Source organism: Salvelinus alpinus, chromosome 2, assembly GCF_045679555.1.
Source record: "Salvelinus alpinus chromosome 2, SLU_Salpinus.1, whole genome shotgun sequence".
NCBI lineage: Eukaryota > Metazoa > Chordata > Actinopteri > Salmoniformes > Salmonidae > Salvelinus > Salvelinus alpinus.
This window is the reverse complement of record NC_092087.1, coordinates 35227211-35294724: the sequence shown is the minus strand read 5'-3', so window position 1 is coordinate 35294724 and position 67514 is coordinate 35227211. Positions and strand designations below refer to the sequence as shown.

General features: G+C 43.5%; 3 protein-coding genes across 4 annotated transcripts; 2 read left to right on the top strand and 1 right to left on the bottom strand.

The window, feature by feature from the left end:
• Positions 1-24924: 24924 nt before the first annotated feature.
• Positions 24925-26740, bottom strand: LOC139540765 (involucrin-like). The gene is made up of 2 exons (XM_071344711.1): positions 26720-26740; positions 24925-25560 (listed from the first exon to the last, which is right to left on the bottom strand). The coding sequence occupies exons 1-2, from the start codon at positions 26738-26740 to the stop codon at positions 24925-24927; spliced, it is 657 nt and encodes a 218-aa protein (XP_071200812.1).
• Positions 26741-27618: 878 nt separating this feature from the next.
• On the top strand, positions 27619-43786 carry pfkmb (phosphofructokinase, muscle b). Of its 2 annotated transcripts, XM_071375896.1 has the most exons (23): positions 27619-27746; positions 27885-27977; positions 31295-31368; positions 32765-32842; positions 33308-33497; positions 33985-34150; positions 34258-34302; positions 34397-34505; positions 34671-34766; positions 34986-35078; positions 35296-35421; positions 35555-35619; positions 35707-35770; positions 35904-36050; positions 36243-36313; positions 36464-36551; positions 36735-36887; positions 37638-37802; positions 37917-37978; positions 38079-38190; positions 38327-38426; positions 42540-42645; positions 42980-43786. In XM_071375896.1, the coding sequence occupies exons 2-23, from the start codon at positions 27899-27901 to the stop codon at positions 43131-43133; spliced, it is 2343 nt and encodes a 780-aa protein (XP_071231997.1). In that variant the 5' UTR covers positions 27619-27746; positions 27885-27898; the 3' UTR covers positions 43134-43786. The 2 variants fall into 2 exon arrangements, with proteins under 2 accessions (XP_071231997.1, XP_071231989.1); XM_071375888.1 differs by having other exon boundaries at positions 27733-27977.
• Positions 43787-49741: 5955 nt separating this feature from the next.
• On the top strand, positions 49742-67270 carry itgb7 (integrin, beta 7). The gene is made up of 15 exons (XM_071375876.1): positions 49742-49901; positions 50850-50929; positions 60181-60376; positions 61060-61230; positions 61367-61608; positions 61788-61943; positions 62091-62186; positions 62934-63023; positions 63524-63670; positions 63809-63999; positions 64427-64653; positions 64767-64974; positions 65521-65714; positions 66004-66164; positions 66494-67270. The coding sequence occupies exons 1-15, from the start codon at positions 49838-49840 to the stop codon at positions 66560-66562; spliced, it is 2292 nt and encodes a 763-aa protein (XP_071231977.1). The 5' UTR covers positions 49742-49837; the 3' UTR covers positions 66563-67270.
• The last annotated feature ends 244 nt before the right edge of the window (positions 67271-67514 follow it).

The window sequence follows — 67514 nt, the reverse complement described above, 5'->3', positions numbered from 1 at the left end:
CCAAATATATGCATATCCTAGCCTCTGGGCCTGAGTAACAGGCAGTTTACTTTGGGCACCTCATTCATACAAACTTCCAAATACTGCCCCCTATCCCGAAGAAGTTTTAACTTCACTAGGGTAGGGGGCACTATTTTCACATCCGGATGAAAAGCGTGCCCAAAGTAAACTGCCTGCTACTCAGGCCCAGGAGCTAGGATATACAAATAATTTGGATTTGGATAGAAAACACTCTAAAGTTACCAAAACTGTTAAAATAATATATGTGCGTATAACAGAACTGATTTGGCAGGCAAAAACCTGAGAGTAATCCATCCAGGAAGTGGGATTTCTTTATGTTTGTAGATTTCTTTTGAATGCCATTACAGTATCCATTGACTTAGGACTCAAATTGCACTTCCTATGGCTTCCACTAGATGTCAACAGTCTTTAGAAATTGTTTCAGGCTTGAATTCTGAAAAATGAGAGAGTAAGACCACTCTGAATGAGTGGCCCAAACAGTGTCCCAGAGGTTTTTCATGCGTGCGACCGAGAGCGCGCCTTTCTTGTTTATTGTCCGGTTTAAATATTATCGATTATTTAGGCTAAAAACAACCTGAGGATTGATTATAAACATCGTTTGACATGTTTCTACGAACTTTACGGACACTATTTGGATTTTTCGTCTGCCTGTTGAGACTGTGTTTGAGCCTGTGGATTACCGAACAAAACGCACGAACAAAACTGAGGTTTTTGGATATAAACAGGGACTTTATCGAACAAAACAAACATTTATTGAGTAAATGGGAATCCCACATACCCTAGTGAGGTTAAACAGCTTGGAAAATTCTAGGAAATTGTGTGATGGCTTTAGAAGCTTCTGATAGGCTAATTGACATAATTTGAGTCAATTGGAAGTGTACCTGTAAAACGCATCCTATATCGACATAACCTGAAAGGCCGTTCAGCAAGGAAGAAGCCACTGCTCCAAAACCGCCATAAAAAAGCCAGAATACGGTTTGCAACTGCACATGGGGACGAAGATCGTACTTTTTGGAGAAATGTCCTTTGGTCTGAAGAAGCAAAAATAGAACTGTTTGGCCTTAATGACCATCGTTATGTTTGGAGGAAAAAGGGGGATGCTTGCAAGCCAAAGAACACCATCCCAACCGTGAAGCACGGGGGTGGCAGCATCATGTTGTGGGGGTGCTTTGCTGCAGGAGGGACTGGTGCACTTCACAAAATAGATGGCATCATGAGGAAGTAAAATTATGTGTATATATTGAAGTAACATCTCAAGACATCAGTCAGGAAGTTAAAGCTTGGTCTCAAATGGGTCTTCCAAATGGACAATGACCCCAAGCATGCTTCCAAAGTTGTGGCAAAATGGCGTAAGGACAACAAAGTCAAGGTATTGGAGTGGCCATCACAAAGCCCTGACCTCAATCCTAGAGAAGATTTGTGGGCAGAACTGAAAAAGATTGTGCGAGCTAGGAGGCCTACAAACCTGACTCAGTTACACCAGCTCTGTCAGGAGGAATGGGACAGAATTCACCCAACTTATTGTGAGAAGCTAGTGGAAGGCTACCCGAAATGTTTGACCCAAGTTATACAATTTAAAGGCAATGCTACCAAATACTAATTGAGTGTTTGTAAACTTTTGACCCACTGGGAATGTGATGAACGAAATAAAAGCTGAAATAAATAATTTTCTCTACTATTATTCTGACATTTCACATTCTTAAAATAAAATGGTGATCCTAACTGACCTAAAACAGGGAATTTTTACTCGGATTAAATGTCAGATATTGTGAAAAACTGAGTTTAAATGTATTTGGCTAAGGTGTATGTAAACTTCCGACTTCAACTGTAGGTTTTGGTTCTATTAGCTGTGTCCATCATAACATTCAATAATCAACTAATTTCATTTATTCCTGCACCATGCAATCATTTATTTGTTCTTAACATGTATTTTTCTTCTCTATGCTGCCTTCAGCATGATCTATTTTCCTACAGGCGTAATATATGACAGGTAGTTGTTAGTCTGAACACGTCTCTGGAGCGTATATCAATCCTGCTGCAGGACTCATTGCAGCCGGCAGACCAAATGAACAACTAAAATGAACTATTTCTCTCTCCTGCTTCCTCTCCCTCTCTCCTCTTCTCTGTCATGATTTGAGGTGTGTCTTTCTAACTGTTTGTCAATGAAGCCGATGATATTACGTATGGAACAATCTACAGAGCTCCCTACAACAAGCAACGCATGACTCTCGAGACATTAAAGGCACAGTCAACTTAGTGTATGTACTAACTTCTGACCCACTGGAATTGTGATACAGTGAATTATAAGTGAAATAATCTGTCTGTAAACAATTGTTAGAAAAATGACTTGTGCCATGCACAAAGTAGATGTCCTAACCGACTTGCCAAAACTATACTTTGTTAACAAGAAGTTTGTGGAGTGGTTGAAAAACGAGTTTTAATAACTCTAACCTAAGTGTATGTAAACTTCCGACTTCAACTGTATACAGCCTCTGCTCAACAAACTTGAACTCGAGTACGAATAATTTGGGGTGTTGCAGTTCTAACAACAGTGTGTTTACAACCCTGATGTCAGTCAAACAATGCATTCTGCCAAGAATCGTTCACAATCTAGTCCGGTTGCGGACACAACTAGACCTTGTTTCAAATGTTACGTCTGTGTGTATTAGTCTGTATTGCTACTGTGTGTATTTGTGTCTCTGAATGTTAGGCTCTGTCACTGTCTGGTGAAAGAAGGTGACGTGCTGTTAGAGTAGGATACATGGTGGAGACTGGAGGGCTGTAACTCTGAATGTCTGTCCTGCCCCTACACCTCCTCCCCTCCCTTCCCTGGCTCTGGAACGTGTGTGAGGAAAACATTTGTATTAGCATTACTTTGAATGATAGGTATGTACAATTCTGTTATTCTGGTTGTGTAAGTTGCTGTTTTCACATAACTCTGTACCTAATCCACCACGGCTGTGCAAATCTTGTGTTCTTACCCCCACCCTCTGTACTCTGAAACTGGTCTGTTTCAAACAAAGTCTCTCCTCATTCTCTATTCTAAGAACAAACAGTTCTTAGTACTCGCATGAGAACACAGAGGACTTTGACCACCTCATCCAGTAGATATCTGTTGGTTCGACACATTGAGACATTTGTGGTGGAACCAGCCATGACTAAGCATTTACAGGTCTATTATTTAAGACCTCATGTTTGTTTCTGTATGTCAGAGCTCTCAGCCCAACACTCAAGAGTGTGGGGTCGACCAGCCTCATTATTGCAGAGCTCTCAACAAATCACTTACGGGTGGTTCGTCGACCAGCTTCATTATTGAAATAATTAATCAATATCAAATAAAGATGGATTGTTTGTAGAATTATCCAAGTCTCTACCACTTGATTAGAACTTCCATGGCATTCTTAGCGACGAGGATGAGATATGTAACTTCACTTGCTGACCGCTCCTGTGGACCTGGGTAAACATGCACGGGGCATTCCAAATTGGGATCTCAGAGAAGACGCACTCCTGAAGGAGCAGCTGAGACCCACCTCAGGATCCAAGAGGCAGCAGGGTGGGTGGATACCATATCCCGAACATAGAAACATTGAGAGAGGTGAGCTTGGATCGTTCTCAATAGTTTAAGCCCCTGTTTTAGGGTACGCCCAGAGCGTGGATCTCCTAGTGGGGAGGCAATGGCTGCGGTGGCTAGCAGGACTGGGCTCAGTTGATAAGAGTGTTTTTAAGTAAAACCTTAAGTAAAGTAAAACCTTAAACATAATTGTTTAACTAGACAGTTCAGGGCTAACCAAAAGTCCAGCGCCATGGCTGGTTGATCTCAGCAGGACTGGTGAGGTTGTGTAAGAACAAAAGTCCAGTGCGTGAGTTTCTCCTGAGTGGGTTTCTTTGCCTGGTGAGTTCATTCCTATTGTGTTTTTATTGGTGTTTTTTGTTGTGTTTGAAGGGTATGCCCTGGGTTACATTAGTAAGGTGTTATTGTGAATGTTTCCCTTTACCTGGTACATCTCCTGTGGTGGAAATTAGAAAATATGAATTAAGACTGGATTTCTGGGAACATGTTACAAACTTAAGTAGAAGACATGGGTACTCAGTAGGCAGTTTTCCGTATTTGGATAGGAATAGAAGACGCTACACTACGGTGATTGCCGTGGGTGACGAGCCTGTGTGGAGACAACACCCTGCATTTGGACCTTTAATAGAACAATATTTTAACGGGGACACAACTACTCCCCTATGGCTCGGTAGAGTCTAGTTAGCAGAAGAAAAAATTATTATAATGACTGTTTTATCTGTATGTGTTCTGTGTTCTGTGTTTGTGTGAGCGTAAAACAGGAACCATGGGAGCACAAGGGAGCAAAGGAGACGGCCTGCCAAACCCCCTGATGGGACCCCTGAAGGTTATGGCAGATAAGTGGGGAAGGGACGTTCTGGACCTAGTGCAATTGTGGCATAGGGAAGGTGGTTTTCCATTGACAGGGACACTGAGTGTGACACTGTTAGAAGAAGCAAGGGGAAGACTAACAGAACATGAGGGAAAGAAAAAAGGAAAAGGGGATAAAATAGACTGGGATAAATTTAGGAAATGGGAGAGAGAGGCAGAAAGGCGTACAGAAAGACAAGACCCATTTAGGGGTCTGCCGCGTCAGAACATGGCAATAGAGACTGAGGGGGAAGATAGGAAGGGGAAAGAAGAAACCATGAGGAAGAATAGGAAAGATGATGAGAGAGATTTTCCCACTCCCAACTCTTCTCCTCCTAACCTCTACCCAGTGTTGCCAGTGGACGATGGGCTGCCCCTCCCTCCTCCTCCGCCTGCCCTGCTGGACCCCATGCCATCTACTGCACCAGTGCTTATGCCCCAGCCCTTACCGCAAGCTGCCTCCCCGTTGACAGATGTGGTGGCCAAACCACTCACTGGCCTGGCAGACATGATGGGAGGAACTCCAAAGCTGTCAAGAAATAAAGAAGTTGCTGGGGGAGCCAAAGCAAAGGAAAGAAAGAGCATTAACCCCTTCCCCCAGGTGGGAGGTCCGAGCAGCTCGGCTGTGGAGGACGACAGCGACACATCATCACAGTCGGGGTCAAAGTCATCTCCTCTCCCAGCGAGTAGAACCAGACTACAGAAGAAGTTGACACCAGAGAGGAGAGGCAGGACACACGTTTTGACAGCCTGTCGTGTGGATCCTAAAGACGTGGAAGAAGAAGGAAGAGAAGGTGACGACCCAGAAGCTACAAGCTGCTCATTTGACTTTCTACCAAGGCCAGGCGCCAGCCGAAGGAGGGGCTGGGAAGGGTCGTGGGGGTAAGACTAAGCCGGGAAACTGTTTCACATGTAGGCAACCTGGCCGTTTCTCAGCTCAATGTGATCAAGCACTTCAGACTGGAGCTCAGATGGTTGGAAGAGGTCGAGGCAGGAGTGGACCAAGAGGCAGAGGAGCCCCAAGGGGGGCCCCTAGAGGACATGGGCCAGCAGGAGCTTCAGGACTGTGGCATCCCCCTGCCCAACAGCCATGGCAACCGCCACCAAACTAGTGGCCTGGGCCACTCCCTCAATCTCAGCCTCAACAGCAGTGGCGGCCCAAAGAGGGCCCCCATGGAAGTGGCCGACCTGGGCAATGGCAGATGGGCCCGCCTACACAGATGACCCTGTATAACCCAGGGCCAAGAACAGGAGGAAGAATATTGACATGATGATGAGACAGGGACAGACGAAGTAGAGCTAACAGAAAAACCGGAACAATTGTTTTTAAAGAGCTACACTCTCCCTAGTATTGAGCCAACAGTGGAGGCTTGCGTCAATGGTGAGTCAATTATTTTTCTTGTTGATACTGGGGCTGCAATGTCTGTGATTAACTGTAAAGCTATGAAGAAACATCTCATGTCTAGTGAAACAGTCAAAACATTAGGGGTTTTGGGTCTCCCATTCAGGGAAGACGTTACCATGCCCTTGCCAGTCTCCTTTTGTTAAGGAGCAGTGCCAGCATCAATTTCTCTACTCTGACCACTGTCCTGTCAATCTGATGGGCAGAGACCTCATATGCAAATTGGGTTTTAACATAACGTGTGGACCCACTGGACTCACAGTTATACATGAGGAGGAAGAAGGGGAGCAATTGATGCTGATGTCTGAGTTTTGTGACTGGTATTATGCATGCGATGTTAACAATCAGGTGCCCAATATTGCTCGTGTTTTCTCAATGGCAAAAAGCTATTGGGGCCATGAGTGCAGTTTCATGTCTGAGACAGGCTTACATTGCACTTCCCATTTCTCACCATTGACAAGGGATTTACGCTATGAGAAGGAATGGTTTTCACAGAGTGTAGATGAAGAGTCAGTGCAGTGTGAGGGGTTGTACTGTAGCAGTGATTTTTGTGCTTTAGGGGTTAATTTAACCCCTGCACAGAAAAAGCTCTTCCTGTTTGAAGACAGTACTCCTCATGTGTCCCTTGCTAAAAGAGACTGTTGAGCGGGAGGATACTGGGGTATAGATGAAGGGTCTGATGGGAGCTACAGATTGAGAAATGCATCCAGATGGGTCAGCATCTTCACTCAGCACACAAACATTTTGTTACCCGTTCAACTGGGGTACTCCAGTTGAGAGGGGTGTACATGGACTTGACCAACCTCCATTCGCCACATACATCATGATTTTGAGTGAGGACTCGCCCTTGTTGAGAGGGGTCCTGACTGCTTATGGCAGTGGACAAGTGTGATTTGGGAGAATGAAGTGGGTGGAACCTCTTGTGGTAGCACCTAAAGGCACCCACCGGCCCTCCAAAGCACAGTATCCACTAAATCAAGGGTATTCAATCAAGGATATTACCCCTGTCCATGCTTAATTCGTAGAGAAGGGAGCCTTAGTCCTGTGTCCAGTGTCACCTTGCAATACCCCTATCTTGCCAGTAAGAAAAGCCTCAGGGGATTGGTGTTTTGTTGAGTTTGCCAGTTAATGAGGCTGTCTATGCTTGTGCCCCAGTGGTTCCCAACCCAACTACACTGTTGTCAGCAGTTCCAGCCACAGCTAATTGGTTTTCTGTTGTGGATCTGGCTAATGCATTTTTTAGCATTCCGGTTGCACCAGAGTCACATTTCTGGTTTGCCTTTTTGTTTCTCGGGTGCCATTCTACGTGGACGGTCGCGTCAATGGGCTTTACCGAATCCCCCGCAATTTTTTCAGCTGCATTAGTGAAAAAAAGGTTTCATTCCCCCGGAGTGGAGCACTCTAATACAGTATGTTGATGACATGTGCTCTGATTGTTCTCTGAGGCCTTGGAGGCGTGTGAAACTGACACGAGAGCTCTGTTGACTATTCTAGCAGAGAATGGCCACAAAGTATCAAAAATAAGTTGCATCTTGTCTCCCAAACTGTAAATTACTTGGGACATGATATCACCCCAAATGGCAGGCAGCTGGGTCCAGAGAGAGCAATTCTCTGTCCCAAAGCCTGTTACCAAACAGGAATTCAGCTACATTGTTGCCAACTGAAGAAGACGGAGAACCCCACGACTGCACAGCTCTAGTTGAGCTTTTCTCAAAACCAAGGTCAGACTTAACTGATGTCCCTTTGTTGAATGCTGAATTGGACAATTTTGTAGATGGCTTGGCTCAGAGATCTGAGAAAGGGGAACTATTGGTTGCGTATGCAGTAACCACAGCTGCAACCACTCTTGAGAGTGCTAAATTTCCACCACATCTCTCAGAGCAGGTTGCAGAACTTCTTGCACTCACAAAAGCTTGCATACCGGTGAAAGATAAGTCAGTTACTATCTACACTGATAGCCAGTATACATTTGGGGTACTACATGATTTTGGTACATTGTGGGAACAGTGTGGGTTCCTCACATCCTCTGGGAAAACTATTTCTCCCTCAAAATATATTTTTGAAAGGTATTCTTCTCCCTTCTGCAATAGCTGTATGTGTCACGGCCGTCGTCGGAAGGAGACCAAGGTGCAGCGTGGTGAGTGTGCATTTTCCTTTTATTTAAATGTCGCCAACAAAACAAGAAACAAAGAAACGACCGTGAAGCTTAACAGGGCTATAGTGCCACTAACAAAGATAACTACCCACAAACACCAAAGGAAAAAAGGCTGCCTAAGTATGATTCCCAATCAGAGACAACGATTGACAGCTGTCCCTGATTGAGAACCATACCCGGCCAAAACATAGAAATACAAAACATAGAAATAAAGATGCGGGACGTAGACCCCGCTCCACCTCTGGCTCCCCCCACTTTGGTGGCGTCTCTGGTGCGGGGACCTTCGTCGCCGACCCCGGACTAGGGACCCTCGACGCAGGCCCCGGACCGAGAATCCTCGCCACAGCCCCTGGACTGGGGACCCTCTCTGCAGGCCCTGGACTGGGGAACCTCGCTGGAGGCTCCGGACTGGGGACTGTCGCTGGAGGCTCCGGACTGTGGACCGTCGCTGGAGGCTCCGGACTGGAAGCCGTCGCTGGAGGCTCCGGACTGGAGACCGTCGTTGGAGGCTCCGGACTCGGGACCGTCGCTGGAGGCTCCGGTCTGGAGGCCGTCGCTGGAGGCTCCGTGCCATGGATCCTCATTGCAGGCTCCGGGCCATGGACCATCACTGGAGGCTTCGTGCCATGAATCATCACTGGAGGCTTCGTGCCATGGATCATCACTGGAGGCTTCGTGCCATGGATCATCACTGGAGGCTTCGTGCCATGGATCATCACTGGAGGCTTCGTGCCATGGATCATCACTGGAGGCTTCGTGCCATGGATCATCACTGGAGGCTTCGTGCCATGGATCATCACTGGAGGCTTCGGGCCATGGATCATCACTGGAGTGAGGAGATGTCTAGGCAGCCTAGTGCGTGGAGCTGCCACAGGGCTTACCAGGCTGGGGAGACATACAGGAGGCCTGGTTCTGGGAGCAGGCACAGGACTCACCAGGCTGGGGAGACATACAGGAGGTCTGGTTCTGGGAGTAGGCACCGGATACACTGGGCCGTGGAGGCGCACTGGAGGTCTCTATGACAGGTTGCAGAAACTTTGGTTGGGTCCGGCTCCCAACCCTACCACGTTCGTGTTTTTCCTACCTGGCAAAGTTGGCACATGGCCAGGATCATGTGTCAAAGAGTTGTAGGTTTTGTAAATCATTTTTGGTTTGCACCTGGATTTTCTGTGTTTGCTGAATAATATTGTGCAAAATGTGTGATTTGTATGAATAACAATGCAGGAAGGGGGATTCCCATGCCTCTGTCTGCCCAACCTCAGAAGGGCAATTTGAACATGTGATGATGGATTTCATTGAGTTGACACCATGCCAGGGGTACAAATACTGCCTGGTCAGACCCTAAAAATGAACATGGTGAAACTCATGGCAGAGACTGGCCTCCCCTGGGTCACAGTAATGCCCCTGACCCTGATGTTTATGAGAGCGCAAGCCCACAGGATGACTGGGTTGGCACCTCATATGATACTGACTAGCAGACCTATGAGAATGCTAAACACCCCTTTTCCACAGAACAAGCTAACCCTGTTGGTCTGCGATGATGATATGGTAAGTTACTGTACTGCTCTTAACAATGTTCTGAAGGCTATTTTTCCCAGGGTGAAAGCAGCGTTGCCTCGGCCATTGGTGGGAATCCTGTACCAGCTACAGCCAGGTGATTGAGTGGTGGTCAAGGATCTGAGGAGGTGGACTGGACCATTCCAGGTATCCAGGTATTGTTGACCACTCCAACCACTGTTCGTGTGTCTGAGAGGTCTATGTGGATCCACGCCAGCCACTGCCGGAAAGTGCCACACGATCCAGCTGAGGATGTACCAGAGGATGAGCCACCGCCAGGTGCAGTCTAGATGGCCATGGGAGGACCAGGACCAGACTCTACGCATAATGTTTGTTGTGTTCGTTCTCATCCTCCTCATTACAGCTGGCGTATGGGCGCTTGGAACAGGCAAACAACAGAGAGCAGAAAAGCTGAACTCAACCAACTTGACCAACTTGACCGCAGTCCCATTGAGGACTTAAATGACAGCCACTCTCGCCCCCCCCCCCCCCTGGGGTGAAGCCACAGGAAATGCGCTTTCTGCACCATCTCCATGATTGGGAGGACACTGGGTTTTTTCACCTGAATCACACTGCTCTAGCTGTTAACTTCACTAGGGTAGGGGGCAGCATTCAGAATTTTGGACGAAAAGCGTGCCCAAATTAAACTGCCTGCTACTCGGGCCCAGAAGATAGGATATGCATATAATTAGTAGATTTGGATAGAAAACACTCTAAAGTTTCCAAAACTGTTATAATAATGTCTGTGAGTATAACAGAACTGATACGGCAGGCAAAAACCCGAGGACAATCCAACCAGGAAGTACTATTATTTTGAAAGGCTGTTTTTCCTTTCTTTTTTTTTTTCTTTTTCTTTTTTCTTTTTCTTTTTTCTTTTATTATTATTATTATTATTTTTTTTTAAATTTTATCCCCTTTTCTCCCCAATTTTCGTGGTATCCAATCGCTAGTAATTACTATCTTGTCTCATCGCTACAACTCCCGTACGGGCTCGGGAGAGACGAAGGTCGAAAGTCATGCGTCCTCCGAAGCACAACCCAACCAAGCCGCACTGCTTCTTAACACAGCGCGCCTCCAACCCGGAAGCCAGCCGCATCAATGTGTCGGAGGAAACACCGTGCACCCGCCCCCCTCGGTTAGCGCGCACTGCGCCCGGCCCGCCACAGGAGTCGCTGGAGCGCGATGAGACAAGGATATCCCTACCGGCCAAACCCTCCCTAACCCGGACGACGCTAAGCCAATTGTGCGTCGCCCCACGGACCTCCCGGTCGCGGCCGGCTGCGACAGAGCCTGGGCGCGAACCCAGACTCTGGTGGCGCAGCATAGCACTGCGATGCAGTGCTCTAGACCACTGCGCCACCCGGGAGGCCCGAAAGGCTGTTTTTCCATTGAAAGCCTATCCACCATACAAAGACTTAGGACTCAGTTCGTGAGCTCTGTGGCTTCCTCTACATGTGGCCAGTCTTTAGGCATTGTTTCAAGCTTTTACTCTGAAAAATGAGGGAGATACAGCACTTTCAATCAGTGGCCAGTGGAAATTTCCATTCACCACCCATGCGCCTGATCGGGAACGCGCCTTTCTTGTTCTCCTTTCCTATTGACGAAGCTTTTGTCCGGTTGAAATATTATTGATTATTTATGACAAAAACAACCGGAGGATTGATTTTAAACATCGTTTGGCATGCTTCTACTAACTTTTATTGTACTTTTTAAAAACTTTTCGTCTGGATTTAGTGCACGCGCCTTAAGCATTCGGATTACTGGACAAAACGCGCAAACAAAAAGGAGGTTTTTGGTCATAAAGAGGGACATTATCGAACAAAACAAACATTTATTGTCTAACATGGAGACCTGGGAGTGCCACCAGATGAAGATCATCGAAGGTAAGTGATTCATTTTAATGCTATTTCTGACTTTTGTGACACTCTCCTTGGCTGGAAAATGGCTGTATGGGTTTCTGTGGCTGGTGCTGACCTAACATAATCGCAAAGTGTGCTTTCTCTGTAAAGCCTTTTTGAAATCTGACACAGCGATTGCATTAAGGAGAATGCATTAAGGAGAATTTTTATGTTTATTCGTATGTTTAACACTTGTATCGTTTATCAATGTTTATGATGAGTATTTCTGTAATTTGATGTGGCTCTCTGCACTTTCACCGGATGTTTGTTTGAGACAATGCATTTCTGACCATAACGCGCCAATGTAAACTGAGATTTTTGGATATAAATATGAACTTTATCGAACAAAACATACATGTATTGTGTAACATGAAGTCCTATGAGTGCCATCTGATGAAGATCCTCAAAGGTTAGTGATTAATTTTATTTTTGTGAATCCTCTCTTTGGCTGGAAAAATGGCTGTATGGTTTTCTGTGATTAGGTGCTGACCTAACATTATCGCATGGTGTCCTTTCGCAGTAAAGCCTTTTTGAAATCGGACACTGTGGTGGATTTACAAGAAGTTTATCTTTAAAATGGTGTATAATACTTGTATGTTTGAGGAATTTTAATTATGGGATTTCTGTTGTTTTGAATTTGGCGCCCTGCAATTTCACTGGCTGTTGTCGAGGTGGGACGCTAGCATCCCACTTGTACCAGAGAGGTTAACCTGACAGACTGGTATGTGTGTGGGCGTATTCCCTTAGCTACCACAGTAGGGGTTCCATTTAGGGGGTAGAAGTACATGAGCCAGTTTGGGTATACTACCTGGCCTGGAACCACTAGTCAGGGGCTCCAAAACCCGCTCTGAGTATAGGCAGGCTGAGTTCCCGAACATACATTTTACTGGCCCATCCCCATTGGTATTCAGCAACTCTTACATGGAGTAGGAAGAAGCTAAATGGTAGTAACCTGTTGGGTACTTCCCCGCCCTTTATGAAGGTTGTGAAAGGAAGGCCAGCATGGATGTGTCTAAAGAAGAATGCAATGGTTAGATCATTTGACGCTGGTAACTGCTCTTGTGCCTCGTTCTGCCTGCCTTCCTCGGAGGCCTCCGCTAACCTAGCATACTATAAATTTGGCAATATGTCTGGATTAGTAATGCTATCCCATCCGACAGGTAGACGGGGGAAGCGCTCACCTGAGAAAGTGGCAGTCTCACCTCTGGATACGTTTTTCAGGGGCCTCCTGCCCTGGTATGGAACTGTTGCTAATGCCTACGAAGTTAATAAGTTGTTTCACTTGCTTAGTAAACGGACTGCTCTGAAATGAGAAGGGTGAGACCCTTTTGCAGCGCTGAAGAGTATCTTTGTGGCATGGGGAGCTACGGTGTTTCACTGGTTAATCAATGGGGCAGTTATCTTACTGGTAGTCATGGCAGCAGTAGTGTAAGTTAGGTAGCTTTTATCATTTCTGTTCCTTATTTCTGTATTTTCCCCAACAATGCATTATTCTGTATGATTAAACATGTGCAAGTATGTATTAAGGAATTAAGGTCGTAAACTCAGTTTCCCAACGGAGGAAGCTTACATGGAAATAAGACACACGACATTTTGATTCTGGTTTTGATTCTCTATTTTTCTTATTTTTAGTAATTCATATACTCTGCAACAAATGTTAGTAAGATTTGTTACTGTTCCTATCTTTCCTGGAATGAACGTAGTCCCCTAACCTTTCTAGGACACATGTTCCGCTAGCGGAAACCCCCCCAACAATCTGCTGAAAAGGCAGCGCGGGACATTCAAAAATATTTTGTTGAAATATTTAACTTTCACACATTAACAAGTCCAATACAGCAAATGAAAGATAAACATCTTGTTAATCTACCCATTGTGTCTGATTTTTTTAATGTTTTACAGCAAAAACACAACATATATTTAAGTTAGTTCACCACCAAATCCAAAAAACACTCAGCCATTTTTCCCAGCCAAAGATAGAGTCACAAAAGCAGAAATAGAGATAAAAATAATCACTAACCTTCGATTATTTTCATCAGATGACACTCATAGGACTTCATGTTACACAATACATGCATGTTTTGTTTGATTAAATTCATATTTATATCAAAAAATCTGAGTTTACATTGAGGCGACTAGATTCACTAGTGGCAAAAACATCAAGTGACTTTGCATAGCCACATCGTTTCAACAGAAATACTCATAAATATAGATGATAATACAAGTTATACACATGGAATAATAGATATACCTCTCCTTAATGCAACCGCTGTGTCAGATTACAAAAAAACTTTACGGAAAAAGAAACCCACGCTATAATCTGAGACGGCGCTCAAAAGTAAAACACCACAGCCGCAAAGATGGCGTCAACATAAAGAAGAAAATATATGATAAATATTCCCTTACCTTTGATGATCTACATCAGAAAGCACAACATGAATCCCAGGTCCACAATAAATGTTTGAGTTGTTCGAAAAAATCCGTTATTTATGTCCAAATACCTTCTTTTGTTAGCGCGTCTGGTTTACATATCCAAATGCTAATTCTGGTCAGCGTTATATCGGACAAAACTTCAAAAAGTGATATTACCGGTCGAAGAAACATTTCAAACTAAGTACAGAATCAATCATTAGGATGTTTTTAACATATAGCTTCAATAAAGTTCCAACCGGAGTATTCTTTCTTGTCTTCGTGAGCAATGGAACGCAAGTGAGTACCATGAGGAAAAAGCATGATCAGAAAATGTCTGCTTGATGGACACCTGACTAATTCTGCTATCAATCTCTCCCACAACACCATAGAAGTCTCATTATATGAGGCTCAGATTTCTGACTTCCTGTTTTGATTTCAACTCAGGATTTTGCCTGCCAATATGAGTTCTGTTAATCTCACAGACATAATTCAAACAGTTTTAGAAACTTTAGAGTGTTTTCTATCCAATACTAATAATAATATGCAAATATTAGCAACTATGACTGAGGAGCAGGCCGTTTGATATGGGCACCTTTCATCCAAGCTACTCAATACTGCCCCTTCAGCCATAAGAAGTTAATATCAAATAAAGATTGATTATTTGAAGAATTTTTCAAGTCTCTCTCACTTGTTTAGAACTTCCAGGACACCAGGTCTTACCACAGAGGAGGGTCTCTCAATCTGCCGAAAGGCCTAACCTAAACACACACCCGCACACACCCACACACACCCACCCGCACACACCCGCACACACCCGCACGCACCCGCACACACACACCCCTGGGGTGGATAGATGAGAGATGAGAGCTGGACCAAGTAAGATCAGATTGCGTCTATTCCCTCTTCCCCCCCACCCCTCAGTATACCTATTTTCCACTGTCCCTCTTTGATGACACGAAAATCCCCACAGGGCTTCCTCAGAGTGACTGACAGCTGTCAATCAAAGTCAAGCCCACAGCATTACAAGGGAAGAGTTGATGGACAGCCTGAACTCCCCTCCTGGTGTTTCCCTGTCAGAACTGTTATCATTGTCTCATTGTTCTTCTCTTGTTTATTGTTAGGTGACCACTCATTCTATTGTGTGGCTCTGGTACATTTAAAAACATTATCATGTTAGAGTAATAAGACATTCTATCAATCTACAGCATAAATTACCAGTATGTTGTTAAGTCTGATGGAAATTATTTAAAGGATGACACAGTCACTTATTTAGTAGACAGCTGTTTAGTAACAACATTCCCGAGCAACAGTAAAACATAGTGAAATAGTAGCTATACAATTATTATTATTCATTATTATTATTTTCCCTCCTGAATTCAGTACTATTGCTATTTTAATCAGAATTACCAGCTAGCAAGCATAGATATTGAATAACAATTGAACATGACATCAATCTAAGCCTGATTGTGTGACATGTTAGTGATACTCTCATTCTTCTCATGGCTGCCAATGAACATCGAATGTTTACTGCTAATGAACATCTCCATTAGCTTTGTAGGAAGTATGTCATTAATTAGGCCTTAATTGGACTTGACTGCCGTTATCGTGTTGAGTGTGTTAACTACCTGGTCATTAACTATGGGAAACTGTGATTGAGCTATTGTGGTCCGTGTGTATGTGTGTGTGTGTGTGTATGTGTGTGTGTGTGTGTGTGTGTGCGTGTGTGTGTGTGTGTGTGTGTGTGTGTGTGTGTGTGTGTGTGTGTGTGTGTGTGTGTGTGTGTGTGTGTGTGTGTGTGTGTGTGTGTGTGTGTGTGTGTGTGTGTGTGTGTGTGTGTGTGTGTGTGTGTGTGTGTGTGCATATGTGTGTGTGTGTGTGTGTGTAATGTCAGAAATGACACCAAGACCAGCTCTGATCCATAGACTGGTTCTGCTTTGATCAATTGGGCCTGTGTGTGTGTGTGTGTGTGGGGGGGGGGGGGTTGGTCCAGACCTCCTGCTGGTCCTGATGAAGAAGAATGGGCTAACAAGACATTTCACAATTCCTTTATAGAAGGGGGGTAAGTGCATTGTGAAAGTTGGATGGGGGATTTATTGTTTATTTATCGTTCTGACCAGTGGATAGCCACTGCCGTCTCATCTTCCCTCCCCAGTTCCTCCCAGGACCCTTGTTCTTTAATTACAGTTCCAACCAAGTCCTCATTAGCATTGCCTTACCAACCACTGTGCATCATTGTACTGGGGAGTTGGGGTGCAATAGGGGTGTCTAAAAGGGGGTAAGGGAGGTGGGGGGACTAAAATGTCACAGGCATGTTGATTTTGCATTCCATTACTTCTACACTGCCCGGGAGAGGGAGGGGGTGGCGGGGTGACAGCCAGGGAGGGACGAATAAGGGTGAGATTAAGCAGTGTAGATGATGGGAGCGAAGGATCAGGGATGACAATTGGAGAAATGGAGAGATCCTAGGAAAGAGAGGAGGGGTGGGGGGGGGGGGAGAGACATTAAACGGTGTGGGAGACCTAGAGGTGGGGTGGGGCCCAGTGTTTAAACATGATGAATTAATGAGAGAGAAGAGGAAAAGACAGACTGCAGGGAGAAGAGTGCAGAATGAAAGGAGAGGAGAGGAGAGGCGTGCAGATGAGAGGAGAGGAGTTGAGAAGAAGAGAGGAGTGGAGAGGAGAGGAGTGCAGATGGAGATGAGTGCAGAAGGAGAGCAGAGGTGAGGAGTGTAGAAGGACAGCAGAAGGAGAGGAGTGCAGAAAGTGTGCAGAGGATAGGAGAGGAGAGGAGTTGATAGGAGTTCAAAAGGAGAGGAGTGCAGGAGTGGAGATGAGAGGAGAGGAGAAGTATAGAAGAGCAGAATGAGAGCAGAGGAGAAGAGAGGATACGAGACGAGACATGAGGAGAGGAGAGGAGGAGAGACGAATTCAGAAGGAAACCAGAGGAGAGGAGTGCGGATGGAGTGCAGAGGAGAGGAGAGCATAAGGAGAGCAGAAGGAGAGCAGAAGGAAAGGAGAGGAGATTAGAAGGATAGCAAAGGAGAGGAGTGCAGAGGGAGAGGAGAGGAGAGGAGAGGAGAGGAGAGGAGAGGAGAGGAGAGGAGAGGAGAGGAGAGGAGAGGAAAGGAGAGGAGAGGAGAGGAGAGGAGAGGAGAGGAGAGGAGAGGAGAGGAGAGGAGAGGAGAGGAGTTCAGAAGGAGTGGAGATAAGGAGAAGAGAGGAGAGGAGAGGAGAAGGAGATGAGAGGAAAGGAGAGGAGAGGAGAGGAGAGGAGAAGAGAGGAGAGGAGAGGAGAGGAGAGGAGAGGAGAGGAGAGGAGAGGAGAGGAGAGGAGAAGAGAGGAGAGGAGAGGAGAGGAGAGGAGAGGAGAGGAGAGGAGTGTAGAAGGACAGCAGAAGGAGAAGAGTGCAGAAAGTTTGTAGGGGATAGGAGAGGAGAGGAGTTGATAGGAGTTCAGTGGGAGAGGAGAGGAGTGCAGGAGTGTAGATGAGAGGAGAGGAGAGGAGAAGTATAAAAGAGTAGAATGAGCAGAGGAGAGGAGAGGATACGAGACAAGAGGAGAGGAGTGCAGAAGGAGAGGAGAGGAGAAGAGAGGAGAGGAGAGGAGAGGAGAGGAGATGAGAGGAGAGGAGAGGAGAGGAGAGGAGAGGAGAGGAGAGGAGAGGAGAGGAGAGGAGAGGAGAGGAGAGGAGAGGAGAGGAGAGGAGAGGAGATGAGTGCAGAAGGAGAGCAGAGGAGTGGATAGGAGTTCGGAAGGAGAACCGAGGAAAGGAGTGCAGATGGAGTGGATTGTTGAGGTGAGCAGAATGAGAGTGGAAGAGAGCAGAAGGAGAGTAGAGGAGAGGGGAGCAGAAGGAGAGCAGAGGAGAGGGGAGCAGAAGGAGAGGGCAATAGAGCAAAATAAAAACAGAGTGGCGTGCAAAAGGAGATTAGAGGAGAGGAGAGCAGAAGGAGAGCAGAGGAGAGGAGACGAGAGGAGAAGAGAGGAGTGCAGAAGAGAGGAGAAGAGAGGGGAGGAGAGGAGTGTAGAAGGACAGCGGAAGGAGAGGAGTGCAGAAAGTGTGCAGAGGATAGGAGAGGAGATGAGAGGAGAAGAGAAGAGAGGAGCGGAGAGGAGAGGAGTTGATAGGAGTTCAGAAGGAGAGCAGAGGAGAGGAGTGCAGAAGGAGAGGAGAGCAGAGGAAAGGAGAGCAGAGGAGAGTAGAGGAGAAGGAGAGGAGTGCAGAAGGAGAGGAGTGGAGAGGAGAGGGGGTACAGAGGAGAGGAGAGGAGAGGAGAGGAGAGGAGAGGAGAGGAGAGGAGAGGAGAGGAGAGGAGAGGAGAGGAGAGGAGAGGAGAGGAGAGGAGAGGAGAGGAGAGGAGAGGAGAGGAGAGGAGAGGAGAGGAGATTAAAAGGACAATATGATAGAAGAGGGTGAGAAAACAGTGACAAGATAGATACAAAGTAGAAGGGACAAATGTTTTGTATGTCTGAGAATTTAAGAGAGAACAATAAAACTAAGGGGTTGAGGAGTGTGAGAACGGGATGACTGACTTATTATTCAAAATATATATTTGCCTGTTAACATTAAATACACAATGAAATGAAACCCCAGTCCAGGTACACACATTAACTCTGAACTCTGCTGTCTTGCTCTGCTGTGAGAGAAATAGATACAGAGGAGGGGTGGCCATACATCTCCAACATGATTTATCACCGCATTGCCATTCCCACTCTGAAATATCGGCCTATTAAAACATTCATTGAGTTGATTAAACTGCAATAAAATCTAACATAATTTGTACCGACAGTTTCAGGGTCTGATTTATTAGTCTGGTGCTTTGTATCCTCTCATATCCCACCCAGTCCTGCCGCCGTCAGAGACTTTCCACACACAGGATAGCAGTGGGGAAACAGCAGATCTTGCTGCCACCCATTGGTGGCTTTAGAGTGCTGCAGCTGCATGCACTGGAACCCAATAACCTGGCTATTGCAAGCAACAGACAGATTACACTGAGTGTACAAAACATTAGGAACACCTGCTCTTTCCATGACGTAGACTGACCAGAATGGTCCACCACCCAAAGGACATCCAGCCAACGTGACACAACTGTGGGAAGCATTGGATTAAACATGGGCCAGCATCCCTGCGGAACACTTTAAAACACCTTGTAATCCATGTCTCAACGAATTGAGGTCGTTCTGAGACCAAATATTAGGAAAGTGTTCCTAATGTTTTGTACACTCAGTGTATAAATGATAAAAATACTAATCTCTCGTTGGACAGACGCATGTAACATAACTGGTATCATGTAGGATGCGACTACTGACAAGAAACTTTTTCTTCTGGTGAGCAGATTTTTTGTCACTGATTATTTGAACAAGTCCTGATTTTGAAGATGTTTGCTTTGGAAGAATATTTTCTAACACGTCTTCATCCAGAATTTAATCGAGCGTCTGACACAATTACGCCTGATTTTAGTTTCTGTGATTATGAAAATACTAGCTACTAGGATCGGTGTTGAAGAAAACCTCATAAGCATATTTATCGTAGTATAGCCAATTTCATGACTAGAAATATAGTAATTTAACCGACGGCCTAACAGCTGAACCGCTTGTTTTTTGCACTTGTTGCCTCAATGAATAAAATTGCAAAAAAAAATGTTTTTGAGTGCAACCTCTCTACCAACAACTAGAAATGTAATCATGTACTATGGTAGCCCATGCTATAGAGCTTGTCACATTTACGGCCAGCCTAAGCCTAAATACTCACCAAGTCCATTACATTCATCCCACTTAGCCTTGTCTAAAAGGGCTCTAATGCAACAACATACTGTGCATTCGGAAAGTATTCAATACTTTTTTATATCACATTTACATAAGTATTCAGACCCTAAGCAGCTTTGGCAGCAATTACAGCCTTGAGTCTTCTTGGGTTTGACGCTGCAAGCTTGGCACACCTGTATTTGGGGAGTTTCTCCCATTCTTCTTTGCAGATCCTCTCAATGTATGTCAGGTTGGATGGGGAGCGTTGCTGCACAGCTATTTTCAGGTCTCTCCAGAGATGTTTTATCGGGTTCAAGTCCGGGCTCTGGCTGGGCCACTTAAGGACATTCAGAGACTTGTCCCAAAGCCACTCCTGCGTTGTCTTGGCTCTGTGCTTAGGGTCATTGTCCTGTTGGAAGGTGAACCTTCACGCCAGTCTGAGGTCCTGAACGCTCTGGAGCAGCTTTTCATCATGTATCTTTCTGCTCCGTTTATCCTACAGATGGCAACCGAAGTCAGCCTGCATGCGCCCGGCGCGCCACTAGAGTGCAATGGGACAAGTGACTTCCCCGGCCGGCCAACCCTTCCCATAACCCGGACGACTCTGGGCAAATTGTGCATCGCCTCATGGGTCTCCCGGTCGCGGCCGGCTGCGAGACAGCCTGGGATCGAACCCGGGTCTGTAGGGACGCTCTAGCACTGCGATGCAGTACCTAAGACCTTATGTAAATAAGGTATCTCTGTTTTTTATTTTTAATACATGTGCAAAAATATTTAAAAACCTGTTTTTGCTTTGTGATTATGGGGCGTGTGTAAATTGATGAGGGGGGAAAGTATTTAATCCCTTTTAGAATAAGGCTGTGACATCACAAAATGTGGAAAAGTCAAGAGGTCTGAATACTTTCCGAATGCACTGTATGTATTCAGATATGTATTCATTAACATATTATTGAAGGAAGCAGGTTAAATTGTTAGGTGGTGTATACAGTTGAAGTCGGAAGTTTACATACACTTAGGTTTTTCAACCACTCCACAAATTTCTTGTTAACAAACTATAGTTTTGGCAAGTCGGTTAGGACATCTACTTTGTGCATGACACAAGTCATTTTTCCAACAATTGTTTACAGACAGATTATTTCACTTATAATTCACTGTATCACAATTCCAGTGGGTCAGAAGTTTACATACGCAAAGTTGACTGCGCCTTTAAACGCTTGGAAAATTCCAGAAAATTATGTCATGGCTTTAGAAGCTTCTGATAGGCTAATTGACATAATTTGATTCGATTGGAGGTGTACCTGTGGATGTATTTCAAGGCCTACCTTCAAACTCAGTGCCTCTTTGCTTGACATCAAGGGAATATCAAAAGAAATCAGCCAAGACCTCAGAAACAAATTTGTAGACCTCCACAAGTCTGGTTCATCCTTGGGAGCAATTTCCAAACGCCTGAAGGTAGCACGTTCATCTGTACAAGCGATAGTACGGAAGTATGAACACCATGGGACCATGCAGCCGTCATACCGCTCAGGAAGGAGACGCGTTCTGTCTCTTAGAGATGAACGTGCTTTGGTGCGAAAAGTGCAAATCAATCCCAGAACAACAGCAAAGGACCTTGTAAAGATCCTGAAGGAAACAGGTACAAAAATATCTATATCCACAGTAAAACGAATCCTATATCGACATAACCTGAAAGGCCGCTCAGCAAGGAAGAAGCTACTGCTCCAAAACCGCCATAAAAAAGCCAGACTACTGTTTGCAACTGCACATGGGGATAAAGATCGTACTTTTTGGAGAAATGTCCTCTGGTCTGATGAAACAAACATAGAACTGTTTGGCCATAACGACCATCGTTATGTTTGGAGGAAAAAGGGGGGGCTTGCAAGCCCAAGAACACCACCCCAACCGTGAAGCACGGGGGTGGCAGCATCATGTTGTGGGGGTGCTTTGCTGCAGGAGGGGCTGGTGCACTTCACAAAATAGATGGCATCAAGAGGAGGTAAAATTATGTGGATACATTGAATCAACATCTCAAGACATCAGTCAGGAAGTTAAAGCTTGGTCACAAATGGGTCTTCCAAATGGACAATGACCCCAAGCATACTTCCAAAGTTGTGGCAAAGTGGCTTAAGGACAACAAAGTCAAGGTATTGGAGTGGCCATCACAAAGCCCTGACCTCAATGCTATAGAAAATGTGTGGGCAGAACTGAAAAAGCGTGTGTGAGCAAGGAGGCCTACAAACCTGACTCAGTTACACCAGCTCTGTCAGGAGGAATGGGCCAGAATTCACCCAACTTATTGTGGGAAGCTTGTGAAAGGCTACAAGAAAGTTTGACCCAAGTTAAAATATTTAAAGGCAATGCTACCAAATATTAATTAAGTGTATGTAAACTTCTGACCCACTGGGAATGTGATGAAAGAAATAATACTGAAATAAATCATTCTCTCTACTATTATTCTGACATTTCACATTCTTAAAATATAGTGGTGATCCTAACTGACCTAAGACAGGGAATTTTTACGAGGATTAAATGTCAGGAATTGTGAAAAACTGAGTTTAAATGTATTTGGCTAAGGTGTATGTAAACTTCCGACTTCAACTGTATGTCATAGTATTTGGCCTCAAACAATAATGGTATCTCTCTCTCTCTCTGTGTGTGTGTGTGTGTGTGTGTGTGTGTGTGTGTGTGTGTGTGTGTGTGTGTGTGTGTGTGTGTGTGTGTGTGTGTGTGCGTGCGTGCGTGCGTGCGTGCGTGCGTGCGTGCGTGCGTGCGTGCGTGCGTGCGTGCGTGCGTGCGTGCGTGCGCAAGTGGGTGTGCAACCAGGTCAAATGATGTTCTGTGGAGAGGACCTGAATTGACCCCATAGCTAATAGGAGAGAGAGAGATACAGAGAGAGAGGGTAGGGAAACAGAAAAGTGAAATGTTGCGAAAGTTTTAGCACACAATCATTTTAAAATGCAACCAAGTGAGTTGTTACGTAATAAGTTATTTTAATTACTGTACATTTTTCAGGAAGGTCTGATGAAAACCGTATAATTCCATATTTCCCAGCATTAGTTCTCTGTTGTTAGGAGTGGAAGTGTTGTGTACAGAGCTGGGGGTCTATTGATCCACATGCTTTATTACCCTACACTGGGAGTGTTAACACAGTCCAGGAAGATGGGAGGGGAGGATCACCTGGAAATGGTGCTATCGATCCCGGCTCGCTGCCACGGGAAAGGCTTCTATGACGGAACATCCTCCAGGGATATGTGGGATCGGGAAGATCTACCAACAGAGAACAGCGCTGCACAGGGGACACACGACACATCTGGCATGTGTTGGGTTTTTGGAGTCCGAAGAGACATCTAGTATTTAGTCTATGTTATGTGGGTTTTTTGGGGGGAAGAGTTTTGTGGTGTCTCAGCTAGCGTCCCATATGGTACCCTATTCCCTAAATAGTGTACTACTGTTGATCAGGGTCCATAGGGAATGGGGTGCCATTAGGGATGCAGCCTCATGTGTCATGTCTACATCGTTGACCTATTCACTGTCCAGACACCATGATGTGACCTATTGGCCTATTAGTTGTCATAACAAGTGCCTCGGTGCAATTTACCGTAAGTCAAATGAAATTGCCTGTTTCATCATGGCCTGTCTTAACATATTGTCATTCATTTTGTAAGTTAGTGCCTTTATATTGCACATGGTGAAGTAATGCTTGACAGCGTCCAAAACAACTGGAACAAAAGAGCGTGCCGTATAACACATCAAGACAGAACGTCACGTGTGAAACTTGATCTCGCAACATGTATTCTGTACATTGTCCAACTGCTGCAAATTCTGCAGTGTAAATATACAGACCAGGCTGCACCTAGAATTTAAATAGTATGGAACCCCCTGGAATCAAATTAGTATAATCATTTAATCACCATTTTATTCATCAAAGTACGTGACTTCAAATCAAGAGACTTCTGGGTTTTTGCATGGGCTGCATCTCATGCCACTGCATCCGCCGGTGTCGGCCATTCGGCTCTGTGGTGGAAAACGGCAGGCTTACCAAGGTGTTTGTGAGACCAGGAGACATCACGGAAACAGGTCTTCTAACAGAAACGTCTGTAAAGGCAGAACGGTTTGAGCTAAAAACGACACTTCTGAACAGCTGAGACACTTATAAACACGAACGTGTCATTCGTTTTGCTCTATGACGCCCACCAGCTTCACAGTACTGGTCCAAAGGTCATCTGGTGAATGTGCAGTAAAAATGACATCATAGGTGGAGGGGTCATTCCACTACATAAAATGTAATAAAACAATTCCTTCGCCATCTCTCAGATATAAGAAACATAATTCAAAACATACATCCTTTTGATATATTTTTGACTATCTGTTTTTCCATGCATGAATGTGTTATTCAATGTGTTTCTATGTGCTAATAGCAGTAAGGCCAAATTCAATGTTTCATCAAATCCTTTTTTAATATATTTTTTTTACACTTACAAGGGTCCTAAGATTGTAAATCAAATAACTAAATGGTCCATGGTATGAGCATCGTAAAACAATTCCACATGTTAGCTTGGTGTGGAACTTGTAGCGAGTCAGTGAGAAGTGGGAGGAGGACGGTGCCAGGAGCAACACATGGTAGACACCAGGGTCATAATCAATCAAATGGACTGAAACATTACTTGGACTTGTCCAAAAGAAAGCACTCGTATTCATTTTCCATTGCACATGTTTTAAAAACATTTTCCATTGTGCGCCCTGATGAATACAACCACGTTCCTCTAGGGTCATGTGTGGAGGGTGGAAACCCTGGCAGACTGACAGCCTGGCTGGCTGACTGACTGTTATACTGCAGTCATCCCCATACCTCACTGGACTCCAGGCCTCTGCTATGTCAGGCTGCTCAAGCAATCCACTGTCAGAGCCAGTTTGCCCTCTGCTGGGGTGAGTGGAATCAACAATGTCAATACTGTCTCAGTCTATTCCACAGATAAACAACAACCCAAATGGACACTTAAACACTGCTGTATCATGGTGCAACTGCTGTCATCGTGGTCAGCCCATCCCCAGTTCAAGCAAACCCCTTTGGCAGGCCAGGCATCACCTGAAGCATCTGAAATCCCCAGGATAATGACTCTGTGATGAAGTCAACTGACTCCTATCAGGTTTTCTTATCCTCCCAGTGCCCAGTCAGTGACATCAAGACTGTTAATACAGATTGTCATGTCCGGAGGTGTAAAGAGGCTGTGGCAGGAGGATGTTGGACTTATGTGCACTGGTGGTCCGCTGGGTTCTCTCCTTTGGACTGGTGGCCTTTGTGGTCCGCTGGGTTCTCTCATTTGGACTGGTGGCCTTCGTGGTCCGCTGGGTTTTCTCGTTTGGACTGGTGGCCTTCGTGGTCCGCTGGGTTCTCTCCTTTGGACTGGTGGCCTTCGTGGGGCTCTGGGTTCTCTCCTTTGGACTGGTGGCCTTCGTGGTCCGCTGGGTTCTCTCCTTTGGACTGGTGGCCTTCGTGGTCCGCTGGGTTCTCTCCTTTGGACTGGTGGCCTTCGTGGTCCGCTGGGTTCTCTCGTTTGGACTGGTGGCCTTCGTGGTCCGCTGGGTTCTCTCGTTTGGACTGGTGGCCTTCGTGGTCCGCTGGGTTCTCTCCTTTGGACTGGTGGCCTTCGTGGGGCTCTGGGTTCTCTCCTTTGGACTGGTGGCCTTCGTGGGGCTCTGGGTTCTCTCCTTTGGACTGGTGGCCTTCGTGGTCCGCTGGGTTCTCTCCTTTGGACTGGTGGCCTTCGTGGTCCGCTGGGTTCTCTCCTTTGGACTGGTGGCCTTCGTGGTCAGCTGGGTTCTCTCCTTTGGACTGGTGGCCTTCGTGGTCCGCTGGGTTCTCTCCTTTGGACTGGTGGCCTTCGTGGGGCTCTGGGTTCTCTCCTTTGGACTGGTGGCCTTTGTGGGGCTCTGGGTTCTGAAGGCGGTCCGTCTACGTCCAAAGGCCACCTCAGTTAAAGGTATGTATCATGATGTTAGTATGTGGTGGTCAAGGTTAGAATCTGTCTGTCTGTCCGCCGGGTTTATGAACAATGTCTATTTGTGTACTAGAATGTAAAGTATGTGTATTTTTGAATTGGTAGGTCTATGGCTATGTATGTCTGTGCATGTGTGTGGTTAGTGTGTACAACAGGAGGCTGCTGAGGGGAGAACGGCTCATAATAATGGCTGGAATGGCGCAAACTGAATGGCATGTATTTGATATCGTTCCACCTATTCCACTCCAGCCATTACCACAAGTCCGTTCTCCCCAATTAAGGTGCCACCAACCTCCTGTGGTGTGTACGTGTGGTGCTTGTACAGTATATGTACAGTACGTATCTCTGTACTATACCATTTGTGTTGGGTATCTGTGTTCTCCTGTTGGCAGGCCTTGGGATGACTAAGCAGTTTTACAGTAATGACAGCAAGCGGTGAGGGGGTAAGGGTAGGGGAACTGCACTTCATAGATAGCAGGCTTGTATCCCAGTCAAGCTCAGACATCCTGTGTCTATTTAAAGATGACTATTAAATAGTCTAGGACAGATTTGTGATATGGACATGCTGATTGCACATTCAAGTATATTATACAATATGTTTGTATCAGCATAATAAAATATATTGAAGTAAACAATCTACAAGTACTTGCAATTTTCTCAAATTAGTACCTTTTTTGTTGTATTTTTGTTACATGTCTCTGTTTGGACTTCTATTGCTATTTAATTCTTAGCTGAAAACAAAGACTGTCTTGTAGTACATGAGTAAGTCCAGTTTATGGACTCCTGCACACACTGCAGTTCACAGACAGGGGTGGTCCTCCTGAGTTACTCCTCCCTCATTGCTAGTAAACACAATAGACACACATCTCAGATCAGATCTGTTTCCCACTGACTGACCCACTGAGACCCTAACAGCACATGAATAATAAAACAGTTATGAACCATTCTCAAGCGTGCACACAGACTCACAAATACATACACACAAACATACATACACACACACAGTGGGGTAATGTGTCTACTTTCTATGGTGGCTTTCTATGGTAACTAATGAGGTGGAGGGTGTGAACTACTGAGACAGACATACATGATAATGACTGGCTTGACACTCACAGATAGGGTGTGTGACGACATTAAACACATACACCGTCTTCAAAAACAAAGCATGGGTTTTAGAAAACTAGTTTGGAAGTGGGAACAGTCAAAAGAAATGCTAGATAGATTTGTTGGTGGTAGAGAAGGCCTATCGGGTGTATCGTGACTCAGGAAAAGACCCAGATGCAGACATAGGAGGCAGATAGTTCGAATTGCAGGCAAAAGGCAGTTCGAGGGCAGGCAGAGGTTTGCAATCCAGGAGAGTCAGGCAGGTACAGGATGACAGGCAGCCTCAGAACAGGAAGACTAAAAACAAAAACTTGAGAAACAGAAAACGCAGGTATAAATTCACAGGGGATAATCAGGAAAAATGGGAAACACCTGGTGGGTGGTGAAGACAACCACAAGACAGGTGAGACAGATCAGGGTGTGACAGGGTGAGATACTTAGTTGATTCTTCCAGTGCATAGCAACATCTGATGTAATGCATTAGTCATGGCATTAGCTATCTAGTTAGTTAGCAATTAGGAAAAGTAGAAGACTAAATTATGTCTATTGTGGGAGCATTTAGAATAAATTAAATGTTTTATTTCTAGCTGCTGTAATGTTTTTACGAAAAGTTATCAAAAGACAAACAGTACATTTATGCTTCAATTGATAGGAGTTTGATTTGAGGGTACCCATGCATTCTCTCATACACTCTCATTACAGTAACCTCTCAAGTTAATTCTCAACGAATATCTCTATTCTAACAAACTCTCATCCATGCTATGTATTGATGGGCTCGGTGTAGCCTTATACAGCCTATTCTGTGATTGCTGCAGACCAAGCTTATTTATTTGTATGAAGGCATAGGCTGTGACGGTGGTTAGTTTTATAATTAGTTTCGAGCGAAGAGAGGTGTGTGTGCGTGTTTGCACACAAGTGTATGTGCGAGTGATACGGTGTGTGTGTGTTCTCATCACGCGCATGCATCAGATTCCTGCCAAGCAGGGTGGTGGATAAACTGTCTCCCACTGTCCCATCCAGTCACTTTCCCAGTCAGGCAAGCAGGGAGAGTGAGGGGAGAGGAGAGAGAGAGATATTATACTGCACTATACCATACACTATAACAGCAGGGCTACCAGGACCAAGGCTAATTCTTCTCTGCTGTCTTTTCCTTCCTTCCATTTTCTGGTCACAGGCAGTTCCAGGACCATGGCACACCCTAAAGACCACAACAAGATGGGCATTGGCCGCTCCATCGCCGTGCTGACCTCTGGAGGCGATGCCCAGGGTGAGTGGGGCTGGGCGGAACAGGGCAGGTGGGTGCCATGGGACTGTTCGGGGGAAGCACCAGTTTCAGGGGCAGACAGTCCAAGGGAGGGCAGACAGCCCAGAGGCTTGTTGGTAAGCAGCAGGTGGCTGAGCCGGGCCAGAGTTATATAGGTCTGTGGGAACAGTTCCCATGTGGGGGCAGCAAACAATGAGATATTATTGTTATATATTAAGTCAACAATTCCCATAATTCCCATTCATGTTCAGAGCTTGTCAATGAATTTGGAGTAGGGAAACAGTGGAGTGTAGTGAGGTAAAGTAAGAAGTGATTTATAAACATAATTTGTGTTGTCTGAAGTTATGGCTGGACTTCAAGGGTGATGCATAGACTGACTGGACTACAGAAATGCATACATTTTTGTTGAAAGTCAGATGAGTCACAGCACATATACCGTACCGTAGCTCAACTAATAGAAAACATGCCTCTTATTTGGTGGTTTGAAATTCAACTGTGTTGACGTTTTGTTTTCAGTCACAGTTCCAGTCACACAGTTTGCCACAGCCACCACCACGGCCGAATAAACTGTAATGATTGTGGAGTTCTGACATTAAAAGTTCATATCGTGTTGGTGGCTGTGATATCACATTATTGAACATATGAGACGTCTTATATGGCACGTTAGCTTCACATAGAGACCCCTTCTCTCGGTTGTCACTGAGATATCTTATCACGTTCAAAAAAGGGCAACGTGAAGTCTTCCATCCGAGGAGGTTGCCAGGGTCACCAGAGCATTTGCAGTGGGTGTGTCCCAATAATCTCTCCTTCCTTTTGAAATGTGCACTCTTTCACTACTCCCCCCAAATGTAAAATCATTGGATTGGTGTAGGCATGGGTAGAGGGAGTTTCTGTATGCCAATCATTTCGTTTCAAATCGAAGAAGGGAAGTGAACATGCGCACACTTTTGGAGAAAGGAAAGGTTATTGGGATGCACCCAACAGTCTTCCCCCTGACCTTTAACTGGATGATGAATACCTCCCCTTTGACCTTTTGGGATGTCTGCCACTGACCCCACATGACCTTCTGATTGGAGCCTGTGTCAGGGAGCTGTCTGCCTGAACTTTACATCATTATGGAGCTATCTGCCAACAACTAAGTAGCTCTAGTTGGCTAGCTGCTTTTCAGGGTTCTCTCTCTGCTCTCTTTTATTTCATGTTTTTTCTTGTCTTCTTCCCATATTTTGTACATACACCCTGGCTACTCTGTCCTTTAAATATTCGCCCATATCTTTCCCTCTATTTCCCTCTCTTTCCCTCCCGCTGTCTCTCTTTCCCTCTCGTTCCTTCTCGTCTCTCTGTATTTTTTGAAGTGGTGCTAATTTTAGAGGTGTGACCTTTGTCATATGACATGGAGAGGAGGAGGAGGAGGAGGAGGAGGAGGAGGAGGAGGAGGAGGAGGAGGAGATAAGTGGGCCGCCCTATCCCTCCCTCATATCCCTTCTCAATCCTCTTCCTCCTCTTCCACCTAAACCTTTTTCTCCCTCCATCATGTTGAAAGGGGAGACTCTTGGCACCTCAATACTATCCACATGTGTTGCCCTTTAGAGTGGAGCTGGTGTGTTGAGACAGGAAAGACAGGAAATGTAACTAGCTCACTGTCTGCCCTACCCACCCACCCTGTCTGCCCTACCCACCTACCCTGTCGTCCCTGTCTGCCTTACTTTCCCTGTCTGCCCTTTCAGATCCCTGCTAGTTCACTGACACAGACACACAGGCAGTTGCAACTACATGCCCAGGAGAGCTTGAAAGTGTTGCATTGTCATCCCAACTGTGTGGATGTGACAGGAGTGCTCTTCATTATTCCACTATGCTATGCTATGCTATGGTTCCCCATCAACCATACATCCTGACCATGTGAACTCACAAGAAAAAACTCTGGACCCTAGTACATATGAGGGAAGCTCATCTGCGTGCTCGTCGTCCTCACCAGGGTCTTGACCTGAAGGTGAGCGGTTTGCTGATGTCAACATTGTGAACAGAGTGCCCCATGGTGGCGATGGGGTTATGATATGGGCAGGCATAAGCTACGGACAATGAACACAATTGCATTTTAACGAAGGCAATTTGAATGCAGAGAGATAACGTGATGAGATCCTGAGGCCCATTGTCATGCTATTCAGCTGCTGCTATCACCTCATGTTTCAGCATGATAATGCATGGCCATGTCACAAGGATCTGTACACAATTATTTTAAGCTGAAAATGTCCCAGTTCTTCCATGGCCTGCATACTCACCAGACATGTCACTCATTGAGCGTGTTTGGGATGCTCTGGATTGATGTGTATGACAGCGTGTTCCAGTTCCCGCCAATATCCAGCAACTTCACACAGCCATTGAAGATGAGTGTGACAACATTCCACAGGTCACAATCAACAGCATGATCAACGCCATTCGAAGGAGATGTTTCACGCTGCAGGAGGCAAATTGTGGTCATAAGAGATACTGACTGGTTTTCTGATCCACACCCCTACCTTTTTTAAAGGTATCTGTGACCAACAGATGCATATCTGTGTTCCCAGTCATGTGAAATCAATCTTGAAATTGTTGTAAGTAGCCTGTTTAGCTTCCATCTAAACCAGTCACTCAGGGAGGGACTAACGTGGCTGGCCCCTGGTGCTATATACAGGGAGTACCAGTACAGAGTCGATGTGCAGGGGTACGAGGTAACTGAGCTGTAGCAGCAGCGTGTGTGAAAGTGTGTGTGATCGTGTGGCGTCTCTATGCATGTGTGTGCATGTTATTAGTGTGTGTCTGTTGGGCAGTCTGTTTGTAAGTATGTGTGGGTAGAGTCCAGTGTGTGTGCATAGAGTCAGTGCAAGACAGTTAGTTAAAAAAAGGGTCAATGCAGGTAGTCCAGGTAGTCATTTGATTAATTATTTAGCAGTCTTGTTTAGCAGTCTTATAGCTTGGAGGAAGAAGCTGTTCAGAGTCCTGTTGGTTCCAGACTTGGGACACTGGTACCACTTGTCATGCAGTAGCAGAAAGAGTCTAGGGTCTTCCTCTGACACCGCTCGGTATAGAGGTCCTGGATGGCAGGGAGCTCAGCCCCACCCTCTGTAGCGGCTTGCAGTCGAATGCCCTGCAGTTGTGGTACCAAGCGGTGATTCAGCCAGTCAAGTTGGCTGCATCCCCTATATAATCATTCATATGTTAAGTTTGTAGCACACAGCATGCCAACTTAATCATAGCAGCTACACTGTGTTGTGTGTCATAGTTCAAAACCACCTGTGCAGGTGGGACTGTGTCAGTGATGTTCTAACAGCCACTCTGTGCTGCAGGTATGAATGCTGCTGTGAGGGCCACAGTCAGAGTGGGCATCTACACTGGGGCCAAAGTCTACTTCGTTCATGAGGTTAGTACCTGACTTGTAGCTCCCCAATCTCATCAACCATTTTATGTTACCCATTAGTCTACAACTGTTACTATTCCCTTTTTCTGATTATTATAGTCTACAGCAATCAAGGCATTTCTAGTCGATCACCAATCATTTCTGCAGAAAAGCCAACAATATAAAGGGAATTTTTTTGTATTTATTTTTTTGTGCTCTTGGCGGTAGGTGCACTTGATTCAGAAGCCCTGCGCACCGGGTAGGCAAAGTGTTCCCATTTTGAACCATTTCATTCAAACTCAGCTTACCCGGCAGACAGAGATCTGTGGCTTAATCAGTGTGGCTACTGTGCTGGCCAGTCTTACAGCTAAAATTACAGTGCCTACAGCTTGACCCAGTCCATAGCAAAGTTTGATATTAGCCTACATGAAATTTTCTTAACTTTTAAAACCATGACCAGAGAGAAACTGTTAAAGACTACAGCTAAGAGCTGCTGTTTTTATGAGTGAATTCATGTCAATGTTTTTATTCAGCACTGTCAATACTGTTTTTATTCAACACTATTACAAAACGTAAAATTTGTGGAAAACTGTCTCGACTTCCGGGATACTCAAATCAGTATGATATGTTATGTTTGGTATGGTTACATTAGACAGATGGTTACTCAAGTCAAAAGTGAAAGTAGGGTGGCTGGATAGGTGTATAATGCGAACATTTAGCAACCCGAAGGTTGTGAGTTTGAATCTCATCACGGTAATTTTAGCATTTTAGCTAATTAGCAACTTTTCAACTACTTACTACTTTTTAGCTACTTTGTAATTACTTAGCTAAGCCTTCCCCTAACCTTAACCCTTTTAGCTAACCCTTCACTCATCCACATCCTTAACCCTTTAAGCTAACTCCTAAACTTAACCCTAACCTTAACCCTAACCCTAGCCTAGCTAACGTTAGCTAGCTAGCTAACATTAGCCACCTAACTAGAATTTGTAACATATCATACGTTTTGCAAATGTGTAACATATAGTACGATTTTCAAATTTGTAACATATTGTATGATGTGTAAATTCGTAATATATGAATTGTAATTCATAACATATCATACGAAATAGGCGATGGACAAATTAATACACACCATACGAAATGTAACATATCTTACTAAATGGAGTGTCTTGGATTTACATATAGAATAATACAAAATCCATGATTAGAGGGGACAGGATGTAAACCAACAGAGCTACGGACAGCAAGGCCTGGATTTGAGAAAGGTGATCTGGAATGAGCCTCTTACAACCTCATATTCCTTTTTCCTTGCCTGTTACCTTACCGTAAAGGTTTGTCAGCCAAGCCACCTCAGTTACCTTGGGTTTCACCTTAGATCCTCCCGTAACTGTGAGTGACAGGTTTGTGTGTTCGTCTCCAGGGTTACCAGGGTTTGGTGGATGGAGGTGACAATATCAAACCTGCCACCTGGGAGAGCGTGTCTATGATGCTGCAGCTGGTGAGCACACATACAGTACACACACACACACACACACACTTTATCCAATTACCTCCCCCCTCACTCTCCTTTAGTTTCTGACCAAATGTAACCTTTCAGTGTCTAAGGGTGGGATCCATCCTCTGTAACATGAACTGGTCCTAGATCAGTGACCCTCTAGTCAGTAGGAGCTAGTCAAATGCCAGGGTTCACTGGATTTAATGGGCTTCAGAATGATAGGCTGGGATTTCACCTCCCTCCTTTCCTCCTCTTCCCTTCCTCTTTCCCTTCCCCTTGGTCTCTCTCCTTCTCGCTCTCTCTCTCTCTCTCTCTCTCTCTCTCTCACACACACTATTCCTGAACCACAATCTCTCTCATCCCTCTCTGCCTATAACCCACATCCTGTCCTTCTCTACTTCCTCCTCCATCTCTCCCCCTTATTTAGCCCAACTGAATGTGTTCTGTTGGCATGTTGTCTCGTCTCAGGGTGGCACTGTGATTGGCAGTGCCCGCTGTATGGACTTCAAAGAGAAGTGGGGGCGTCTGAAGGCCGCCTGCAACTTGGTCAAACTGGGCATCACCAACCTGTGTGTGATCGGTGGTGACGGTAGCTTGACTGGTGCTAACCAGTTCCGTACAGAGTGGAGCGAGTTGCTGGCTGACCTGACCAAACAGGGTGAGATACCTAGGCCACAAACAAGACTACATTACCCAGTACCCTTCACTACAAAGCACCCAACTACCAGAAAACATAATGTAACCCACTACACTTATGTAACCCTCCCAGTCACTTTTTAGATTATCCTAAGAGGGGGGATTAGGTCATTATTCATTATGATCTTAAGGCCAAAAATGATCCTAGATCAGCACTACTACTCCAAGACAATTTGTGAATACAGGCCCAAGCATCTGTATGGTCTTTGAAATATGTGACTCCTTACACTGTACTTTAATGCCTCCTTGTGGACCCAAGTCATATAGGCAAAGTCATTTATCCAAAGCAACTTAGTGCTTGCATACAGTTTGATATGTCTGGCCCCAGCAGGAATTGAACCCACAACCCCAGCGTTGCAAGGGCCATGCTCTATCAACTGAGTCACATAGGACTACAAGTAGTGCATTAAATGTGAGAGCTGACTGCTAGTTTGTGTGTCCACCACCAGGTAAGATCACGGCGGAGGAGGCTAAGCGTTCTTCTCACCTCAACATCGTGGGCATGGTGGGCTCTATAGACAACGACTTCTGTGGCACTGACATGACCATTGGCACTGACTCCGCCCTGCACCGCATCATAGAGGTGGTGGACGCCATAACGACTACTGCACAGAGGTACACACACACAGACATACACACACCAATATTAAGTCATTTGTAAGCATCAGTAAATCCTGATTTTTGGGGGGTTTCTTCAGTTTTTCACATATTTCTGTTGACAGTCACCAGAGGACCTTTATCCTGGAGGTGATGGGCAGACACTGCGGGTGAGTGCCTGACTGTGTGTGTGTGCGTGCATCTGTGCGCACGTGTGTCTGTGCGTGCTTGTGTATGTATTAACATTGCTGTCTGTCCTCACAGCTACCTGGCCCTGGTGACTGCTCTGGCCTGCGGTGCTGACTGGGTGTTCATCCCAGAGATGCCCCCAGAGGACAACTGGGAGGAACATCTGTGCAAAAGACTGATTGCGGTACCACACCTCCTCTCCTGCTCCCTCTATCCCTCCATCCTTCTATCCCTTCTCCACCTCTTCTGATTGAGCCTCTCTATCTCTTTGTCCCTCTCCCTGGTTTTCTCTCTCTCTTCCTCATATAATAACACACGAAACAACGTTCTCTCTCCGTCTCTCTCTCAGCAAAGGGAGCGTGGTTCCCGTCTGAACGTCATCATCATGGCAGAGGGAGCCCAGGACCGTAAGCAGAAACCCATCACCTGTGACCAAGTCAAAAATGTGAGCGATGGCATTACACAGTCAATAGAAGTTGTCCCTAACCACTGAAACAGGCAGTGTCCCAAACGGCACCCTATTCCCCCAGCCAGAGTCCGATATGTTTCATCCCCCTAATGTTAAAGGTTATAAGGGGCTAGGGTAATATCACATTTGATCAATCGTCTAGCTCTGATCTGACAGAGGACTGATGCTGTAATCTCTCTGTGTCACTCTGTACAGCTGGTATCCAAGAAACTTGGCTTTGACACCCGTTCCACCATCCTGGGACACGTACAGAGAGGTGGCACCCCCTCTGCTTTCGACAGGATCTTGGTAATCCATCTGTCTGTCACCACTTTGTGTCTGTCAATCCGTCTGTCTGTGGCTGGTATTGTTTTTACTCTGTTGTCTACTCTTTCTTGACCTTCAGGGTCATTTACATAACGCCTATAATGTTCCTGCTATGATAATCGATCCTTCATTCATTCATTCATTCATTCATTCATTCATTCATTCATTCATTCATTCATTCTCTCCCTCCATACCCCAGGGTAGCAGGATGGGTGTGGAGGCTGTGATGGCTCTGTTGGAGGCCACCCCAGAAACCCCAGCCTGTGTTGTCAGTCTTTCTGGGAATATGGCCATCAGGCTGCCGCTCATGGAGTGTGTCCAAGTTGTGAGCTATACACCTATGCCACATCAAACTGCATTATATCCTCTCTTATTGCTGAGAAAGCATATTATCGACATCGTCTTTTAAAATGTCTTCCTCTCTCTATTTCCCCCCACTCTCTCACTCACTCTCTCAGACTAAAGATGTGACCGTAGCCATGGCTGAGGGGAGATTTGAAGATGCTGTGAATCTCAGGGGAAAGTGAGCCTTTATTTTGCCTATTTTTTTTCCTTCTTCATTTGGACTAAGTAGTGAGATGAAAACCATTGGTCATTTTCTTGTTTGTAGGAGCTTTCAGAATAACTGGAACACATACAAAATGCTGGCTCACGTGACCCCTCCAGAAGTGAAGGTGAGTAACTGTATCATTTTCATCAGGTTATTTTTCTTGGTCTGATATTTGGGCAACCTGGTTGCACATTTGAAGGTGTTCTAGGGTTGCACCCAAAATACATCCTCTCTCTGTCTTGTTCTCCCCCTCTCAGAGCAACATCAATATTGCCATTGTAAATGTGGGCGCCCCCTGTGCTGGGATGAATGCAGCAGTGCGTTCAGCTGTCAGGGCTGGTCTCATCCAGGGACACCAGATGCTGGCTATATACGATGGCTTTGATGGCCTGGCTAACGGACAGGTGGGACATTCCACCAGGAAAGATGCCCCTGAGGATTTCTTGTAGTGGACAACTTGTATGTTATTTTACATCTGATCAGATGAATGGCATCATCAGGAGCATCAGTTCATTGCCAAGTTGAGCTCCATCTGCACAGCTCAACACAAATAACACACACACACACCATACTAATCTCTCTTTCCTCTTCCCCAGATTGAGCCTATCACTTGGGCTCAAGTGGGCGGATGGACTGGGAAGGGAGGGTCCAATCTCGGTACCAAGAGGTGAGACATCTCCACGGAGCACACGCACCAATGCTTAGGGCCAGGGAAAGCTCACAGTCGTGTGTTTAGGAGGAACCCAGGGTCCTACTAAGAACAAGAGAAACCTCTATTGACATTTAACTCTCAATGTTTCTCCTCTCTGGTGTGTAGACACCTGCCAGGTAAAAACATTGAGCAAATCAGCCTGAACATTGCCAAGTTCAACATCCATTCTCTGATCATCATCGGAGGCTTTGAGGTGAGGATCGAGGGGTTGGATCAGAGAGTATTCGGATGGTTCACTGGTCCACTGTCCAATCATTATTGATTGAACATATGAATTGAACATAAGCACAACAGTTGAAAAACAAGTATCATGAATATTGTCTTGTCTGTTGATGCCTAGTCCAGATATACATGGTATTGTGTGTCTCCTTGTCAGGCGTATCTGGGTGGTCTGGAGCTGGTAACAGCCAGGGAGAAGTACGAGGAGCTGTGTATCCCCATGGTGGTCATTCCCGCCACCGTCTCCAACAATGTTCCCGGATCAGACTTCAGCATCGGCGCTGACACCGCCCTCAACACCATCACCACGGTAAGACAAACACACATGCTGTACCCCACACACACACACACACATTTTAAATACTTTATTTGAATCCACAAATGACATTACAGTCGAGAAGGATTCAAACATTTCAAAGGACAAAGATGTCTGGGTGGATATAAAAAGCACCTTCTCCATACAGCAAGGCTGGCCATGACCGCTGAAACAGAGCATTACCTTAGCTACTTTACCTTTGTCCTATGCAAGCCTGCATTCTGAAGGCCACGTCCAGTCAGCCTATGTACATGGGCGAGACTCCCAAATATCAGCACCACAAGTTTGCACTGATAACTAAGGCTGTTCAGGCGTGACACATGGAGATGGTATTTCAGCAACTTAGCAACAAAAGGTCTGCTCCATGTAGGAGTCAAAAGAGCAACTCACTTCCAAAATATGCACCTCCCTCCGGCCTTCCCCACAACAACAATATCTGGCATATTTGGGATACAAGAAAACGTCTCATTATCAAACTAGACCGCTCTGAAAGGAGAAAGTTTGTGGGATACACACACTTTTACCTTTTAGTAGACACTCTTATCCAGAGCAATTAGGGTTAAGTGCCTTTCTCAAGGACACATCAACAGATTTTTTACCAAGTCGCTCTGGGATTCGAACCAGTGACCTTTTTGTTACTAGCCCAACACTCTTAACTGCTATGCTAACTGCTAGGCTACCTGCCTAACATATGACAATACCCAGACACACATCCCTCCTCATACTAGCCTTTCTTTCTGTCAGACTTGCGACAGGATCAAGCAGTCTGCTGCTGGCACCAAGAGGAGAGTGTTCATCATTGAGACCATGGGGGGATACTGCGGCTACCTGGCAACCATGGCTGGCTTGTCATCTGGGGCTGACGCTGCCTACATTTATGAAGAGCCTTTCCATATCCGTGACCTGGAGGTCAGGGGGCACACTGACAGAATAACAAAGATGGATGGATTCTGTGTTATATTTCAAGCACAAGAAATATGGACATTGGGATGTTGAATCATCTGTTGTATTGTTTTGTTGCAGCTGAACGTGGTGCATCTGATAGAAAAGATGAGGACCTCAGTGAAGAGAGGTCTCATTCTCAGGTAGATGTGCTCTCCTCAAAAACACATCCTGTCTGATATCCCTCAGACATTATTGTTCTCTTGTTTCTCTTGTTACCGCAAATCCTCCTCCTGCCCACAGGAACTCTAATGCCAACGACAACTACACCACACAGTTCCTCTACAACCTGTACTCAGAGGAGGGCAAGGGCACGTTCGACTGCAGGATGAACATCCTGGGACACATGCAGCAGGTCTGATGGACACATCTTCTAACTGTTTAATGGGCTTAACTCTAAACCTGTAGTAATATGAGGAATCAATGAATCTATATATTCCTATGGAAATACATCTCTCTAACTATCTCTCTTTCTCTTTGCTCACCACCAGGGTGGAACCCCCACTCCCTTCGACAGGAATTTTGGCACCAAGATGGGAGCCAAGTCTGTCCTGTGGCTGACTGACAAACTGAAGGAGTGCTACAGACACGGTGAGGATCATTTGGTATTTTATTAGGATCCCCATTGCAAAAGCAGCAGCTACTCTTCCTTGGGTCCACACAAAACATGAAACATGACATAATACAGAACACTAATAGACAAGAACAGCTCAAGGACATAACTACATCAATTAAAAAAGAAAGGCACATATAGCCTACATATCAATACCAAAACATACACACAAACTCTTTAGGTCTAATAGAGGAGAGGCGTTGTGCCCTGAGGTGTTGCTTTATCTGTTTTTTGAAACCAGGTTTGCTGTTCAATTGAGCAATATGAGATTAAACGGATTTCCATGCAATAATGGCTACATATAATACTGTACGCTTTCTTGAATTTGTTTTGGATTTGGGGGATGTCTGGTGGCATGTCTGGTGGGGTGAGTGTGTGTGTCAGAGCTGTGTGTAAGTTGACTATGCAAACAATTTGGGATTTTCAACACATTCATGTTTCTTATAAAAAGAAGTGATGCAGTCAGTCTCTCCTCAACTCTTAGCCAAGAGAGACTGGCATGCATAGTATTTATATCAGCCCTCTGATTACAATGAAGAACAAGACGTGCCACTCTGTTCTGGGCCAGCTGCAGCTTAACTAGGTCTTTCCTTGCAGCACTCGACCACATGACTGGACAATAATCAAGATAAGACAAAACTAGAGCCTGCATCTCCCCATCTTTACAACCATTGAATCTATATGTTTTGACCATGACCGTTTACAATCTAAGGTAACGCCAAGTAATTTAGTCTTCTCAACTTGTTCAGCAGACACACCATTCATAACCAAATTCAGCTGAGGTCTAGAACTTAGGGAATGCTTTGTACAAAATACAATGCTCTTAAGTTTAGAGATGTTCAGGACCAGTTTATGACTGGCCACCCAATTCAAAACAGACTGCAACTCTTTGTTAAGGTTTTCAGTGACTTCATTAGCTATGGTTGCTGATGCGTATATGGTTGAATCAGCATCATACATGGACACACATGCTTTGTTTAATGCCAGTGGTAGGTCATTGGTAAAAATAGAAAAAAGTAGCGGGCCGAGAGAGCTGCCCTGCGGTACACCACCCTTTACGTGTTTGACATTAGAGAAGCTTCCATTAAAGAAAACCCTTTGAGTTCTATTATATAGATAGCTTTGAATCCACGATAAGGTAGAGGTTGAAAAGCCATAACACATACGTTTTTTCAACAACAGGCTATGGTCAATAATATCAAAGGCTCCACTGAAATCTAACAGTCCAGCTCCCACAATCTTCTCATTATCAATTTCTTTCAATCATCAGTCATTTGTGTCAGTGCAGTACATGTTGAGTGCCTTCTTTTATAAGCATGCTGAAAGTCTGTTGGTAATTTGTTTACAGATAGCATTGTATTTGGTCAAACACAATTCTTTCCAACAGTTTGCTAAGAGCTGGCAGCAAGCTTATAGGTCTGCTGTTAGAACCAGTAAAGGCCACTTTACCACTCTTGGGTAGCGGAATTAATTTGGAGGACAAATACTTTCCTCTAGGCTCAGATTAAAGATATGACAGATAGGAGTGGCTATAGAGTCAGCTACCATCCTCAGTAGCTATCCATCTAAGTTGTCAATGCCAGGAGGTTTGTCATTATTGATCGTTTACAATAATTTTCCACCTCTCCCACACTAACTTTACAAAATTAATGTTTATCAATAATTGGAAGAAGCAATTTAATAAATGCATCAAGTGCAGCGTCTGGATGCTCCTTATTAATCACATCAGACAAACAAATATTTTTAACATCATCCACATAAGAGTCACAGTAAAATATTTTGTATGATCTCTTGTACACTATTTTCAAATCAAATCAAAGTTTATTTGTCACGTGCGCCGAATACAACAGGTGTAGACCTTACAGTGAAATGCTTACTTACAGGCTCTAACCAATAGTGCAAAAAAGGAGTTAGGTGAACAATAGGTAAGTAAAGAAATAAAACAACAGTAAAAAGACAGGCTAAATACAGTAGCGAGGCAATAAAAGTAGCGAGGCTACATACAGACACCGGTTAGTCAGGCTGATTGAGGTAGTATGTACATGTAGATATGGTTAAAGTGACTATGCATATATGATGAACAGAGAGTAGCAGTAGCGTAAAAGAGGGGTTGGTGGGTGGCGGGACACAATGCAGATAGCCCGGTTAGCCAATGTGCGGGAGCACTGGTCGGTCGGCCCAATTGAGGTAGTATGTACATGAATGTATAGTTAAAGTGACTGCATATATGATGAACAGAGAGTAGCAGCAGCGTAAAAATAGGGGTTGGGAGCGACACACAATGCAAATAGTCCGGGTAGCCATTTGATTACCTGTTCAGGAGTCTTATGGCTTGGGGGTAAAAACTGTTGAGAATCCTTTTTGTCCTAGACTTGGCACTCCGGTACGGCTTGCCATGCAGTAGTAGAGAGAACAGTCTATGACTGGGGTGGCTGAGGTCTTTGACAATTTTTAGGGCCTTCCTCTGACACCGCCTGGTGTAGAGGTCCTGGATGGCAGGCAGCTTAGCCCCAGTGATGTCTTGGGCTGTACGCACTACCCTCTGTAGTGCCTTGCGGTCGGAGGCCAAGCAATTGCCGTACCAGGCAGTGATGCAACCAGTCAGGATGCTCTCGATGTTGCAGCTGTAGAACCTTTTGAGGATCTGAGGACCCATGCCAAATCTTTTTAGTTTCCCGAGGCGGAATAGGCTTTGTCGTGCCCTCTTCACGACCGTGTTGGTGTGTTTGGACCACATGTTGTTGATGTGGACACCAAGGAACTTGAAGCTCTCAACCTGCTCCACTACAGCCCCGTCGATGAGAATGGGGGCGTGCTCGGTCTTCCTTTTCCTGTCGTCCATAATCATCTCCTTAGTCTTGGTTACGTTGAGGGATAGGTTGTTATTCTGGCACCACCCGGCCAGGTCTCTGACCTCCTCCTTATAGGCTGTCTCGTCGTTGTCGGTGATCAGGTCTACCACTGTTGTGTCGTCTGCAAACTTATTGATGGTGTTGGAGTCGTGCCTGGCCATGCAGGGTGAACAGGGAGTACAGGAGGGGACTGAGCACGCACCCCTGTGGAGCTCCAGTGTTGAGGATCAGCGTGGCAGATGTATTGCTACCTACTCTCACCACCTGGGGGCGGCCCGTCAGGAAGTCCAGGATCCAGTTGCAGAGGGAGGTGTTTAGTCCCAGGATCCTTAGCTTGGTGATGAGCTTTGAGGGTACTATGGTGTTGAACGCTGAGCTGTAGTCAATGAATAGCATTCTCACATAAGTGTTCCTTTTGTCCAGGTGGGAAAGGGCAGTGTGGAGTGCAACAGAGATTGCATCATCTGTGGATCTGTTTGGGCGGTATGCAAATTGGACTGGGTCTAGGGTTTCTAGGATAATGGTGTTGTGAACCATTACCAACCTTTCAAAGCACTTCATTGCTAGGCCCAGCTTTTGGAACTTTGGCTTTCCTGGATATAGCCACAATTTTGTGATCACTGTATCCAATGGGTACAGCTTTAGAACAAAGTTCTACAGTATTAGTAAAAATGTGATCGATACATGTGGATGATCTTGTCCCTGTAGTGTTTGTAAAACGCACTGGTAGGCTTATTACTAACTTGAACCAGATTACAGGCACTGATTACAGTGAGAAGCTTCCTCTTGAGCGGACAGCTTGATGAAAACCAATGAATATTCAGGTCCCAACAAACTTTTCAAAACAACAAACCAAGCTCTCCCTTGTTCAACATGAAGTGGTTCCACACTCCGTCTGGAACCAAATGTCTTTAAGCTGATGGAAATTACTTAATTCCTTCAATCACCTCGAGCAAATCTAACCCCTAAAAATACATTTTTCAAAAAGCGAATAACTCTTCCTTGCTCTCATCAACAAGCACAATGTCTTCATAACTTGCTCTCTATAATGCATCTACATGGATTCATGACCTTCTGTGCCGACTACCCTTGGCCTGGTCCTTGATAGGTGTTTTATCTAACTCCTCCTATTGTTGTCCTGCTATAAGAGATGAGCTGGATAAAGTCCATACAGACAGGTCTAGGACCAGCCAGGCTACTGCCCTCCTATGTTGATGCTAGCCCTCTTTGTGTCCCCAGGTCGTATCTTTGCTAACACATCAGATTCTGCCTGTGTGCTGGGCATGAAAAGGAGATCCCTGATCTTCCAACCCCTGGAGTCCCTGAAGGAAGACACTGACTTTGAGTAAGTCCTAATCCTCCCTCTGTTTCCACACCTCCTTCTCTTTCTCTCCTCCTCTCTTTCTCTCCTTCTCTCTTGTTTGTGACTCTTCATCGTATGTTCCACATTGAGTTCAACTGTGTTTTAATGATGAGCAGTGGTAGGTAAGTGCTGTTGTTTGTATGTGTCAATCCAATCAGAACCATTGAACCAGCCCAGGTTCCTTCTATCATTTATCTTATTATTCTTCCTCTGTTTCCTGTTTTCTTTCTCTGATCCCACTCTTATGCTCCTCCTCCTTCACACTCCCCCCTTCTACCACCCTTTCCCACTCCATCCTTCTCTCCTCCCTCCACAGGCACCGTATCCCAAAGACTGAGTGGTGGCTGAAGCTGAGGCCCATTCTGAAGATCCTGGCCAGGTATGAAGCTGTGGAAATAGACACCTCTGAGGCGGCTGCCATGGAGCACATCATCAAGAAGACAGGCGAAATCAAGGGGGGCAAAATGTAAACAAACCAAATAAACACACACAACCTCACATAAACACATACATACACACCCTTAGTCTTGCACCTAGACCCGCCCGCACCTATGAGAAGAAAGGAACCTGAGGATCTGTCTTTTTCAGCCATCTATTTCCTGTGTTTGAGGGGTGCAAAATCCACTTGTCACTTAAATCTGGCTGGATTGATTGCTTTCATTTTAATTCTGTGACTCTTTCATACTCTTGCTTGTGCCAGTCGTTTTTACCCGTTAATGTTACGCCCGTGGAAATGTTTGTAATGACCTCTCAAACACATCCCGGTAATGGCTGAAAGGGGCTCAATGGAAAACATTGTATTTCCATTGTATCTATAAGAACGCTAAACTTTGTCTGAGATTAAACGCATAGTCTCGACACTTGCATCACAAGAAAGAGAAGAAAGATAACTTTATTTTGATGGGTGTACATTTTGTGCGGCGCTGAACAAAGTTATAATTTAATAGATTTGAAAGGTTTACAAAAGAGATGCGCTAAAATGAAAGCAATTTCCGAAAAGGAACACTCGGATTATAGTAATACTATGTCTGATCTCGCAAACTATGTAAAGTATTTATAGATAGGTGTAATCTGTTCTAAGACATATTGAAATTTGACAATAAATGTAATACCTGAATTCCCACCAAAATCCCTGAACTCCATTATTTGTCCTTGCCAGTAAAATGTTTTATGTGCTATAATTCAGTCAATATATAATGGATACATTTTCTTCAAAAAGTTTGGAGTATCTTCAACCATTGTCCAACTGTTGCATTTATTGGAATTGTTTTTAAAACCTTTTAACAATTTTGTTAGTAACTAGTAGTTAGTTGCTAGGAACAGTCAACCATTCAGTCAACTGATGGGTGTATCATATCAGTACAGTACCAGTGGTTATGAGGAAAAGACTGTACATACAGTTTGTTGTGTGGAGCTTTGAACTATTCAACATCACAGAAGTTATTCTACATCATTCTGCAGCTAGCAACCCTTAAACAATACTGTGCAGATCTCTCAGCAAAGTCAGAGTCTAACACTTATCTGAAAACCACAAACACCCACAGTGTTCTGTTTCCTGTGTCTGGTGAATTGCCTTCTCCCCTGTTTGTATGGCAGAACAGTTTAGACCTTAATAGTTCTTTCTTCCATTGAAACTGAACTAGGACATGTAATAAAACGTTCTGTTTAGTTTTCTGGACTATTTAAGATTTGACGTGATGAAAGATCATTTCGAAATTTACTATGTTTATTGAAAATAAAAATATTGAATGTTTAGTGTTAAAAGGGTATCAACGTATTGCAAAGAAAATGTAACTCATTTTGTGGTGCTTTTTACAACAATATTATCATTTTTTAAATTATGCCTAATAGGCTGACTATGTATAGCCTACCCCAATAATAAAGTTGTTATGCATTTAGTAATTTAACAAATACAAAATGTAAAAAATGATTCAAGGCTAGATGGTCCTACGCTGATTGGAAACAGATGATGACTGACAGAAGAAATGAAGATTGTAAGTCGCTCTGGTTAAGAGCCTCTGCTAAATTACTCAATTGTAAAATGTCAAAATGTAGACCGTGGCACCTACTGCAAGTTCCCCTGGTTTCTGTTGTATGAATCATGACAGCTCAACCATGACCATTTCCCTATTTACTCTTTCTCCCTTAGTTACAAATGTTACTGAGTGTACCAAAGGAGTGTGTGTACACAATAGTATGCCCTCTTTGGGGGGAATTCAGACCAGAGTTACACGCACGTAAATGGAAATAAATTCCTTTTTATACCTCTTTTCTTTCTAGGGGAGAGTGGGGTCTGTTGAGCCATTTTTTACATTCAGCATCACTCTGTCAAGGGAAATATGGTATTCTTTCTAACAAAGATATCTGCATATATTGCAGGATGTTGTGTATCCCTGGAAATAATCAGAATTGATGTAAACATTACAGTTTTGAAAACATAGCTTGTCCAAAAAAAGTGGTCTCTTGGCGCAACTTACCCTGGGTAAATTGATCCTCAAGACATGTTGAGTTAAGCCACCTACACATTTCTGTGCTGAATGAAATATTACCACTACCTTTTTAAAACTATCTTTATTTCCCAAACACTATTCAACACAATCGCTGTCTTTTAATCATTTTAAGCACATTTTAGCACAGCACCAATGACATTATCTCTCCGCCCAAACTAAAATCAAAATGGTGCATATAGCTATGTATATCTGCTGTAACACCTAAAAAACACTACTTTTTTAAAGACTTTATCATGGGCCACGCTGTGTTGTTACATCATATCCCAGCAATAATGCTTTGCATTACGCCTGGGAAGAAAACATTTAAATTTGCTTAACTTACCCCAAGGCAAACATTCTGACTATATTAGCCCACACAGCTACAAGGATGCACTTTCATGCTAGGTTTAGGACATTGAAGCTTATAGAGACACCAGCTGTTAAAATTATCTACTTTGGTTTAGATCATGAAACCTCTAACACAATAGATTATTTTACTCGGGCCTAACTTCCTTACCACTCTTCAGACTCCATGAAATGATGACCTCTTCCTAAATATTTGGTCAAATGATACATTTTGTGTATGGTTTGCTAGAAACAAGGGTGGCTAAACATAACCCAGTCTCCCAAATGCATATTCTGACCTTGAATTTAAAGGGGGGCTGAACTTCCTGATTTAGCCTCAGTTTCAATTCTCCTCATTGGGAAATGCAACTGAGAATGATTTGGGTTTTGGAGGCGTGCTTTGGTGTGGGTGTCTCTTGTGTGTGTTTGAATGTGGGAAGTGTTTGTACTTTCACTCTGCCAAAACAGTACACAGTTACAGTCTAACCAGGTTTTGTGTCTGGAAGTAGCCTAGACTAGCAAGCTAGCCAACTTCTTTTGCCAATTAGCTTCAGCTGGTTGGTGTGAGACTGTGGAAAAATTGGTTTGACTTTGGATAGCCTATGTGTGGGGCTAGTTACAGTTTTTCTCAATTGCTAAAACACAATTTCTGAAACCTTGCGCCATTTCCTGAAAACATTCAACACAAAACCTCATCTTCAAGCACTATTTACATAACCTCTGACTCCTCTCGCAAAAGGAAACATTCACCTCAAAACAGTTTTACCTGTGTTCAAAATCAAACACTGCTCTCAAATCATAAACAAAGTGATCAAAATGATATACACTCTCAAGCAGTCAGTAAACAATACACCAAAAAATTGAAAACAAATTGTTCAAAACATACAATTCTCAGGGAGAAGTAAATTTTTTATCTAAAAAAATATTCATATTTTTCCGTCATTGTCTTTTCATGAACTAAAACATGTTCTATCATAGTAGCTCAAAATTGATCAGAAATTACTACTCTGCTTTGCTCTTTGCAATTTTGTTTTTTGTTCTTCCTCCTTGTACCCCTATTTTTACAGTACTGTACCCCGCATCTCACAAACTTGTCCTTTGTCTCTGTGATACTGTAATTCTTGTTCTTTGTTGATATGAACCTGCAACCAGTCAAAATCTATTGAGCAGTCAGTACTGTTAATAAATGGAAAGCCCAATGTTCAGGGCCATACAATTTGTCCATTGTACAGTATACAGCCTACAATGCACTGTACTACAGTATACAATACTAAAAGGGACAAAAATCAAAGGAGTAAACATGTGATCAATGTGCTTCTTCTTGTCTTTGGCCTGGGTCAGGCCAGAGCACTTCGTCGACATCACAAGCAATATTGTCCCTCCAGAGGCAACGGGGGAAGAAGCCTCTTGTGTGCCGTATCCAGCCCTGACATGATTCCTCACCTATATCACCACAGGCTAAATCCATGGCTTGCAGCAGATTTACTCTGGTGTAGGGTTGTCTATCATACACTTTCCATCTCCAAGAGGAGAAAAACTCCTCAATCGGATTCAGGAAAGGCGAGTATGGAGGGAGGTACAAGTTCATAAACTGCCCAATGATGTTAAACCATTCCCTTACCTGAGCAGCTCAGTGGAAACTGACATTGTCCCACACTATCACATAGGTGGGAATGGGATTCTCATTTAGCTCTTGACCCTGCTGCTCTTGAACCTGCTGCTCAAATAAAATATCTCTTAGATTGGCAATAAATCTTAGAAGGTGCTGGGTGTTATATGGCCCGAGTGTAACATGGTGATGTAGAACACCATGGTGGCTGATAGCAGCACAGATTGTGACATTGCCACCTCATTGACCAGGGACTTCAACAATGGCCCGCTGTCCAATCATGTTTCGGCCTCTCCTTCTCCTCTTTGTTAGATTGAAGCCTGCTTCATCGACAAAGATGAACTCATGGGGTCTGTCCAAGGATTCCAAGTCAAATATCGTCTGTGTAGAAATACAATATACTGTATGTATGATTTTTTAAGTCGTACAGAGACAGTGCTATACTGTAGAGTACAATTAGGCTTCTGATTCACATACATTGTATGTACTGAAGAGTAATGTCATTCACATAGTATGTGTTAGTACTGTAGACAATCTGGATTACAGTAAATGTTTCTGAATGTACACTTACTTGCACATACTGAGCTCGCAGTTCTTTCACCCTTGGTGAGTTGCGCTCAAAAGGTACTCTGTATACTTGTTTCATTCGCATCCTGTTACGATGGAGGACACGGTCAAATGTGAAATGCTCACACTGTCGATTCCCTGGAAGTGTGTGTTGTCTTGTATCACTCGTTCCTGGATTTCTCTGAGGCGTATTGCATTATCTTGAAGGACCATGCCAACTATAACGGCCTCTTGCTCCCGAGTGAATATAGCTGTCCTTCCACCTGCATGTGGCAGCCTTGCAATTCTACAAAAAGTAGTTGTGCAGTTACAAAACATATTCATGCAGTACAATACATAGTGATTAGCTTTACAAATGTCTATTGAAACATCTGCATATAGTGTAGTACAGTAAATTTGCAATTACAAAAATACAGTAGTATACTGTACCTGTTCTCTTCTCTGAATGTCCTTACTATGGTGGACACAGAAAATCAGCTCAAATTGGGTTGCACTCTAAGTCCTGCTTCCCTCATTGTCAGTCCATGGACAAGAACATGGTCTATAACTGTTGCTTGAATTTCATCAGATATTCCCACTCTTTGTCTTCCTCTTCCTCCTCCTCTTCCTCGCATACGCACTCGTCCTCTCACATTGTTTCTTCTATCCATTCTCAGACTTTCTCCTTCCCACCCTCAACAACCTGTTTGCTCTCTGAACTGTGGAGCTATTGACATTTTAAAATTATATTGTGTAATTTACTGATGGTTCCTAACTAGTCCCATAGAGAAATCGAATGTCAAACCAAATTGACCGCGGGCATTATGATCTGGTCGCATGCAGCTGCGCTCTGGATTGATGATTACTTGGGTGCTGCCAGCTGTGGGCAGGCTTGAAAACACATTTTTCCTAATTATCACCAAATCTCTGTTTTGGACCAGACTGACTTTATGACCAAAATGATACTATTTACACTTTGTAGTACATGTTGACACTAAAATAAATGTTTGTGACTCATATCGATGCCACATAGACTGTTTTCAAAACAAGAAGTTGCTTATTACGTTCAGTTGCTCTTAAAGCATGGGAAAACGCCAGTGCCAGCCAAATACACGTTTGGGATGGAGACTTAGCCACAGGAAGTGGGGGTGCTGAGGGTGCTGCACCCCCTTAAAAATCGGAATAAATGTATTTAAATATCTATAATTTTATTTGAGGATTTTTTTTTTTTTTTTTTACAAATGTAGTGCACTGAGCCTTTACTATACCTGTATTAGCGGACCGATATAGCCTTCTGTAGCTTGGGCAAAACATTTTACAGATTTTTTTCAGTAATTATCAGTTGGAGGGACGTTCAGGCGCACATTTCCTAAGGTCACAAAGGGGCCGTAAAGTCTGAATCGGCCCCTTTGTGACCAAAGGCTGTCACCCAGCCAGTCAGACAAGCTGCAATATTTGATCTGCGGTCTGTAGTTTGTGTTAATCAACGCCTGACCCATTTCAGACACCAGCCAACTTCCTTCCCAGAACATCTGCAGCGTGTTTATGTGAGAAAGAGAGAGAGAGAGAGAGAGCATATCTTTAATGAAGCCCGTAGATGTGAGGCTATGATGCCCTAAAGTCAAATTCTAAGCAGGCCTTGAAATGTATGTGTAATGTATGTACAGTAGCTGGATGAACATTGGGTGTACAGTAGCTGGATGAACGTTGGGTGTACAGTAGCTGGATGAACGTTGGGTGTACAGTAGCTATGGATGAGAAAGCAAGTGTTTGTAAGCGTAAGAGTGATATTCAAATCACTACAATTACTTATTGAGATCATAACAATATTAGAAGCTCCAGGGAACGTTTCTGAATTAGAAATAAGGTTTGGTTTAGCTTTGAGTTTCATTTCTCACATTAAGGAGACGGGAGAAAGCCTCTGGTTTCAAACCAGTGGCTCAAAATTAGTTAGCGATTATTTTTCTCGTTTTCAAGAGGATCGACTTAGAAAACATGAGACAATGAACATTGTGGGGTGTGTGGTTGACAACGTGTGAGAACTCAAGGGGAAGTGGCCTGTCTGCTGTGTTCTGTGCTCGCCTCCTGCTCCCTGTCTTCTCACGACGCTTACTTGACTTTCTCTTTCTAGAAGAAGACCCTCATTCACTCTGTCTATCGCTCACTCCGTTTATATCCTCAGGCAATGGTTGGGATCTTTATATTAGGGACCTTTCTCTTGTACTGTGTGGGACAGAACCAAATTCAAGGTAAGTGCATTCCCATCTACAACTACTAGTCAAGAACCAAATTCAAGGTAAGTGCATTCCCATCTACAACTACTAGTCAGGGTTGGGCGTATCTCATTTTAATAGAGGAATTGACTTGAAATTCTTATTCAATAATTAGAAAGTGTAATTTATTTCCAATGGTGATTTTGAAATTGTTGAGTAAGAATTCACTTCTGGAATTGACAAGCATTGACCCAACCCTGGTACTGGTACCTGGCACAAGGCAGACATGGGTAATGGCAGGTCCTTTATGAGAGCAGTATTTCCCCTATATTAATTTAGCAAACCAAAGGCGAAATTGCCACGGGGAACAGGCCCTTGCTTTAACGGTCGACTTTGGGCACGAAAACAGTCCAACTTTCAAACAGAAATGGGTTGGGCCTTTGGTGGTTCATCAATGTGTCTTTCTGGTCATGCGCGCCACAACCAACGTAGCTAGTTCGTTAGCTAAGATAGCCACTTGTAGCTAGCCAGTAACTCCTCCAGTATGTGTTGACGTCATTTCACAGGATTGGTTTTTGGACGGAAGCTGTAGAGATTGTTAAGAAACACAGGAGGTTGGTGGCACTAATTGGGGTGAACGGGCTTGTGGTAATGACTGGAGCGGAATTAGTGGAATGGTAACAAAAAAAATTGGGGGGGGGCCTTCCACTTATACTTCCATTTATACTTTCAAAATCCCCCTCTACATCCACCTCAACATACCCCTCAAGAGAGGCATAATAGAACTGCAGGAAATGTGTTTTAAAATGTCAAACAAATTTCCGGAGGGGGTACCACCTGGATCCACCGTCTACTGTTCATCCCCCCCAATATGTACGCCACAATTTCGTCCTTGTAGCAGACCCTCCTAGACCTCTGCTGTGAATTTGTGCCTGAGACAGTCAGGGACCATTACTAATGTCACTGTTCTGTTTGATGTGTCAGGGGTCCCCCAAGGATGTGTGTCCCAGCCCTCATGTTCAGCTTGCCTGAGGAGCCCTGGATGTGCCTGGTGCAAACACAAGGTCAGCTTTATCATGCATCATCTGGCTTGCTGCTGCTGCCTCATTTCTTTGTTTCAAACCGTTGCATGTTTTATCCTTGAGTGTTGCTATACTTTGGACTTAATTGCTTTGTGAGTTGGCTTCTCTGTGGACAACACGTGGGACGACGGCATTAGGCCATTCACACTGTAGGAGCTACTTACAACAATAGGATCAAATACAATTATTTGTCACATGCGTCGTAAACAACAGGTGTAGACTAACAGTGAAATGCTTACTTACGGGTTCTTCCCAACAATACAGAGAGGAAAAAAAGAGAAATAGAAACTCTCATCTACGGGCTTCATTAAAGATATGCTCGCTCTCTCTCACTCTCTCTCTCTCTCTCTCTCTCTCTCTCTCTCTCTCTCTCTCTCTCTCTCTCTCTCTCTCTCTCTCTCTCTCTCTCTCTCTCTCTCTCTCTCTTTCTCACATAAACACGCTGCAGATGTTCTGGGAAGGAAGTTGGCTGGTGTCTGAAATGGGTCAGGCGTTGATTAACACAAACTACAGACCGCAGATCAAATATTGCAGCTTGTCTGACTGGCTGGGTGACAGCCTTTGGTCACAAAGGGGCCGATTCAGACTTTATGGCCCCTTTGTGACCTTAGGAAATGTGCGCCTGAACGTCCCTACAACTGATAATTACTGAAGAAAATCTGTAAAATGTTTTGCCCAAGCTACAGAAGGCTATATCGGTCCGCTAATACAGGTATAGTAAAGGCTCAGTGCACTACTTTTGTAAAAAAAAAAAAAAAAATCCTCTAATAAAATTATAGATATTTAAATACATTTATTCCGATTTTTAAGGGGGTGCAGCACCCTCAGCACCCCCACTTCCTGTGGCTAAGTCTCCATCCCAAACGTGTATTTGGCTGGCACTGGCGTTTTCCCATGCTTTAAGAGCAACTGAACGTAATAAGCAACTTCTTGTTTTGAAAACAGTCTATGTGGCATCGATATGAGTCACAAACATTTATTTTAGTGTCAACATGTACTACAAAGTGTAAATAGTATCATTCTGGTCCAAAACAGAGATTTGGTGATAATTAGGAAAAATGTGTATGTCATGGAATGAAGGGTATTGTAACAGTTTTCTGGGTTTTCAAGCCTGCCCACAGCTGGCAACACCCAAGTAATCATCAATCCAGAGCGCAGCTGCATGCGACCAGATCATAATGCCCACGGTCAATTTGGTTTGACATTCCATTTCTCTATGGGGCTAGTTAGGAACCATCAGTAAATTACACAATATAATTTTAAAATGTCAATAGCTCCACATTTCAATTACTTAAAAACCTCAAACCAACCATACATTTTAGAAATGCATGTACACATATTGAAAGCATTTAATGAGACAACTAAAAGGTGTGCAACATGAAAATATTGTTACATTTACATTGTGTAATTTATTACAGTTTTTCTCAATTGCTAAAACACTAAAACCCATTGGCTCAGTTCTCAGTTGCCTAGACTCATTTAGCTAATTATGCAGTCTGTTGTCAATACCTTAAACCATTTCACATGGTAAAACACAATCTGCAGATCTCACTTAGACTTTTCAGCAAAACTCTAAACACATTCTCATTCTCAAAACACATTCTGCACTCTAATGCACATGTCATCCATACTGGTAAACACAAGTGGCAACAATCAAATACAAATAGAGAACACATGTCATTGATTGAACACAACCACTCAAAATGGATTTAACCTGTTTCAAATGATGCGACACAACCAATATAAGCCAGTTCAGAGAGCAAACAGGTTGTTGAAGGTGGGAAGGAGAAAGTCTGAGAATGGATAGAAGAAACAATGTGAGAGGACGAGTGTGTATGCGAGGTGGGCGACGAGGAGGAGGAAGAGGAAGACAAAGAGTTTCTATTTCTCTTTTTTTCCCTCTCTAACAAGCTAGCTAGCTAACGAACAAGCTAGCTAACTAACAAGCTAGCTAACTAACAAGCTTGTGTGTGCAGAGCGGCACCATAATTAAAATAAAAACACGTCTTAGCTTTTTGTAGTTAATAAATCCATTGTGAAATGTGAAAACTATAGTATCCTTAACTAGCATTGAAAAGATAATCTATCGTTCTCTAATTAAAAATCTCTCTCCCTAATTTCTGAATCACACCTGTAATGTCAGTAGTTACAGTAGACTAGGCCCTCGGAGGGAGGGGAGGGACAGGTAGCCTACACACACACTCACTGGCAAAGATTTTCAGCTGGCAGGCAGACACTGGAATAAGTTTATGAGTGACAGTGAGGTCTTTGTGTAGTTAATTTGTTGCATATTTTGTGGGACTATAAAAAAATGACCGGAACGTAAAATTACTTTTCTGATCCAGAACAGTATATATCACTTTTGTTTTAATTTCTGATTCTATTCCTACAAAAATGTCATAATTTTTAGGTTTTCTTTCTGTTCCCTGAACCGGCTCCAACCCCTGGCTATAACTGTTAGAATATCTTTTGTTTCTAGATCCTCAACCATTTATACTAGTGTCAAATTACAGACGTATGGCACTGCATAGGTTCTTCACCATAGCACTACTCATTAAACAACGTGTAGTGGCTAGGTTCTAAGATACCGAAAGGCCACTTCTATAGACCAGACCTGGGTTCAAATACTATTTCAAATATCTCCATTACTTTCACATACCTTTTGAAGTAAATATTCAGATATTTTTTATTTGAAAAAACAAGTAGTTGAATATTATAATGTATTTGGAAATACACTTGGAAAGTTTTTGAAAATACTCAAATACACTGACTCAAATACACTCCCATGCATTTAACCCAGGTTTTTGAAAATAGAATTTGAAATAAGTATTTGAAAATACTCTCAATTACAATTTGGTAGACTATTTGTTTTTTACAAATAATCATTCCAAATACTCAAATAAAAGTACTTGTTGTGGGTTGTGTATTTGAACATTCTCAGTGTTTTTATATACATACAGTGGCAAGAAAAAGTATGTGAACCCTTTGGAATTACCTGGATTTCTGCATAAATTGGTCATCAAATTTGATCTGATCTTCATCGAAGTCACAACAATAGACACACATAGTGTGCTTAAACTAATAACACACAAATTATTGTATTTTTATTGTCTATATTGAATACATCATTTAAACATTCACAGTGTAGGTTGGAAAAAGTATGTGAACACCTAGGCTAATGACTTCTCCAAAAGCTAATTGGAGTCAGGAGTCAGCTAACCTGGAGTCCAATCAATGAGACGAGATTGGAGATGTTGGTTAGAGTTGCCTTGCCCTATAAAAAACACACACAAAAGTTTGCTATTCACAAGAATCATTGCCTGATGTGAACCATGCCTCAAACAAAAGAGATCTCAGAAGACCTAAGATTAAGAATTGTTGACTTGCATAAAGCTGGAAAGGGTTACAAAAGTATATCTAAAAGCCTTGATGTTCATCAGTCCACGGTAAGACAAATTGTCTATAAATGGAGAAAGTTCAGCACTGTTGCTACTCTCCCTAGGGGTCGCCGTCCTGCAAAGATGACTGTAAGAGCACAGTGCAGAATGTTCAATGAGGTTAAGAACAATCCTAGAGTGTCAGCTAAAGACTTACAGAAATCTCTGGAACATGCTAACATCTCTGTTGACAAGTCTACGATACGTAAAACACTCAACAAGAATGGTGTTCATGGGAGGACACCAAAAAAAACATTCCTGAACATCTGAAGTTTGCAAAAGTGCACCTGGCTGTTCCACAGTGCTACTGGCAACATATTATGTGGACAGATGAAACTATAGTTGAGTTGTTTTGGAAGGAACACACAACACTGTGTGGAGAAAAAAAGGCTCAGCACATCAACATCAAAACCTCATCCCAACTGTAAAGTATGGTGGAGGGAGCATCATGGTTTGGGGCTGCTTTGCTGCATCAGGGCCTGGACAGCTTGCTATCATCGACGGAAAAATGAATTCCCAAGTTTATCAAGACGTTTTGCAGGAGAATGCTAATTCTATCTGTCCGCCAATTGAAGCTCAACAGAAGTTGGGTGATGCAACAGGACAACGACCCAAAACACAGAAGTAAATCAATTACAGAATGGCTTCAACAGAAGAAAATACACCTTCTGGAGTGGCCCAGTCAGAGTCCTGACCTCAACCCAATTAAGGTGCTGTGACATGACCTCAAGAGAGCAGTTCACACCAGACATCCCAAGAATATTGCTGAACTGAAACAGTTTTGTAAAGAGGAATGGTCCAACATTCCTCCTGACTGTTGTGCAGGTCTGATCTGCAACTACAGAAAACGTTTATTTGAGGTTATTGCTGCCAAAGGAGGGTCAACCAGTTACTAAAGGGTTCACATACTTTTTCCACCCTGCACTGTGAATGTTTACACGGTGTGTTCAATAAAGACATGAAATTTATTATTGTTTGTGTGTTATTAGTTGAAGCAGACTGTGTTTGTCTATTGTTGTGACATAGATGAAGATCAGATCAAATTTGATGACCAATTAATGCAGAAATCCAGGTATTTCCAAAGGGTTCACATACTTTTTCTTGCCACTGTATATATATATTTTTATGATTAGATAATATAATTTAAAAGTATACATTACGGTGTCTGTAATAGAATAAATGTGTCATTAACTAATGTAGAGATTAATAAATGCATTTCTATAACTTCCCCCAAAAGAATTACAATGGAGGAAGAGTACCAAGATGGCTGCACGGTGGCTTCAATGCATAATTGATTTGAACCCAGGTCTGCTATAGCTGCTTTTACAAAGACTGGTTCCAACACGTTTTCCCCATTTAAAGACTTAAGAGAGTTATTGTTCTAGTTGCAATTAAAATGTAATTTATTACTCACAAAAAGGTCCAGGTTTGTCACACAGATTCCAGTTGATGAATGGTAAAACAAAGCAATAGATTCTGGGTGTTCGAAACAGATTCCAGATGATATTGATGAAGTCAAAAATGTATAATGCACAAAGGTAAAAAGGATGAAAAAAAGATAGACATGAATGATTAAGTAAATGGTTCCAACGGTTGAAAATGGTATGTCTTTTGCGTCGCCTATACAGATTTGTAGCAACTTTTCCAATTAAAAAATACTAATCTCAAAACTAGACATTTAGCAGATATAGTCTGCAAGGCTTTATAGTCTCAAGGCCTTGATTATACATATCATAGGTTCTGGTCCTCTTTTTAAATCATTTAGATTTTTTTTCACCACTTTTTCAGAAGAATTGCCATAACATAAGCTTTTTTTATGGTATACACAAATAAATACAGGTGCCTTAAAGTGTTGGTCCCGTGTTTCATGAGCTGAAATAAAAGATCCCAGAAATTTTCCATACTCACAAAAATATTATTTATCTCATAATTGGTGCACAAATGTGTTTACATCCCTATTAGTGAGCATTTATTCTTTGCCAAGATAGTCCATCCACCTGACAGGTGTGGCATATCAAGAAGCTAATTAAATAGCATGATCATTACACAGGTGCACCTTGTGCTGGGGACAATAAAAGCTCACACTGAAATGTGCAGTTTTGTCACACAACACAATGCCACGAGGTCTCACATTTTGATGGATTGTGCAATTTCTGACTGCATGCTGACTGCAGGAATATCCACCAGAGCTCTTGCCAGATAATTTTATGTTAATTTCTCTCCCATAAGCCACCTTCAATGTTATTTTAGAGAATTTATCAGTACGTCCAACCGGCCTCATAACCGCAGACCCCGTGTATAGAGTCGTGTGGGTGAGCGGTTTGCTGGTGTCAACATTGTGAACAGAGTGCCCCATGGTGGCGGTGGGGTTATGGTGTGGTTAGGCATAGGCTACGGAAAACCAACACAATTGCATTTTATCAATGGCAATTTGAATGCACAGAGATACCATGATGAGATCCTGAGGCCCATTGTCGCGCCATTTATCCGCCACCATCACCTCATGTTTCAGCATGATAATGCACAGCTCCGTATCACAATACTTGGAAGCTGAAAATGTCCCAGTTCTTCCATGGCCTGCATACTTACCAGACATGTCCCCCATTGAGCATGTTTGGGATGCTCTGGATCGACATGTACGACAGCATGTTCTAATTCCCGCCAATATCCAGCAACTTCGCACAGCCATTGAAACCGAACATTCCACAGACCACAATAAACAGCCTGATCAACTCTATGTGAAGGAAATGTGTCGCGCTGCATGAGGCAAATGGTTGTCACACCAGATACTGACTTATTTTCTGATCCTATCTGAGGTATCTGTGACCAACAGATGCATATCTGTATTCCAAGTCATGTGAAATCTGTAGATTAAGGCCTGATGAACTGATTTCAATTGACTGATTTCCTTATATGAACTGTAACGCTGTAAAATCCTTGAAATTGTTGCATGTTGGATTTATATTTTGGTTCAGTGTACATACAGTGCATTTGGAAAGTATTCAGACCCCTTGACTTTTTCCACATTTTGTTACGTTACAGCCTTATTCTAAAATGGATTAAATTATTTGTTTCCCTCATCAATCTACACACAATGCCCTATAATGACAAAGCAAAAAACAGTTTTTAGACATTTCTGCAAATGTACTGTATAAAAATAAAAAATTAAAAAATATTACATTTACATAAATATTCAGACCCTTTACTCAGTGCTTTGTTGAAGCACCTTTGGCAGTGATTACAGCCTCGAGTCTTCTTGGGTATGACCCTGCAAGCTTTGCACACCTGTATTTGAGCAGTTTCTCCCATTCTTCTCTGCAGACCCTCTCAAGCTCTATTAGGTTGGATGGGGAGCATCGCTGCACAGCTTTCTGTACTTTGTCTTCATCTTTCCCTCGATCCTGATTAGTCTCCCAGTCCCTGCCGCTGAAAAACATCCCCACAACATGATGCTGCCACCACCTTGCTTCACTGCAGGAATGGTGCCAGGTTTCCTCCAGACGTGACGCTTGGCATTCAGGCCAAAGTGTTCAGTCTTGGTTTCATCAGACCAGAGAATCTTGTTTATCATGGTCTGAGAGTCCTATAGGTGCCTTTTGACAAACTCCAAGTGGGCTGTCATTCGTCTTTTACTGGAGTGGCTTCCGTCTGGCCACTCTACCATAAAGGCCTGATTGGTGGGGTGCTGCAGAGATGGTTGTCCTTCTGGAATGTTCTCCCATCTCCACAGAGGAACTCTGGAACTCTGTCAGAGTGACCATCGGGTTCTTGGTCACCTCCCTGACCAATGCCCTTCTCCCCCGATTGCTCAGTTTGGCCGGGCGTCCAGCTCTAGGAAGAGTTTTGGTGGTTCCAATCTTCTTCCATTTAAGAATGATGGAGGCTGCTGTGGTCTTGGGGCCCTTCAATGCTGCAGAAAAGGTTTGGTACCCTTCCCCAGATCTGTGCCTCGACACAATCCTGTCTCAGAGCTCTATGGACAATTCCTTCTACCTCATAGCTTGGTTTTTTCTCTGACATGCAGTGTCAACTGTGGGACCTTATATAGACAGCTGTGTGCCTTTCCAAATCATGTCCAGTCAATTGAATTTACAAAAGGTGGACTCTAATCAAGTTGTAGAAACAGCTCAAGTATGATCAATGGAAACAGGATGCACCTGAGCTCAATTTCTAGTCTCATAGCAAAGGGTCTGAATACTTGTGTAAATAAGGTATTTCTGTTTTTATTTTTAATAAATTAGCAAACATATCTAAAAACCTGTTTTCGCAATGTCAGTATGGGGTATTGTGTGTAGATTAATGAGGGGGAAAAAGTTAATTAATCAATTTTAGAATAAGGTTGTAACGTATCAAAATGTGGATAAGGGAAGGGGTCTGAGTACTGTATACCAACATGAAAACCTCCATGGAAGGGGTATTTCACAAAAATTCCAAACTTGCCACATTTTATTGATAGCTATCAAGTAGTTTACTGACTTTGGGTGTCATAGACCAGAAAAAATATGTCAGTTTACTCATCCAGAGCTAAGCTTTAACAACATTGCTTGGTATCCATAGGATATAGTGTATTTTTCATTTCAGAGAACTATCGCTTTAACAAATGTGTGATGAACATGAATTAATATATTTTATGTGTTTAGAAAGAAGGAAGGGTATTCTCCTTATCTAATCATTAAATGTCTGTACTTAGCTATTGAAATTGAAATAATTTGAACATTCTGTGATAGAACCTTATGTCTGAACCCAGATTGACATTTCAGAGCCATAAGGTTCTATCTGCGATTGCACGCCCTAAAAAAACTTATGTCCAAATGTCTTAAGATTTTGATACTCTGTACTTTTGGTACCTAAAGGTAAGGACCTTAATGGGTTATGAAAGAAGAATTCACTCCAAAACCTCTAAGATCTGTGATATCAAAGCTCAATATCTCAGAACTATGCTTTGCGCAGTCAGAACCTTATAGTCCCATGGTCTCGAATCATCAATCATGTATCACTATCATTGATCCTTCATTTGACATCAGAAAGTAGGACAGACTTTATCTCACGCTTATGTTGCTTAGATTTTTGAAGATTATCAGTGAGGCTCTTGCTCACAATTAAAAACGGTTTTATTGATTCAAGTTAATATTTCAAGTCAGCTATCAAATCCCACTGGGCACATGTGTCAGTTCATCATCTATTTCACGTTGTTTAACGTAATTTCATTGAAATGAATGGAAACAACATTGAATCAACCAGTGTGTGCCCAATGGATTGTCTTAATCAAAATCAGTAAACACACTGTCTTGCTTGGGTGCTCATGTCTTACACAACATGTGTGTGTTCTCTATCCTGCTCTCAGTTTGGGGTTGATAATTGAATGGTGTATTGTGCTGCTGCAGCGCTTTGTGGTTTCCTAAGCTAGTCGTGCTACTGATGTCAGACTCACTTCCGTCTTTCTATTCTATTTCCACATGCATTTCCTGTTAATTTCTGTGGTATATTTTTTGGTCAAGATATTAGTGATACATTCAAATGTTTGTTGGCTTTGACTTTAACTCTGTCATTTCTCCCTGCAACCAAACCCCTCTTCCCCAAAGCAACAGTCTAATCTATAGGTCCTATCTATAATAATGACATGTCCTATGTATCTTTAAAAATAATAATTATACAGAGATATACCCCAACATGTTGGATTGACAGCAGGCAGTCCCACATGATAATCTCGCACCCCACGTGTGAGTCAGTGTTTTATTTTCTCTATCCTTAGTCCGACACACTGAACTAAGACCATAATACACATCCTCCTGACAGGACTTCCTGAAGTCTGGAGAGTCCAGTGAGCGGAGGTGTGACACTGCTGAGTCTCTGAGGACCAGGCGTTGTGAGCAGATGGACATCATCAACCCCCGATTAGATCCAGTCTTTCTGAAGAATAATGATCTCAGCAGCAACCCAGGCAATGTGGTCCAGCTTAAGCCACAAAACCTCCTCTTCAAACTCAGAGTTGGTGAGAGTTATATACTCTTCCTAAAAGGAAGTATTTCTCAGAATACAAACAGGGACAGGTGTGAAATCTGAAATACAAACAGGGACAGGTCTGAAATCTGAAATTCAAACAGGCACAGGTGTGAAATCTGAAATACAAACAGGGACAGGTCTGAAATCTGAAATACAAACAGGCACAGGTCTGAAATCTGAAATTCAAACAGGGACAGGTCTGAAATCTGAAATACAAACAGGGACAGGTCTGAAATCTGAAATACAAACAGGGACAGGTCTGAAATCTGAAAATCAAACAGGGACAGGTCTGAAATCTGAAATACAAACAGGCACAGGTCTGAAATCTGAAATTCAAACAGGGAAAGGTCTGAAATCTGAAATACAAACAGGGACAGGTCTGAAATCTGAAATACAAACAGGGACAGGTCTGAAATCTGAAATTCAAACAGGAACAGGTCTGAAATCTGAAATACAAATAGGGACAAGTTTGAAATCTGAAATTCAAACAGGGACTGGTCTGAAATCTGAAATTCAAACAGGGACTGGTCTGAAATCTGACATTTGTGGTGGTTCTTTATAGATTATTTTTGAAGCCAGGCAAAGTAATAGAAGTAACGACGTCATGTAAAGTATTGTAGTGATGCATATATTTGCAGTTGATAACTGTTCTAGCTGACCCGTTTGTTTCAGGAGTCCCTCAGACCTTCAATGTGTCATTCAAGAGAGCCGAGGGCTACCCCATAGACCTGTACTACCTGATGGACCTGTCCTTCTCCATGAAGGACGACCTGGACACCATCAAGAACCTAGGCCAGGACATCCTCTCTGCGCTGAAAAAAGTCACCCAGAAGGTCCGCATAGGTGAGTGCTGAGGAGACAGACTTATGCAGAAGATAGGATTTCATGTCAGGATTTCAATCAACTGTGTGTAGTCATCCGACTGTGCCACCTCTCCTCATCCTGTCCATCTCTATCCCTCTCCTTTCTCCGCTGTCAGGCTTCGGCTCATTTGTAGACAAGGTGGCTCTGCCATACGTCAGCCAGGTGAAAGCCAAGAAGAATAACCCCTGTCCCAACCGCCTGAACATCTGTCAACCTGCCTTCAGCTTCCAAAATGTTCTGAGACTCACAGAAGACGTGGACAAGTTCAAGACCAGGGTCAGCGACCAGATCATCTCTGGAAACCTGGACTCCCCCGAGGCAGGCTTTGACGCAATCATGCAGGCAGCTGTCTGCCAGGTAGTGTCATACATAACCAAACACAGTCACCTCCACTTTATAGATTGGAGGCAAGGATGTCTAGAACATCCATATTTCTTTTTCTATGGGTTTTTCCTTCTTTCTCTCTCTCTTTACTCTCCCTCTCTTACTTGCCTCACACCATCTCTGTCACTCTGTGTCTCTCTTTTTCCTTCCAGAGTGTGATTGGTTGGAACAATGTCACCCGGATCCTGGTCTACACGTCAGATGACACCTTCCACATTGCCGGGGATGGCAGGCTGGCTGGTATATTCGAGCCTCATGACGGCATGTGCCATCTCAATGACACTGGCTTCTACGATGGCACTAAATATGTGAGTTATCAAGAGAGGAGAAGGGTGATCAACACTTAGAAGACGTGAGTTTGTTTCAGTGATAGAGGCTAACATTTATTGCAGGAGAACTGGGGTACTACAACATCTTTCTGTGGTTATTTACTCCACTTCCTGTATGTGTCTCAGGACTACCCGTCGGTTGGCCAGCTTGCCAGCGTCCTGGCAACCAATAACATCCAGCTCATCTTTGCTGTCACCGAGGATAGTGTTGCTGCCTACAAGGTCAGAACTGACAGGAGAGGTTGTTTGTAAGAGCAGATTACAAAATGTCACAAAATGTTTAAAGGCCCAATGCAGTCAAAAACATGATTTCTCTGTGTTTTCTATATATTTCCACCCTATGAGGTTGGAATAATACTGTGAAATTGTGAAAATGATGATAATACCCTTTTAGTGTAAGAGCTGTTTTAAAGACCATCTGAAATTTCAGGCTGTTTTGGTGGGATGAAGTTTTGGCCTGCCTGGTGACATGAGTTAATAGACCAATAAGAAAGAGAGTTCCAAACCTTTCTGCCAATAACAGCTAGTTTTAATTTTTCCATTCACCACTAAGACCACTTCCACAGTCCCAGCAAAATTCTTGCTTGAGAAACTTCTGTTTGCTAAGAAGTTATTTTTGTTTCTTTTTTACCATTTTAATTGAAAACATTCACAGTAAGGTACTTAATTGTTACCAAGAAATGCTTTGATATTGAGATAAAAACAGCTGCCTTGGACCTTTAACCTCAGTATTTATACCTCCTCCCATCTCTCTCTATTGTGCCCATACCTAAACACACACACACACACACACACACACACACACACACACACACACACACACACACACACACACACACACACACACACACACACACACACACACACACACACACACACACACACACACACACACACACACACACACACACACACACACACACACACACACACACACACACACACACACACACACACACACTTCTCTAGGCATTGAGTAAACTAATCCCTCAGTCAGTGGTGGGAGTCCTGAAGAACGACTCCAGCAACGTGGTCCTGCTCATCTCAGAGGCCTACAGTGTGAGTATCTCAAGCTTAGAATACAGTTAACAAGCTACTGCAAAATGGCGAAAATGGCTGCAATGACCAAAAAAGAGGACAGCTTTATTTGAAACAGAGATGCTGAAGCTGGAAATAAAAGCATGTCTGTGGTTATGCTCATGAGTCACACTGCAGACTAAAAGGGTAGAACTAGCTCTCATACGTATTTTCATTGGAAACCATGGCATCATGGTTACCTACTGATGTATATAGTGTGTGCTGTGCTCTCACAGGTCTAAAAATAGGCTGTGGCAAATTATGTCTAAATCTTCCTAGTGGGGACTTGAAAGGTTTCATACATGATAGACCTACATTTCTCTAGATAGGAGTATGTTAAAAGTAGAGAAATATATATTACTTTTGCAAATGCATTACTTACAATCAAAAGTGGCTTTGCAATGAAATGCCATTTATTGGACACATAGACATACATGTAACATCATCAGCTGTTCTATCTAGTAATGCATATCTATTCACAGAACCTGTCCTCCACCATCTTACTGGAGCACCATGAAGCTCCCTCAGGTCTGGACGTGACCTACAGATCCCACTGCACCCCTGAAAAAGGGGACAACACCCCGTGGCAGAGGAGGGGCGAGTGCATGAACGTCAAGCTCAACCAGCAGGTCTGGCACAAAGCAGGGGCTGGGGAAGAGATCATAATGTGAATAAGAACAGCAAAGCTCATGTCTTCAAAGGATTTAGTCATGTAACTTGGACTTATAGAACAATTTGTTGTGTATTATCCCCTCCCTTGCTCCCAGGTCAACTTCACTGTAAGCCTGAACATCTCAACATGTCTGAAGGAGAAGCAGACGTTTTCCCTAAAACTGCAGGGCATCAGCGAGACTCTGAAGGTCTCTGTGGAAACCCTGTGTGACTGTGACTGCCAAGACAGAGAAGAGCAGTCCTCACACTGCAATGAAATTGGAACGCTCACCTGCGGCATCTGCAGGCAAGTCCTAAAATTCTGACTAGAACTCACAGCACCTCCTGTTTGGTGAGATAGAGAACTGTGCTTACAAACTGCACAGAGTAAGGGAAACAGCTGCAGTCTGCAGTCTGACTGTTACCACAGAGCAGTAAACTAGTTTCTGTAGTCAAAGAAATGTATCAAAGATATACTGTATGTTATCAAAACTTCAGGGGATTCAACCCAATTGTTCTCCAGAGAAAGTGAATACAGAGAAAGTGAATACAGAGAAAGTGATTAAAGTGTTGTTTAGATACTGATGAGTAGGAATAGGAGTCTTCCCTGATCACGTAACCTGACCAGAAACAACTCCTGGCCCAAAATAGGCTATAAGTATCAGAATTTCCCCTGTTTTTTTGTTGTTTTTCCCTGGCTTTTCATAGTTTTTGTAAAATACTATGCCCTTTAGCTGTGATGAGGGTCACCTGGGTCAGAGGTGTGAGTGTGAGCGGCCTAAGGACATGACCTCTGCCGACTCTATGGCCGCAACATGTCGCCAAGACAACTCCTCGCAGCTGTGCAGCGGGCATGGGAGCTGTGAGTGTGGCATGTGTACGTGTCAGGGCATCCACCGCGGCAATTTTTGCCAATGTGATGACAACAGCTGTGCCCGCCACAACAACATGCTCTGCGGTGGTGAGTAAACTCAAACAGTTAGTTCCTGCCATGCATTTTGATTGGCTGAAGAATGTGTTCCTTAGTTGTATTTTATTGCAGCCCATTTTTCAGCCGTGTAATGTCTTCTGCAGGTAATGGGCAGTGTGACTGTGGAACATGTAAGTGTAATGACAACTACACAGGCTCTGCATGTGACTGTTCCAAACTCACCGACCAGTGCAGGACTGTTGGGAAGCTGTGCAATGGCCAGGGAACATGCCAGTGTAACCAGTGCCAGTGCAACAAACACTTCTTTGGCATAAACTGCTCAAAGATTGCCAACGCATGCCCAAAATTCCTGTGAGTACAAGACAATAACTTAAAGTGAGTTTGGATTGAGCTTCCAGGTTGACAAAGCTTAGGTCTTAAATAGTGACCGTACAGCAACAGTTTACTTTTGCTACAATAATGCAGTGTGTGTGGGGGGTTGGTTCTTCTATCCTTGTGGGGACCTAAAATCCCCCAAGTCCCCACAAGGATAGTAAAACAAGGAAAATTCTCCCTCGTGGGGATATTTCCCACATCCACGTGAGGACAAAGGCTATTTTAAGATCAGGGGTTAGGGTTAGGGTTAGAATTAGGGTTTGGGTTAGAATTAGGGTTAGGGTAAGGGTTAGGAGTTAGGTTTAGGATTTGGGTTAGGGTTACGGGTTAAGGTTAGGTTTGGGGTTTAAGGTCAAGGTTATGGTAAGGGTAAGGGTTAGGGTTAGGTTTCGGGTTAGGGGTTAGGGGTTAGGGAAAACATTATTTTGAATATAAATTAATTTTAGGTCCCCACGAGGATAGAACAACAAAACGTGTGTGTGTGTACCTTCAGTATGTCTGTTAACCTGTCTTTATGTTCAGGGACTGTGTGACATGTGAATTGGAGAAAAAGAAGAGTAGCAGCCTAAAGAGTAACTGCAGCCAACTCTGTGGCTCAGTCAAGCTCACTTGGATGAAGGGACCCCAGGAGTTCCCCTGCAGTAAAGACACCATCTCCTACAAAGTGGAGCTGTTGCCTGATGGCAACATCCTGATCTTCTACGCAGATCTGCCTCGTGAGACCTTCAATTTATCTCTAATCGTCATCCTTTATTTTCATTTTATGTCCTAATGTTTTCACTTCTTCGGATCTCAATGCTCATTGTAGCAATTTATAATATTACTAGGGTTTAGGCTCACCTAAAAAAGACTATTCCTATGACGTATTTGTTCTGCCCTATACTGCTATAGTTGTTTGATCAAATGTTGTTAACATTAGACAAAAAGTTTGTTCAATATTTGAAGCTGGGGCCCAGTCAGGTCACATGTTCTACTACAAACGCTTCCTCTCCACATTCCTGGCAGGCTCTATTGACAAGACTTACGTGATCATCGGCAGCTCTGTGTCCAGCATCATCTTCATCGGCATCGCAGTGATCCTCATCAGCAGGCTTATGCTAGAGCTCCACTACCGGAGAGAGTATGACAGCTTCCTCAAAGCAAAGGAGGCCGAAGTCTGGCAAGATGTGAGAGAAAGATCAGCACACACATGACAATGAATCACCATGACGTGAGATAGGCTAAATGTCCCTGCAATAACTGGTTGCTTGTCATAACCAAATAACTTTCTATTATTCTGTTTCATAGTTTTTTATATGAATAGTGGATTTCATCATTATTTGTGTGAATGTGTTTGGTCTTCTTATGGTTGTTTTGTATTGATTTTAAAGAAAATAATCAACTTAATGAGTCTTTAATGCAAGATTTATAAGGTTAGGTGTTGAAATTGATTGTAGATAACATGATGCTCCCTCTGTACTAAACTTCTCTCTTGTTTGGTTCTTTTGTGTTTCAGACAAAAAATCCCTTGTTCCAGGATGCCACGACCGTGGTTCTGAACCCCATGCACATTCAAGAGGACTGATCCAAACCATTAGACTCTAAAGCCAACAAACACTTCACTTCCAGAAAACCTGTGATCTACTGTAATAAGTGAAAGCCAGACCATACTGTATGCCGATCATAACTTCAGGGAACCGCAAGAACCGTCTGTTGCTAAGAGGATCAAAGACTTTGTCATGAGAACATTACATTCTATTTCCCTGTATTTCAAGGCCAGTACGTATTTCAGATATGATTTGCAGCACGTTTATTCCCATACTCACTTATTGGTTCTCCTCAATTTGATTGCTTCCTCTTGTTGTACAGAAGTAGTAGTGAGACCACTCCACTCTCTCTCAACTTTCAGTCTTTTTCTCATGATGAAGTCCCCCATCTCCTTATGTCCTCCTTCTCCTCTGCATTTGTCTGTTTATTTAAACATTTGATTGTTAAAATGTTCTGAAGTTGGTATGAATTATTAAGTCTTGTGAAGGGTCATTCCTTTTTAGTCTGTGCATATAGTTTGTGTTGCATCATATTCCGTTTTTCTTAATGAAGTATTTTCGAATTATTATCAGCTGAATTATATTTCAAATGATTTTCTGTACAGTGTATTAATTAAGTAGGCCTATGTGAGCACTGTGTGATTGAAATGATATAGTACCGTTTTTAATAATATCAATTATGATAATTTAATTTGTAAAGTAATTTGTAGTGTAATGAGCAGGCAATAAAGGAGGAAAAAACATGACCCAGACGGATGTCAAAATTATTATTTAACTAAGATTAGTCTCTCGTCAGACTCCACACCGTCTATGAGAAAAAAGTGTTAAAGCACTGTGCTGGACAATTGGCTGGTGTTTTTACAGACATTTTCCAATCCTCACTCGACCAGCAACACGTGCCAGTATTGTGGAAAAACTCAATAATTATACCCATTCCTAAAGCATCTAATCCCTCTGTGCTGAATGACTACCGCCCTGTCGCCTTGACAT

Excerpts from the sequence above, each read along its gene's own strand:
- LOC139540765 (XM_071344711.1), bottom strand. The coding sequence starts at position 26,740 with ATGTCGTCACACACCCTATCT. Across the intron at positions 25,561-26,719 it reads TGTCGTCACACACCCTATCT|ACGGACCGCCTTCAGAACCC; the intron begins GTGAGTGTCAAG and ends CTTTGGACGTAG.
- pfkmb (XM_071375896.1), top strand. The coding sequence starts at position 27,899 with ATGGCACACCCTAAAGACCACAACAAGATGGGCATTGGCCGCTCCATC. Across the intron at positions 27,978-31,294 it reads CTCTGGAGGCGATGCCCAGG|GTATGAATGCTGCTGTGAGG; the intron begins GTGAGTGGGGCT and ends TCTGTGCTGCAG. Across the intron at positions 34,767-34,985 it reads CCTGTGACCAAGTCAAAAAT|CTGGTATCCAAGAAACTTGG; the intron begins GTGAGCGATGGC and ends CACTCTGTACAG.
- itgb7 (XM_071375876.1), top strand. The coding sequence starts at position 49,838 with ATGGTTGGGATCTTTATATTAGGGACCTTTCTCTTGTACTGTGTGGGA. Across the intron at positions 62,187-62,933 it reads ATAGTGTTGCTGCCTACAAG|GCATTGAGTAAACTAATCCC; the intron begins GTCAGAACTGAC and ends ACACTTCTCTAG. Across the intron at positions 63,024-63,523 it reads TCATCTCAGAGGCCTACAGT|AACCTGTCCTCCACCATCTT; the intron begins GTGAGTATCTCA and ends ATCTATTCACAG.